Raw genomic sequence first — 72089 nt, forward strand, 5'->3', positions numbered from 1 at the left:
TGTTTTGTATGCCCTTGCATATGTTTGAGTGAGTTAAGATCCTAAGATTGGAGGCTTAGTTACTAGAAATTAGTGATATCTTATACTCCTTGTGATTTTTCTCTGCATTCCTTATCTCTCTTCTTTTACTTTACCATGAGTATTTTCATAAGCTCATACTCCTTCTAAAGTGGGGGATAAATGTAGCATCCTAAAATTTCACCCCTTGCGATTTCGACATCATTTTGGGCCCTTACCTTATCGGTCTCATCCCCATGCTTGATTGGGACCTGTTTATGCCTCCCCTATGCAACCAAACTTTATTTTTATCTCTTGCATCTTGCATAGCTCTAGATACTAGACCAAATTAGGGTAGGACCAAGGCTCCATGCCCTGGTCCTCCCTAATGAGTCCCTATTTTGGCCCCTAGGCCCTATCTCAAATTTGAGCAAGAAATAAATCCCCCGTGTTGGCCTATGTCAAAAAATTAAATGTTTGATGACAGGAAGGTATATAAGGAGGTCTTCCCCTCTCATTTGTATATACATTGATGAAGGAAGAATCAGACCTCAATCATTCAAGCATCAAGTATTCTATCATTTATCATCACGCATTCTTCAAAACTATACATTCTTCATCCATCCATTGGATCATTATTACATCACTCATTTGCAAGCATTTGTGTGTGTTAGGGTTTTTTCATGCTTATGCCATTTCATAAAACATATGTGATTACATCTAAGAAGAAAAGCATCATCATCATCTATTGCAGATCTGAAGGTATACCTTTCCATCATTTATTTCAAGCATTTGCAGTATTTTATTCAAGGTTGATTCCAAACTAGGGTTTGACTTAGGAAAACCCCTCTTCCCAACCCCTTTCTTCTTTTTTGTGTGTGCAGGAAGCAGGTGTGCACTTGTACTTTTGGAATTAAGCTTTATTTGTAGAGACGAAAAAATCCTTTTCAACATGTGGAAAGTTTAGAGGAACAAGTTGGGGGCGACGTGGTCCAAACACACGATCCCTGCGAATTTTGGTAGATTTCTGAGAGTATCTCAGAATCATCTCATACTTCTCAAATCCAGGTGCACGACTAACTCTTGAATTTGTAGCTCACTATTTTTGCCTATTTTGTCTTCAATTTCAGCACTTTACCTATTCAACTTTCCAAAGAGGGTCAACCACATCCCAAACATAATTAATCTACTTATTACTTTGTTCTTGCATCATTTAGGATTGGATCTAGTAGATTCATCTCCCTCTTTTGAATGTAAAGTTTCCCAAAGTGAAAATTAGCTTATTTAATTCTCCTTTCCAAGTGGTGAGTTTGCGAAGTCCCAAATTTTCCAATTTATAGATACAAGATCATTAGAGACAACCTTTTCATTGAGAATTCTATCAATGACAATTTTAGTAGACAAATTTTCTAGATCTTCAATAACTAGTAAAAGTCAGAATTTTATTGAAATGGATTTCTTATATTCTACTATTTTTTCTTTGGATGCATCTATATCTTGTGACCTTTCCATAAGAACATCTAGCCTTTTCTTGGTCTTGAGTTTTGTTATGCATATTTGAGTAAGTGTGGCTTTGTCTTTCTCGGAAAGAGTGTTTCCAACAATCTCTAGAGCATGTGTCTCGGATTTTCTTGTCATCTTCTATAGCTTTGCTTTTTATTTCATTTAGAATTTTCTAGAGATCTTGGGGAATATCTTTCTTAAAATCTTCTAGAACAACATTTAACAAAACAATACTAAATGAAAACATTTACAATTGTTTCCTTGTCTTCATTATCAGCTTCAATATACTTGTCACCTCCTTGTTTTAAATAACCTTCAAAAGCTATCATATTTTACACAAACTCTAATTAAAGGGGTTCCATAAATATTTGCTTACCTTTTCCTTTCCGAGTCTAAATCTGAAATCCTTTTGTATTAGTTTCTTCTTCTGATGCATCTTGTGTAGACTCAACTTCAATAACTTTCTTGTCTCCCCTTCTGGTCTTCTTGGAAGAGGATGGAGATGGATTTTCCCTCTTCCTCTTGATAGGATTTTCAACTTTTTTACTTGAAGACCCTTTTGCTTTCATCGAAGCACGGGAAGAGGTATCAATCTTGCCAAAACTCTTGAATTACTCATTTTCCTTAGAAGTAAGGCTGGATTGCTTCAAAGATTTGTTAATATCATTCTAAATAGTTTTCTTCCTTGCCTTCTTAGTTTACTTTATTTGAATTTTCATGGATTTTTCTTTTGTTGTCCCAAACCTTTCTTTAGATTCATCAATAAGACTTTCGAAGAAGAATTTTGTAAGTCCTTCCAATCTTTCTTCAAAAATTTCATATCCCAAAGCTAGAATCCATTGAGTTCTTAGAGTTACAACGCCCATAGCATATTTTTCTATTGAAATCATGAATGTGATATCGCCTTTGTACTTTTGCATGAAGGATCTAGCGATTCTCTACTTGTTGTACATTTTGAGTTGGAATAATACAAATTACCCAATGAGCACCTCTTCTTTCTTAGTGAAAGTTGATGAGATACTAGAGTGCCTTCTATCCACACTACTTTTCTAGCTTTCTAGGGTCGAATTTATCCAACTTCACATGAATATATGTCCTAATATCTTCTAACGAAAGAACTCCAAAATGAACACTTGAAAATGCACCCCAGATCATTTTCAAGAGAATTGGTTGGATATATCTTGAATGGAGGTTTTTCCTGGGTGCTGATATCGACAACAATAGGGGTAGCCATGCATAAAAATGTTGAAAATAAGATTGTAGAAATATAACTCTTGTTGCTTCATTGGGAATCCCTAACCCTTGCTCTGCTTTCTTGGCTCTATATATCTTTATTGCTTTCAAGTGAGAAAAGAAGACTTATCAAGTTTTCTTTTATACCTAATCAACCCACTTGCATGCATTAAATATTATTAGAATAAGATCATCTTTTTTTGATTTTATATTCTATCTGAGTTCATAGAGGCTTTTTGAACCTCCTCACTTTACCAAAATTGCATTTTGTTCTAGAGTCCTCACCATAATACTCATATCTACTTGATGTTACTAAAGACCTATGCTTTTTGTCAAGGGATTTATTTTTTCTAATTTAACTCCCTTAGGCCAAAGCCTCTAATACTTAGTTATCAGACCCAATATCTACACCAGAGCTAGGTGTATCCCCAACTTCGTTTTTCCTCCAAATTTTCTTCATTTCTACCTACACGTCTTCTTTGTTGATTTTATTGATTTTTGTACTTAGACTCACATCTACTCTACAATGCCTTGCAATGTGACTAGATTTGTTGCCGTTGTAGCATCTGTCATTCCTTTGTCTTCATCTTGACCTGCACTAGTTAGCCTTATGTATAGACATATTGCAAAAAAAACACTGACCTACAAACTATTTATATCTATTTTGATCTACATATACAACATGATTTTTGCATTAACTAGATTTATGACCATAATTGTTACTATTATAACATCTACCAGAGAAAGACCTAACATCTTGAGTTATTTTATTCCTACATTCAGATGCTTTATGACCTAATTTATTGCATTTAAAAAAACTTTTATTTAGATAAATATTTTGTTTACTTACCCGTTCCTTAATCAATGACTTGCCTTTTTCATCTTTATTTGACTTGTCGGACTCAACTTCTTTTACCGGAGATGATCCTTCTTGATTTTCATATTTGTTTTGCGAGCTTTCTCTTTTCTTGAATCCTAGAAAAATTTTGATTTCCAGAGATCTTTTCATAGATAACATCTAATCTAGCTTACCTAAACTTACCTTAAGTTTGTCTTCTTGTTTCCTCAACTTTTCTAGATCCATTTTCAAGGTTGTCACTTCTTATTTTAGCTTCTTACATTCCTCTGATTTACATTTCACCATTTTTCTTAAGTATTCCTTGTTTTTCTCATCATCTTCACTTTTCTTTTTTAAATCTACAATACCATTGTTTGCTTTCATGAGCTATTCACTAACCTCCTTATGCCTTAACTTGAATTTATAGATTTGTTCTCTTAGTTTTTTAATGCATTAATTTGCTAGCAAGACATTTTCTTTCAAATCTTTATTTTCATTTTTTAATGTCTGAAGATCCTCAAGAGCATTTCTAAATTCTTCACTAATATCCACAGGTTCAACTTTCTAGATCTTCATTGAGTGGTTAAAATCTTGTAAATGACCGAGCTCTAATACCAAAATGTTGAACACCCAGAATAATTGAGGGGAGAGGTGGACTAAAATTCCCTTGAACCTATTAAAAATTTTAAACAGCCAACCACATAACATTACTTATCTAAAGAAATAATAGGATAGTAGAAAAAAGAGTACACCACATAACACAAATATTTCTACATGGAAAACCTAAGATGGGAAAAACCACAGAGAGGGTTAACTCTCAGTAATATGTAACTAGTTACAGTAATACAAAAGGTGGCTCAGTGATGGATGGAATCACTATCCAAAATATGATGGCTTACAACCTTTAATACAAAAAAGAACTATTAAGATTGCATCTAACATATGCATTTGATACAGTTCCAATTAAGTGCATATTGTATATTACAATTGCTATACAAAATCAATTTCACATTCACTGTCTGATCGCACATATTATACACCATATCATATGACCAAAATATTATCTATCTAAATATTCCTAGCTAACTGCATTATATATCAAATAGGTTTTCATGAAGTTGGCTATAATGATTATATTATATTGAAGAAGTCAGCCATAACACAAAAAGACTTCTTCCATAACTTGAAATACAAAATATATAACCTACAAATTTTATTTCTTATAGGACTAGACCAGAAACGTCATGTTGCATTAACTAAGAAAAAGAAAGTACGTTATTATCAGACTCATAACAAAGCTATAATAATGCATCAATATTAGAATGTTGGGATGTAGACATCATGAGAGATATACACCATGATCCAAAAGCCTTATGTCATTTTCAGACCAGTAATCTGTCGAACATTATGAAGCTTGTGTTAGATTGAGTTGTATGTGCATCATATGTCATAATGTGTCGAATCAATATTATTGGATCTAAAGACATTAATGACATCAATGACAATATTCTAACACATATATGATATATGAGTGCAAATATGGTTGATTAAATGTATACAAATAAAATTTGAAAATAAAAAAAGTTATAAATAAGCATGAGCTATGACGAGTTCACCAAAATGTTTGGTGTGGAAATAGGATTACACAAGCTTAGCTATGTAAACTAGGAAATTACCTATTCCATACATGCCACATTAAAATGAAAATAAACCCAATTGATCCAACCCTAATTATTTTATGAAGAGGGTTGAATGTAGATTAGATTTTGTTCCCTTATGTTTGAGTGGAAATTGTATTTGAATTAGGTTTGAATTGCAATACTAGATCTATGACAAATGGTGATATTTTGACATAAAATAATAGTAACAGTTTGCTCTAGATATCATGTAGAGGTATGAACTCAGATCTAAGAATGAAAAATAGATCAGACCTTATGATAGAAATTTTAGAAAAAATTGTTTAGACCAAGAGGTGTGGAGAGACCTAGTCTTATAGATGTTTGATGTAGACAAATTGAATATTTTTTAGATTTGGATGACAAAAAATTTACAATCAGAAGATTGCCAGAAAATATAAGACTAGGACGCACAAACTGACCTAGTCCTTCACTTTTCACGCCTTGAAAAGTTAAGTCTGATGACCACTATCTGCTCTATTGGATTCTTCACTCACAACTCCCTAGACAATTTCTTACACACAAAATGATGGAAATAGGTTTGTTGATGAGGGTTTACCTAGGTTAAACCTTGGTTTATAAATCAAATTAAAATTATTATAATTGAAATGGAATTGAATTGAAGTAGAAAGCTTTTCTTTGGAGGGAAAGGCTAGATCATCTAAAAATGCTTAAAATTGGACTTGATACCTTGATGAAGCTTGTTTGAATCCTAAAACAAGATTTTAGGATGTCATGTACAATGCATTCATATAAAGTTGATCAAGTATGCTTGAAATTTAGTTTATGTGATCTCTCCTTCAATTCTTGATGAATGTTTGATTGCTTACTCACTTAGAGACTTGAATTGATTTTGTAATTGAGAGATCACTTGAATTGTAGATGGACCTATTTAATTGAAGGGGATATGCTTCCTTTTATACCTAACCGCACACATTCGATGTTTGAATTTTTGGAGTAGGTAAACATTGTTGGTCCCCATTTAACATTCGGTGTTTGAATTTTTGAATTAGGTAAACAATATTCTGATTTTACCAAATTTAACCTTAATCAAAGTTTCTACTCAAACTTAACACTTATTAGTATAGACAACATTAATAAGAAACATGCACACATAAAATCAATCACACATGAACAACCAGGTTTATCACATGGAAACCCAAATGGGAGAAAACCACAGTGTGAGTAGAAACTCACAAACTCTGCACTCTTCTAGAGTACGCTCAGTGAGGAGCCATCCCTGTTAGGAAATTACAAAGACACTATCAGGTGCCATGTGGTTAAGGGATTTTCTTCAAGGCCTATTAGAACCTTTACCCTATTAGAAGTAGCCTTGTTAAAGGACTTAGGATCATCAATTAAGATGTCACTCAGTTAAGGGATTTTACAAAGGGACCTGTTATAGTCCACTCGGTTAAGGGATTTTACTGTTGTAGTTATTAGAAAATAACAAAGAGAATGGTATTCTATAATAGCTACACTTAGCTTAATCAGATCCAATTGAAGCTCTTTATTTTGACCACCGGTTACACTTGCAGTGCACTCTACTGGTGCTCTGCATTCATTCTCTACTCTTCACACTATCTGAGCTCTGCACACTCTCTTCACCACTCTACTATTCACTTCATATTTTGGAATTCTTCTCACCTTGCTAGATCGCCTCTCTTCAAAATTGCACTTAGCAATTTTACGATCAAACTTTTTGGTTTTCACCAAAAACCTTTATACCATGTTTTTGCAACACATAACTGTTGTTTCCTAAATGAGTTCAAACCCAAAACAAAGCAAATTTGAATTTTAAATCTTCCTGCACTTTTTCTATGCACTCTCCATCATTCTCACTAGCAACTCATCCTTATCTTCCACCACAACTCATAATTTTAGCAACTTCTGGGTCGTTTTCTACCTTTTTAATGCGAACCAGAAATTCTACACAAATCTCACCTTAACTGGCTATTAACTATGGTAGACTTCACTAGCAGTTTTTCTAATGATATCTCACCCTGATTGACTCACCTTTAGTCATTGCATTTAACTTATCATTTACTGCTCTGAGATTGTCGGTGGATAGCATTCTTTAACCTGTATGATCCGTTCATTGGTGTAACTCTTCATCTTTTGCCACTGGTCACTGATCATCAAGCAAAGTGATCACCTATTTGTCCAGAGTGTTCCCATCATACACAAGACTACTAAACTGCAATCTTAGTCACCTCCTATGACCACATCATTCTTTCAACTGCCAGTTTAAGAAACTGATCTCAACACCTATTAGATGCTTGATTGACCGGTCAAATACTCTATTTATCCTTCAATCGATTAGTGTTTGACCAACACATTGCTTAAGTGTGTCAATAATGCATATTAGGGATGCACTGAATCCTCCATACTGTTTGCAGCCATGAGTAAACTATTGAGTTTTACAACACCTCCTTGCCTATGAGCTTGGCCTTTATTCATTAGTAAGTGTTAGTCATCAATGACAATACTAAATGATGAACCGAGTATGCCAAAACCATTAGTTATGCCTGCAATCTCCCCCTTTGGCATTGATGAAAACACTTCAAACTTCTCTTTTAGCAACCACTCACTTCTACTTTTGTTGTACCGATCAACTACTCTATTTGATCTTGAGTAAGGATCTTACTCCCCCTTTCATCGACTTCCATTCATGTCACATCTGACTTCACTCCCCCTTTGACAAAAATGCCAAAGGTGTAGTCTAGACATCCTATTTCACATACTGTAATGACTTCTCTCGCTAACAAGAGTAGTCCATAATCATCAATCCAAATACATAGAATTTGCAGGAAAATCATACCGGATTGATGTTGTTCTGATCTTCACTCACCTTAGAGCATGCAGGGGAATACCCCTATCTTGCCTCTGAGATACTCAAAAGTATCCTTAGGTAGTGGCTTGGTGAATATGTCTGCAACCTGTTCCTTGGATGGCACATATTCCAGTCTAACTTCTTTGTCTTGCACCTATTCCTTAAGATAATGATAATTTATTACAATATTCTTGGTTTTAGAGTGCATTAACGGGTTTTTTGATATGTTGATGGCACTTGTATTGTCACAGTGTATCACCACAAGTTCAATCACCTTTTCTTGGATACCTCCCAAGATCTCCTTAATCCATAGTACCTATGTACAGTTGATTGTAGCAACCACATAATCCACTTCAATTGTGGATTGAGAGATGTAGTTTTGTTTCTTGCTTTTCCATGACACAATCCTATCTCCAAGAAAGAATGCACCTCCACTAGTGCTCTTTATGTCATCAATGTTCCCTGCCCAATCTACATTGGTGAAGACACTTAAGTTGAAATTTCCCTTATGTGGATACCAGAGACCATACTCATCAGTCCCCTTAAGGTATCTGAATATCCTCTTTACCGCCACAATATGAGTCTCTTTTGGAATTGCAAGAAATCTAGCAACCAAGCCAACTACTTGTGCTATATCTGATCTACTATGCATTGCTTACTGTAACTTACCAATCATGGATCGGTATAGTGTCTCATTCACTTCATTAGCCTCATCATCTTTGGAGAGCTTGCAACCTGTAACCATCGAAGTTCCAATAGGTTTGGAATTTTTCATTCCAAAAATCTTCAATATTTCCCTTATATATTTGGTCTAGCTAATGAATATACCTTTCTTTAGCTGAGATACTTGTAGACCAATGAACAATTTTATTTCACTGATCATGGACATTTCAAATTATTTCTTTATTTCTTCTACAAAACCTTTTCTCATTTCATCATCTCCTCCAAAGATGATGGCATCTACAAAAATCTCTGCAATCAGATGTTTTCCTTCTTCTCCAATCTTCAAGTATAAGTTATTGTTATCACTGGTTCTCTTGAACCCTATACTTATCAAGTATGAGTGCAATCTTTCATACCAAGCTCTTGGTTCTTGTTTTAGCCCATATAGAGCCTTCTTTAGTGTACATACCATATCTCTTCCATCTTCTAAAGAAAACACTTTCGATTTCTTAATGTATACTTCTTCCTCTAGAACACCATTCAAGAATGTCGATTTGACATCCATTTGGTAGACCTTGAACTTCTTGTAAGCAGCATAAGCAAGCAAGATTCTGACCCCTTCCAGTCTAGCCACCGGTGCAAAGGTCTCTCCATAATCCAAACCTTCTTCTTGTGCATACCCTTTGCAAACTAACCTTGCATTGTTTCTTACTACTTGATCAGTTTCATTCATTTTGTTTCTAAATACCCACTTGGTGCCTATCACATTTTTCTTCTTTGGTCTGGGCACAAGGGTCCAAGTTTCATTTTCTCTCAATATGCTCCAGTTCTTCCTCTACAAATTTGATCCACTTCATCTTTTAGAGCCTTGTTTGTTTTTTTGGGCTCAGATTTAGAGAGTAGACATGTACTCTCCCTTTCTTTTATTCTAGTCAATACTCGTACATTCTTGTCACCAATAATATTGCTAGCTGAATGACTGTTTTTGGTACATTGGTGGTGCTGGTTCATATATTGGAGATTCTTCTATTGGTTGTGCATGTTCTACTTCACATGCTTCCTCATTTACAGCTATACTAGGATTCTTTGCAGCAGGTTTGACTGGTACAATTTAATCGAATCCTTGATAGTCCCCTGGTTCACCCTAACTATCCTATTCATTTTTCTCAAAGAACTCATCTACTTTGACATTTGCACTCTCCACAATCTTACCAATCCATTTGTTCAAACATCGGTCTACTTTACTCTTTGTGGAGTAAACTAAGAAGATTCCTTCATCACTCTTAGGATCAAACTTTCTATAGTAATCATCCCTCTTGATGTAGCACTTGCTTCCAAATACCTTGAAGTAACTCACATTGGGTGAGTATCCACACCATAATTCATAGGGAGTCTTATTTGTCCCCTTCTTCACCTATATCTAGTTCAAGGCATACACAATAATACTCACTGCTTCTCTCTAGAAGACATGTGGAATATCCTTCTGAATCATTAGAGTCCCCGCACAAGGAATTAGAGTTATGTTTCTTCTTTTAGCAACCCCATTCTGCTGAGGTGTTTTGGGTGGAGACATCTTCTTCATAATCCCCCGTTCTTCACATTAATTTATGAACTCTTGAGAGGAGAACTCTCCTCCTCTATCTGATCTCAAACATTTCAGACTCTTACCAGTTCCTCTCCACTTGAGCCTTTAAAACCTTAAACATGTGAAAAGCTTCATATTTTTCTTTCAAGAATACAACCCACATTATTTTTAAGAAATCATCTACAAACAACATGAAGTACTGATCCCCATAGAAATTGTTAGTCCTCATAGGACTACACAAATATGTATGCACTAAGTCCAACACATTCTCAGATGAATAAGATTTGCTACTTAAACTAAACCCGGTCAACTTTCCTAGCTGAGATTCATTACATATAGCATTCTCAAGTTTCATAATGTTAGGCATACCTATGACAGACTTCATTTTACTAACCTTTGCTATTATATCAAAATTAAGATGACACAATCTTTTGTGCCATGACCAACTATCTTCTACCTTTTCCATTAGGCAACTTCCTATAGTGGTGTCTAAGTAGAATAGATTACCTCTAGCTTGTTTACCAGTAGCAATCAAACCTCTTGATTTATCACTTATTTTTCATATTCCTTCATTAAAATCTAACCAGTAACCCTTATTGTTAAGTTGTCCAACTCTTAACAGACTATACTTTAGCCCTTCTACCTAGTAAAGATCTTCACAATTGGTTTTATCATTTAGGGCTATAGACTCCTTACCTTTTACCGCACAGGGAGCATCATTTCCGAATCTCACCAATCCTCCATCATAGTCCTCCATGCTGAGGAATTTGTTCGTATCACCAGTCATGTGGTGAGTGCAACCACTATCAATTACCTAGTCTCCACACCGGTTTGAACTGGAAATCAATGTCATATCACTTTCCTCTATGCTATCTTCCTTTACCGCTACAAAATGAAATCCCTTCTCCATCAGATCCTTCTGGTTATTCATTGATAACTCCTTCTTCTGCAATATATCACTCCTTCTTGATCTTTTCTTTGTATGTTCTAAAGTTACCCTTCCTATAATTATCAAGATATCTCGATGCAATATGACCTATTTTATTGCAAGAGAAACACTTCAGGGGTAGTTTAGCTTTGTACTTTCCTTTTCCTCTTGGCAACCTTCTTTCTATTAGTTCTTCAAGCTCATCTTGTTCCTATTCTTTAGATAACAAGTTGTCATGTTAATGATAATGACCAGTTCTTGTAGTAGAACTACTTCCAGTTTCTTTTCTTCTCATTGTTGGTGCACATGTCATGGAAGATTTGAAGGCAACATCAATCTTTGGCATACTATTATCATAGTTTCTTAGTTCAAAGGCAGTCAACTTACCGTTTAGGGAGTCAAGTGTAACATTAACTGTTCCCAAAGATTTGAGTTCTTGAATTGCAGAAACCCTTATGGCATATTGTGGTAGCAAGGTTCTCAAGATTTTGTTGACCACATCATCTTCCTCAAGTTTTCCTCCAACATTTCTAATGGAATTTACCACATCCTTTATTATTTTGTTGTAATGTTCTATATTCTCTCCTTCTTGCATCCTCATCTCATAAAATTTTCCTCTCCAATTGTCCACCTTATCCTTTTGTACATGAGGATCTCCTCCATAAATAGTCTTGAGCTTATTCCACATCTCATAGCTTATTTTCAGATCTTGAATCTCAGCATACTCGTCATCAAATAAAGTACTAGCAATCACCTCCATAATTGTGATGTTATCTTGCTTCTCTTTGATCTGATCTGTAGTGAGAACCCCTATAGGTTCATTGTACTCTATGCTTACAAGATTCCAATATTGATCTCCTAGGGTTCTTAGGTAGAGCTTCATTCTACCACACCATAATGTGTAATTCTCCTTAGAGAATTTGGGGCCTTCCTTTCATATCATCTTGAATCTTTCCTTAAGTTGTTAATCTCTTCTAAATCTAAGGACTAGGGCTCTGATACCAATTATTGGTCCCCACCAGTGCAGAGAGGGGAGGAGTGAATCAACACTATACTGATTTTACCAGATTTAACTTAAATAAAAAATTCTACTCAAACTTAACACTTATCAGTATAGGCAACATTAATAAGAAACATGCACACATAATATCAATCACAAATGAACAACTAGGTTTATCACGTGGAAACCCAAATGGGAGAAAACCAAGGTGTGAGTAGAAACTCACAAAATCTGCACTCTTCTGGAGTGTGAGGAGTCATCCCTGTTAGGAGATTACAAAGACACTGTCAGGTGCCACTTGGTTAAGGGATTTTCTTCAAGGCCTGTTAGAACCTTTACCCTGTTAGAGGTAGCCTTGTTAAAGGACTTAGGATCATCAATTAAGATGTCACCTCGTTAAGGGATTTTACAAAGGGACCTGTTATAGTCCACACGGTTAAGGGATTTTACTATTGTAGTTATTAGAAAAAAACAAAGATAATGATATGCTATAATAGCTACACTTAGCTTAATCAGATCCAATTGAAGCTCTTTATTTCTACCATTGGTTACACTTGCTCTACACTCTACTAGTGCTTTGCATTACACTTTCTTTGCACTCTACTGGTGCTCTACATTATTTATGTACTTTTCATACTATCCCAGCTCTGCACACTCTCTTCACCAATTTTCTATTCACTTAGTAGTTTTGAACTTTCTCACCTTGCTGGATCGCCTCTCTCCAAAATTGCAGTTAGCAATTTACGATCAAACTTTTTGGTTTTCACCAAAAACCTTTATAGCATGTTTTTCCAACACAAACTGTTGTTTCCTAAATGAGTTCAAACACAAAACTCAGTAAATTTAAATTTCAAATCTTCCCGCACTTTCTTTGTGTGTTGTCCATCATTCTCGTTAGCAACTCATCCTTATCTACCACCGCAACTCATAATTTTAGCAACTTCTAGGTTGTGTTTTGCCTTTTTAATGTGAACTGGAAAATCCACACAAATCTCACCTTAACTATTTGTTAACTACTATAGACTTCACTAGCAGTTTTTTTGATGACATCTCACCCTGACTGACTCACCTTTGGTCATTGCATTCAACTTACCGATCACTGCTTCGAGATTGTCGGTGGATAGCATCCATCAACCTATATCACTGGTTCATCAATGTAACTCTTCATCTTTTGCACCAGTCACTGATCTTCAAGCAGACTAATCACCTATTTGTCCAGAGTGTTCTAGTCATACACAAGACTACTAAACTACAATTTGAGTCACCTCCTTTGACTACATCATCCTTTCAACTGATTAGTCTTCAACCAACACACTTCATAAGTGTATCAATAATGCATATTAGGGAAGCATTGAATCCTCCATACTCTTTGCAGCCATGAGTAAACCATTGAGGTTTACCACACCTCCTTGCCTATGAGCTTGTCTTTTATTCGCCAATGTGTTAGTCATCAATGACAATATTAACGTATTAACTGGTTGTGCCAACACCATCAGTTATGCCAACAACCATCGATCAAAATTTCCTACCTATATGAGGTGACCATTAAGGGGTCCAATTTTGGGTCCCAATTGGGAGGACCAGGGAAGCCAAGACGTCCTTGTCTTGAGCTAGGGCAAAGGTGCCCAAGGCATCCTGGTCTTGTCAATTAGGACTAAAAATTGAACATAGATTAAGTAAGGAGTTGAAAATGTAGATTTCAAGAGGGTGTGAGAAGAATCAAGGTGCGTACAAATAACTAAAGCTAAAAACACCAAGGTGAGAACTAGTTCAAGAATAAATTATATAGGGATACAATTTTGAATGCTACACATGGAAATTTTTTTTTTCAAGTAATTAATTATAACATACACAATACAAGATTAGTGTTGATTGATAAAAATTACTTTAATGAATATAGCATTATGGGAAACTCAGTGATGGGGAACCTGCACGTGTTCACTAAGTGACCTCTAGGATTTTAGAAGCCGACTCTTCATATGTAGGGGGGTGAAAAGGAATAGAAGGAAAAATGAAAGAAAAACTACTCTATAGCAATGCATAGAGACAATTTTGGAACTAAAGTACAAAGAAAACTTCATAAAAATGTAGTTTTGAGGCCCATTCAACAATCTACATGCCCATGGTTGAAAAGGAGAAAAAGATTGCTTTGGAGGCTGGCCATAGTGCTGCTGCTAGGAAGATTAGTATGGGTCCATGTACTAGAACTAGGAGTTGGAGTCAGGACCAATTAACCTCCAGATTCATCATGGAGGACTTGGAGAAGATTAATAGGAGTATTATTTAGAAAAACACCAATTTGATGCACTCTCTTAGTTGAGTGCATGGTCCTATTTTTTGGTTCATCTTTTTTGTTTCTTGTTGTTGATCTATGTGGGGCTTATCCCCTATTTTGCTTATTTTTTTGGTCTGGTTGGCTGGTGGCCTTGGTCTGTAATACTTTGGGTTTCAGGTCCTTGTAAAACTTGTTTATCTTTATCAAAAATAACTCATTCGACATAAAGCAATATATACTGGATTCATCCACTAGATAACAAGTTCATAAAAAACATAATTTAATCTGTAGAGTCTTATAGCATATATTTCAAAAGTCATACAAAATTATAAAATTGCATAGAAATAAGTCATTGCATAGAAACACAATGATCATAAAGGCTGAAGGCACAATTTTATTAGGATATTAAAAGCACAAGTACAAATTAAAGGCATAGTTATACTAGCAATTATCTATATTCTTCTTCCTAATTTCTAAACCCTTAAAAAAGAAAAAATCATCTCTTAAATAAGGATGAGCCAACAGTTCGACAGAGAAAATAAAGAGTGTTTAAAATCGCAAACATTGCTGGCAATGTCATTAGTAACCATGAAACTACCTCCCAAAAGCTAAAATAGAAAATATTTGGCTTTTTGCGCAACTGCTATCAATCTTCTAATGATATATAGGATTAAAGGAATCTGCAACCACTAACAAAACTGCAAGCCACTGGCGTCCCAAAAGCCATCTCCTCGGGTCAGTAAGCAACAACGCCTGATAGTTGCATTAGCTCCAACATGACAATAGGAGGGAGCATCTTGGGGATGTGATAAAAATACATAGAAAGCCTCATGAGGAACTGCCATGTGTCATGAGTGAAAAAATTGTAAACATGCGGGCTCAAAGATGTGGGTCCACCAAGATAGAAAAAAACTAAAGTTCCACATGTCAACACCGCTCGACTTCCTGGAAAAGGGAAAGGAGAAACTTCAACATTATGAGTCATGCTGCCACATGGACAGAGGGAGAAAAAACTTCGGGAAGAAAATAACTAATGCTTAGGGACATAAAAGGAAGCTAACACCTTGAAAGAGGCAGGGGAGACATAGAGTCTACATTTCTTGGTGACTTCTGGGAAAATCTCACCTGTGGGATGTCGATACCCAAAAATCTTGGTTCATTGACCAGGCTTATACTTTTGGCTTGAAGAGCCTATCAAAAAGATGCTACAAGGAAGACCAATCTTCCTCAAAAGGGATAGGTTGAGCCTTGAGAGCTTGAAAAAATCAATCCAGCTCACTGACATCTTTGAAAGGAACTATTTTTGGTTCATTATAAGCCGATTCGAGCACAGTGAGGAGTTTAGCTAGAGGAAGAAACAAAGCCATGAACTCATCTTCTTTAGGGGGATCACTCAATGCTTGGAGGGATGCCTGATCCTACTGCTTATGCATTATCAAACCTGAAGGGGAAGGTAGACCGAGCTTGACAAAGTCTTTGAGGTGCTCTATGACAAGGCTGATGGAGTGTTTTAAAGTTATCAGACTTGAAGCAGCCTGCTTGGCCATTCTACCACAATTCATGAAGTGATTAATTTTTTGAATTTTTCTTTCAAAATCTGTGACTCCCACTATAGTTAACTCTTGGGGAGAAATGACATAAAGCCAATCAATTAACCTTTGAGCCTTGGGGATTTTAGAAGCCAAAAATTGTATGGCTTGCTTAATGAAAGGGTCAACCTTAGCATGCAAATTTTGAGAGATTGCTAAGGAACACATAGCTAGTTCCAGGAGAAGAGCATACTACTTTATCCTTTCCCAATATGCATTATGAAGCTCTTGCATTAGATATGTGAAGTCTGCAGGAGGAGGAGTAGGTTGAGGGGTCAATGGCTTTGAAAGGAGCTCTACTTCAGTTTCTTTAGATTCTAACCAATCATACATTTCCTTTAGGTCTTGTGCCTGCTTTGCTACCTGGTGCTACAATGATATTATCCCAGTCTTCTTATGTTGAACCTCATCCTACAATCACTTGCCCTCTGCCTGTTAATTTGAAATGGCCGCTAAGATTCACAAAAATCTTGGTCGGATTGAGTTTGCAAGGTCTAAAAAATATTTCAAAGCCTTATATTTTGTTGCTCCCTCCTCTACTAGAAGGCTTTGAGTGTCGAGCAATTCCTGATGTTCCTTCTCTTTTGTGGTAATGGCTTCCTACAACTGAGCTTGAATTTGGGCCATATCAGAAGATGCAGATTGGATACATGATAATTCACACATCTTAATCAAGTAGCTCCTGGAATGTTGTTTTCTTAGCACTATCCTCCACTCCTAACTGGCCCTCAAATATCTTTAATGCATTTTGAAGTTTGTCTCTCTCAACCTTACCTTGAAGTATAGTAGATTATAAGCAAGTTATCTTTGATTCTCTAGCCTTTTCTTTGATCAGCTGCTCATTTGTAGCTTTTACTCTTTCTAGCTCAATCGTGAGTTTCTCTAGGCAAGAGGAACGTTTAAGATATTCTGAAGAGACCACCTTGTGGGATTCCTCCATGAATTCTACTCGGTCCTATGGTTGGGATCTTCTTAAATCATAGCCAATGGCATGCGTGGAATATTCTTTAGGTTGCATTTGATTTTCTAGCTTGACAATGTTCGACGTAATGGCCGTGAACACTAAATTTTGATGATCCCCCCTGAAGATAGTCTGAATGCAAGGCTCAGTAGGCTTTTGAGAATCTTTACCCTTTCTTTTCTAGTGACCTCTAAGCACGAGCGAGCTTTCCTTGATCTTCATAGTGATGGAATTCTGAAGGAGCATAGATCATTTATTCTGTGAAAGGAGGTCCTAGGGGTGGGGTGAAAGGAATAGGAGCCAAGCTAGCTTGCAATTGGGCTTGACTTGTCAAGAAGAGAACAGTTGGGGAAAAGGGGGAAATCCAAGGGAAAACACCTGCAGGCAAGGAGAACAATGACACAATACTAGATGAAGTGGCAGATGAAAAACTTGCAAACCCAAGGACACGTGAAGAAGAGGACACATAGAGAAGTTGGTTTGGGGCCTGAAAAGAGTGGGCCATGCTAGCTGAGTTGTCAAAATTACTAACCCTAGATGAGGGAGATGTAAATATGCTTGTGGAGGCTATAATTAATTGGGTTTACATAGATAGTGTAGAAGACACGGTTGTTTCAGGATTACCTAGCATGGAAACAAGGTTGATAGAGAGAGATGTCGACACATAAACCAAAGATTGCGAAGAAAGAAGAGGGGCAGGAAAAATTACCTACGTTGAAGTGATTGTTGGTGCAAGAGAGGCTTGTGTTGATACAAGAGTATGGGTCTGCAAGGCCTCTGACTTATTCAGAATGCTCTTCTACTTCTTTTGAGAGGCCGAGACTTCTTCTGGAGAACCCTACTACTATGATGGACTTGACCGCTTCCTTGAGGTGTGAGATCTAGGCCTACTAATAGGCTTATTTATAGAGAGTAAAGTAGTATCAAGCGTGGAGCTTAGGGAGATGATCTTGATTTTCTTTCCACTCCCTCTGGGTTGCTCAACCACTTCTACAAAAGATTCTTCATCAGTGGCACCAGGAGGAGGATTATAATCATCATTTTCATCACTATTATAGTCCCGCCACTCTAGCTTGAATTCATCATTGTTCTAAAGATCTCCCAATCCTAGTTTAACTTCTTTGACCTCTTGTCTATATCTCCAAAAGGCCTGTCTCTTATCTTTGGGCTAGTTATCTTCCCCCATGTTTTCTGGATAAGTGGAGTGGTAACTTCTTGGCAGGATCATACTTCTCTTTCACAGTGTAGAAGGCCAACCAGGGTGGTCTTTCTTCCTTTGGGATGGCGTACAGGTTTACATATACCGCTAGGTCATCTTGCAGTAGGTTTCTCCAAGAATCCCAAACAGGGTCGCGTGAGACATGCACTATTGGATTCTTCCTTTTGGCTAAACATCTATCTAGGTCTAAATTCATTTATTATCAATAACCACTAGACCTAGTTGAACCAACTTTGAGGTGAGTACGCCTTCGGCTTCACATATTTTGAAAACAACAATAGGTCCAATTATTGAGTTGTCCTTAAAAATTCCAACCCCATGCTTTCCTAACCCTATATAATGTTCAATAATGACTAGCTACCTAAACATTTCTAAAGCCAAAGTGTGATTTGGGATGGATTGCGGGATGTGAAAGGGTTCTTCAGTGAACCCATGAGTCCTGACAAAAGAAAAATCTAACCCCATATACCAATCATGTGGGATGAAATTGGATTGTCATCCAGGCGATTTGTAAATCTAAAAAGCGTGTGATCGAATCTGTATCTTTCTTACTCAAATCTTGGATTGCCGGAGCCAAGAAGGAATCCGAAAAAGCATAAGCGTTGTATGTGGTAGACAACATTTGAGTCCACACTGTTACCAAACTTCTTTTATTTCTATTTTCATACATGACAAGCTCCATGGTTTCTTTAAAGATTTCAAGGTTCCAATGCAGAAACATATGGACAAGAAAAGAGGTATACCTGAACCTACGGTGACTTTTGAAATTAGCTAGTTGTTCTACTATCTCATGCACCAAAACATCCACAAAGTCAAAATGGAAAACTTTTCTCTTCTTGTATAATTTGAACATGAAACCTATTTGAAATGGGTAAATGTTTTGATCATTACCTAGACCAAAAATGTATGCCAACATGGATGCAACATCTTTTACATCTTGTTGATGGAAAGTGCCATAAGCTATCGGGAACCAAGGAGGCTCAATGTTCTCCTGACTTCTATTCATCAAATCATTGCAGAGACTAATAGCTCAATGTCTCTGTCCCACCAATAACCCTCTGAACTCTTTTTCTTAAAAACCACCATATTGCCATCAATATGAGGAATAACAACATATCTCTAAGGGATTCAACACTTATCACCACCTTCAGTTTTTCCCCTTCAATTACTAGAGGTTCTAGAGTAAACTTCCAATGCATGCATCAAATAAATAAGGGCAATGAGGAAGCATGGGAACCATGTACTGTGGAATACTAAAGTGCCAAAGTTGAAAACAAGGCCTATCTGAACCACCCTTCTTCCATCTCTGATAAGGGGCTTCTCGGAGGGTTTTTGGAGGCACGTGAAGGTTTGGGTCAAAAATATCTTCAAATCTATCCATGACCATGGCTATATCCTTGACATAAATCTTTCCTTTTGGTTTTGTGAAAGGATGGTCAGGTTTAGGAGGCATCGCATGAGTAGAAAAAGATGTCTCTCAAAAAATGCCTACATATTGACTATTGAAAATAGTTCTAGAAACTCCTGCAGATGATGCCATTTTTCTATTTTCTCAGGGTCTCTGCTTAGAGACTGAAAAAACGTTCTCATTTTATTTCGTTGTTGCATGTGCTCTATCTTTAATAACTTCTTTCATGAATATGGAGTCCTTGAAAATCACACTGCATGGTAGGTTAGCTGAGAGTTAACTTCATGGAAAGGCCAACTCACACATACGTGCGATATTAATTAGCATACCGTGTGCCTTACTGCCAATTCACTGAAGAGCCATACAATCATGCCTTTTAACACTGCAATTATACTATTTTATTGGATCAAGGACTTACTGCTTTATGACATACTTACAAAAACTTGTTGCACATGCCAATGTGAGAGATTACCTAAGATTTTATTCAAAAGGAAATATTTCGGCTAGACACGTGGCGGTAGCTCGTTATTCACACATTCTCTGAAAAGATTGCATAGGAGGGATGATTAAGGCTGATCTGTGTGGAAGTAACCTTCATTAAACACCAACTTGTGCTAATCCTTACAGGGAATTAATCCTTAGTAGTTTAGGACAAGCTTGAGTAGCTTCTTAGAATAGAAGTAATGGATACCCCATTAGGCTAGTAAGCATAGGCAATCAAGTTGTTTTTTTAGGAACTATCTCAGACCATCATCTAGAGAGGATGACAAACCATACTAATCCTATCATCATAGATTCTATCAAGTGGGTTCTGTGAGAGGACTTTGTAGGATGCGAGGACCATTACCATGTGAACACAGATATTACCTCCAGATTTGTAGCTTCCCTACTTGACATCATTGTGCCTAAGCACCATGTCCTGCAACTTACTGAAGATATTTTTAATGATAAATATTTAGGTGGTATGGAGGAGTTAGTTCATTATGCAGACCCTATTTGGGGTATCCCTACTCCCTTAGATTTGAGGCGATTCATTGATGAAGATGAGGTGGTTCCATGGCGGGTAGCTGAATTATTGTTGAGAGTACATATGTTGGTTGAAGCAACTTGAGTGGCTTGTTACTCTGATTCAAGACTACATCTTCCTGAGGATTCTTACTCCTAAAAATCCTCCCATCCTTTTGGTGGTTTTGCACTTCTTGGATTTGGATTCAGACCTAGATCTTGACCTTGGGGATGAAGACAATGGTGGAGATGATGATGATGATGATGTCAACTATGACGAGCACGAGCCTGACTCCTAAGAGGATGACTAGACCAACCCTTTGTTTTCAACAACTCTTCATTTCCCTCTCTTTTGTATTTTGTCCCAAAGATATGAAGGCCTAAGAGCATCTTTTGCATTGCAAATATGTAAAGAAATCTCTAAATAATAAAAAGATGGCTTTACTTTTTGACTTAATCATGGTTTCTTGGACTAATGATTCTTCTTATTTCTTTCTTTTTCTTTTCTTTGGTTCACACATAACTTAAAAAAAGAAGAAAATAACTAAGACAAAATACTTCCGAAGAACAAAGAACACACTATTTACAATATTTACATACAACACAAGGATAAGCTTCAATAAAATGCCTTGAGGTGGATCCCATCAACTGGGATCCCTAACAGCTCACCCTGCGAGTCATCTAACACAAAAGTGTTAAAACCCTTGCATTAAATAATGTGGAATGGGCCTTGCCATAGACTGTCAAATTTGGCATAATTTCCTAGCTAAGTGTCATGCTCATTGTATTTTAGGACGAGGTCCCTTGGTTTAAAACCATTAAAAATAGGGTTTGAACTTTTTCTATCAAACCATCTTTTGGCAGTTTGCTGGTGGTTTTGGAGTGACTTCAAGGTTTCTTCCCTTTCTTCTTGAAGCTCCATGAGCTCTTCCAACCTTACCTCCATGGGCTCATTCCCTTCCAGTTCAAAATACTTCAAGAATTGTAGCACTAGAATCTCTTATGAGATTGGGAAATGTGCCTCCTTCCCGTATACAAGTTTGTAAGGGGAATTTTTTAGAACCTTCTTAGGGGTGACTCTATCTTCCCAAAGCACACTTTTTAGATAACAATGACATTCACTTTTATGCTTTGCCCCAATCCTCTTGATAAGTTGAATTAGACTTTTGTTTGTAGATTCTACCAAATCATTTCCTTGTGAGTAATAATTCGACGAGGTCTTTAAATAGATGTTGTGATCAAGAGAGAACTGGGTAACTTTGAACTCGGTAAATTCTCTAGCCTTGTTAGCTATGATAGTTTTAGGTGAACCAAAATGCGTAGCTAGCCATTCGAGAAAACTGACAATTTCCATTTTAGTAGAATTTTTAAGGGGCACCGCCTCTATCTAATGGGTGAAGTAATCTATGGCCATAAGTATCCATTTATGACCACTAGAGGACATTGGATTAATCATTCCTATGAAATCCAACCCCCATTTAGAAAAAGGGTCATCTACCACTATAGGTCTGAGTGGCATTGTTGCATTTTTGCGCTTCCCATCATAGAATTGGCATTCTTTGCATCCTCGTATCAAAGTGTGTGCATCTTTGAACAACAAGGGCCAATAATAGCTCGTGCAAATGATCTTCATGACAGTGGTTTGGGCTAAGAAGTGGCCTCTTGTAGGGCCACTATGGAACTCGCACAAAATTTTATCAACTTGCTGTCTATCAACACAACGGAGTAAGATTCCATTGGAATTTCACTTGAACAGAAAACCATCCAGCAATCGATAGTTGCTATTTTGGAGCCTATAAAATATTTTCTTCTTTGCAAGGAGATTTGGGGGAAAAACTCTGGTTTGCATGAAACATTGGCGATCAGCCATCCAACCCTCTTCCTCTACTCCTGTATGCATTAACACTTTTTCATCTTGAGCTTTTTCGAGTTCTTCTAGCTCTTGAGCTAAATACTCGCAAAGACCTTTGCCTCGGATGACTTTGGTAGGCCTAACATCTATGTCATACTCGAGGATCTTAAAAATCCAATTTTCTCTTTTCTTTGTGATTTCCCCTTCCATTATATATTTGCGGACCGCAGGGTGAGCTACATAGACTATCATTTTGTTGGAAGCGATGAAATGTTTGAATTTATTCAAACCTTTTACAATGGCGAAGGATTTCTTTTCCACAAAATTGTACTTGATCTCATATTCTTTAAGTGTTTTAGAGTGTAAAGTGATTGAATGTGTTCAGTTTTGGAATCTGGGTCTTTCTGAGTTAGTACAACATAAATTCTGAAATTGTTGGCAAAGACGTAGATTATAAAATCCAGAGACATGTTTGGGTTAGCTAAAACAGGGATGGACGAAATAACCTCTTTGATTTTTTTGAATGCTTTTTTGGCTTCAAGGGTGCTCTTAATATGCATATATTTTTTTAGCATGAGCGTGATAGGCCTTACCATACTAGCGAGATCTAAAATGAACCTACTAACAAAGTTGATTTTTCCTAAAAAGCACTGGACGCCCTTTATGTTCATTGGTAGGGGAAGCTCCTTGATGGATTTCATGTAATCTGGGTTGATTGATACTCCTTCTTTGGATACCACATGTCCCAACAACTTTCCTTGTGGTACCCCAAAGATGTACTTCTTTGGATTGAAGGAGATACCAAATTCTAAGCATTTCTGGAAAACCAGTAGGTGAACTTTCTCCATTTGGTGGTGAACATGGTTTTATGTCATTCTTCTGGCTTGAGGAGGACTTGATTATAACATGAAAATCCATTGAGAATGGAAAACATTTTGGACCCAATCACCATATGTAGGATCTTCTCCATTAGAGGCAAATAATAGTGATCTTTCAAGGAGGCTCTATTCAACTCCTAGAAATCCACACAAAGGTGGATATCTTCTTTCTTCTTCCAGACCGACACCAAGTTGGAAACCCAAGTGTTGTGCTTGATGGGATATATAATCTTGGAATCAATCAGCTTCCTTAGCTCTTGTGACATGAGGGACTCAATCTTTGGGTTGACTAGACGTTGTTTCTACTAGATGGTCTTTGCTCCTTCATCTACTTCGATTGTATGTTGGATAATCTTTGGATTGTAACACTTCAACTCATCATATGACCATGAAATCACCCCTATGTATTCATCACATAAGTGGATGAGCCTTTCCTTGTCACCTTGGGGAACATCTTTTCCCACTTTGAGTTTCTAACCATCTCTAACTTGGAGGTTGGTGTAATTCCCTTTTTTCGTGGTAAATTTCCTCTTGTCATTTCTGGAATCTTCACAATCAAAGAGGTTCTCGACAGTAATGAAACCCTTGGGGATTTTTTTTGTTTTTAGGTGAATTACCTGATCACCATATGCTTTTGACACTTTAGGCTGCAATTGGTCCACAAACTCCCTGGATGGCTGAATGAACATGTAGCTATATGTTCATTGCTCTCAAAAACCTACCAATGAATTAATTATTGGAAACAACAATTCTCACAACTACCTAAAATGAATGTTCATTTTCCAGTAATTGGGTTGCAGGATCAAAGTGGGATCCTAGGATTGCCATGCAATCTGCCACTTCATTTTCTCTATGGGGAAATCTCTGAATATTGAAGGATTTAAAGCTCTCAATCAAGTCCCAGAACCTTTGATGGTATGACTACATGCAAACATGCTTAGTAGCTGAAATTCCTATAACTCAATGGACCACCAACTCTGAATCTCCTAGCACTGCTAGCTTCTCAACTTTGATGCGCTCTATAAGGCTTTGACAATGGACCAAGCCCTTGTACTCCACCTCATTGTTATAACAAGAAACTAGAGGTGGAAAGAGCTCAAGGTTTGTTCATCGAAAAGTGAAGTAAGGAAAATACCCACTCCAAATCCCATTTTGCATTGAGCTTCGTCAAAATGGAGAGTCCATAGTTTAGAGGCTCGGTCTTCCTTTTCTCATTTTATATCTCGCAGGTCCTTTGACACCTTAGGAATTGGTTGGTCTTCATAAAAAATTACATAAGTCCCAAGTCCAGCGACATGATAATCCATAAGGTTTTGCATCTATAAATTCATTCAGGAAGACTTCTTGATCCACAACCCTGTCCCTAGTCACCTCCTAATATTCTATTAGCTCCACACACTTCATTTCTTCTCCTGAGATGGACGTGTGGGAAAATTAAAAGTTTATCATAGCTTCATCAATGTTATGTTCTAAATGAAGGGTCTTTGAAAATATTTTTAAATTGGCTCCATGCTTGGTCTTGAGTATAAGGTGAGACTAGTCTAGGGATAGATACCCCTTGACCTTGGCAGTGAAGTCATGAGATAAACAAAGGTTGAAAATAAGGGGAATATCGATGACTGCTACCTGCTGAGTCATCATGATGCTAGGATAGGAAAACAAGGTGAGTGGAAAGATTTTTATAATACCTATGGTCTCGACTCTATTCCTATATAATTGCATTACCCCTATGCTTACAGGCTCATATTTAAAATTTAGAACCTCTTCAATTTTACTAGGCATTACAACGGTGCTAGCACAGGAGTCTATCATAGAATTATGGAGCAACTTATTCCCAACAATGAGAGTCAGAAAGAAAGGGTTGGGTTTTGGCTTACCTTCCCTCATATCACCAGTGCTTTCGAGCCCCTCATTGATAAGCACAATAGGGGTTCACAAGTGGCCTCCTCAAATGGGACCACTACTCTTCATGAGTGCTTTGGTTGTCGCTTTTTCTACAGATATCCTTTTATCTCCATCGAGTGCTTTCCACACACGATTATTCTTCTCTGGGATTGTGAGGATGTCCCATAGGGATACATTCATGGGAGCTCTTTTCAACTACTCCACTATATCAATAATAGGCTATTTTGTCAGGCTCTCCACATTTTCTTTTGGCTGTTGGACCATGGGTTCCCTTGTAAACTGATGCTTGGAGAGAAGGTTATAATCAAATTTTACTTGTGGCATCTTGGTAGATGATGTGGAAGCATTGTTTGTGAGAACTGCATCTTCATCCTCCATCCATGAAAAGAGAGCGTGGCCTGGAGTAATCTCAATCTCTTGTTCTATTGAAATACGTTGCATTTGAGTAGTTAGTGAGGTGTTATCCATACCAAGGGAAGCATACACTCCAGTATCAAGATTCATTCCTTTGCTCCTATGCTTTGCGACCCTCTGCTGTAAATTTCCTCTCAAACAATTTCACGCCATGTGAGCATCGTTACAATGGAAACACCAAGAGTTGGTGTCCTCTGCTAGGATGTTTTATCCCGTGATCAGCTCTTTGGTATGGTTAGGGGGGACAAATTGCAAAGGAGTTGGTACTGCCACCCACTGGTTGTTGGGCTAAATGTGATTAGGTCTTGCACCACCTTGGTACTAATTTTGTTGGCCATTTCAAGGAATTTATTATGTTTTGCATTGATTTTTTGTCATTGATGCCAACACTAGTTATTTGCATGCTTTACCGACACCCTTTTGGTCCTGGTAGGATGAGTGGTTTTCTAGTTGGTTTGGATCCGACATGATCCAATAGGCTCTGATATAGTTTGGTTATGGAATTGGCTTGTACATGATACTCATGCTCATATTTAGTTAGTTGGTTTTGGTCTAGTGATCGGATGCTATCCTGTTTTCTTAGAAGCCTAGTTTCTGGTTCGGGTGAGGGTTTCACGCGAAGAGCTTTTGATGAAGATCTTTGATGAAATGCTTAAGTGGTGTTAATGTAGCTTCTAGTGGAGTTTTAGGATGCTGATGGTGATCATGTTCATGACTTGGAGGATGGAGATCATTGTTGTAACATGTGGACCTATACTGGGTCTTGGTTGATCTAGGTTATGGACCGACATTAATGTAACGTGTGGATTGGACCTCTCAATATGTTTTCGAGATGTCTTATGTGTTGGATATTATTTGTTCGGTCTAAGGCCGACATGGTTTGTAATTATGTAATTGGTTTATTGTCTGGTGGCCGACCTGATTGTTTATGGTCGAGGGTTTGTATATATAGATGTAAGATCTCATTGTAGATCATCATGGTTATGGGAAAGGAATGTAATGTGCGAATAATGTAATATCATTTAGGCAGAGGATTTGGTCGATCATTGGAGATCGAATTGGGTTTACGTTGTTGGCATTATGTGAACCGGTATAAGGACATAATGATATTGTATGTTGTCATTGATGTCAATATGTGATATGAAGTGAACCAGCATATGTGATATGTGAGAAGAGAGAACCGACATATGTGTGAACCGGTATATAAGCCAAAGTGAAGCGGTATATTTTCTCAAGGTGAATTGGCATGTAGTTATGGGAACTAACACATGGAAGCATTGTATGACTACTGGTTGGTAGGTAGTTTCCACTTTAGGATTTCCGGTTGGAGTACCTCAAGTTTGTGTGCTCAATCGGTGATCTCTATGTGATAAGTTAGTAGTATAACGAAGAATAGATCATGTTGCCACATAAGCCCTATGCACGTGAAGGATCTTGCATGAAGAAGACTATCCCTATCTACCTTGGGAATGTGTGAAGTTTGTCAAATGGTGATAACATGTGATGGGTTATCAGTCGCCATGAAATTGGTGGATAATGGATGATGGAGAATGTCTTGAGATCGATTCAAGATTGTTGCATTTAATGCAGTATAATTCAATGGTCAGGATTGAACCGCTTGAATTGCTTAACCTAACAAGTTTAGGGTTTAAGGTTTTTGCTACCCACCTATCTGTGTCCTATAAGGTCGATGTTGTGTTTCTTTCTAAGGTTGTTGGAAAAAGTTGTATGTGTGTATCCAAGGGAAGTGATACGTGATTCTCGCCAGACCAAGGGAGAGAAGAGATACCTGCAAAGTGAATGTGCAGAAGGTGAAGAGGAGCCAAAATGGATCTGTATTAGCATTGACTGTTGTTACCAGATCATTGTAATTCCTATTGATCTTTAACTACTTCAACAGTTGTGAAATCCCTTAATAGGGTAGCCTTAACTAGCTTGATACAAATCCCTTAACAAGGTAGCTTTAACCGGCTTGATATAAATCCCTTAATAGGGTAACTCAAAGTTATTGAGTTCTAGGAAGCTATAGAGCTCTGGAGATCTTTTAGCTATTGAGTTCTTGAAATCCTCTAACAAGGTAACCCTAACTGGGTTTAACCCTTAACTGGGTATTATAGCCATCCCTTAACCGGGTGATCCCTAATAAGATCGGTTCCTAACAGAACCTATTGTAATGTCTTTAACCGGACAAGGCTCCTAACAGAGCGGACTTCTAAAGAGTTCAAAAAGTAGCTTGTGGGTATTCATCCCACTGTGGTTTTTCACAGTTGGGTTTCCACATGAAAAATATGTGTCATGTGAGATGATTTTATCTTGTGATGCTTTGTTATTACCTGTTGAGCATATGATGGTTCTGTGTTCTATGCCTGTCTATAAAACATATTGAACTAACTATTGTGAAGATCTGATGATAGTTTACCTATTCATGCACGAGGGTGTAATGGTGCTATAGTATTGAGCTAAGAGGGAAGCTTAGTGAGTAATCAGTTTATGATTGTTTTAGTTGTTCTGGGTCTTACCGGCTGCACTTTGTTTCAACCTGTATCACTGTTTGCCAGTCATTTGGAGTATTAGTTGTCAAACCGGTTTTGGACTGTATTTTTGTCTGTACTGATTCACCCCCCCCTCTCAGTACTAGTTTGGTACTATTCGTTCATCTTTGAGTTATCATATGTAAGAGGATTTAGTCCTTTGGTATTGAGCTTAACCAGAACTGTACTCAGGCATAGGAGATGCTATCTTTTGCAGTTCATCACTTCTCCGGATTGTAGTCTAGATTTGTATGTAGTCGATGAGGCTTCTTTTGTGATGAGCAGTGCGCTCTAGGCTGTTGGCCTTCCTGCAAGTGCAGACCACTCAGTTTCAATTCACATACTTACTGTAGAAGTATTATCTGACTATGGGTAGGCTTCCCATTGTGGATTTTCCCTTTACCAGGTTTCCACATATAAATATTCGTGTCATGTGGATGGTATTTATTCTATGATTATTGTTTATGCTTAATTGGTTTAACTACTATTCTGGTATTAATGTTTTGGGTTCCGGTATTAAAGTTTTAATTACTAATGGTTTCGGTAATCTATGACAACTACCCCCCTCTCAGTTGTGTTCTAGTTATTTGAACTGTCTAACAATTGGTATCAGAACTTTGGTCCTCTCTGTAGAAAGATTAACTGCTTGAGGTAGATCCTATGCGACTAACAGTTCAAGTTCATCCTGTTCATCTAGAGCTATCTTTCAGAGAGATAATTCTAGGCTTGATGGAACAAATTACACAGTATGGAAGATCTAGATGGAGACTCATCTGATATGTCTCGGTATGGATTTTTGGGAGATAACATAGAATGGTGTCACACCTTATAATCTGACATCTAGCAATCCTCCTCTGGCAAACTTAGATAAGGATCTTGAGAATGATTGTAGAGCAAGAGAAACCCTCTTGTGCACACTTTTTGATCAGCAAATAATGGGATTAATCGACAAATCATCTGGAAAGGCTATATGGGATAAGTTGGAGACTCTAAATGAAGGTGACCCTACAATGAAGATTGCTAAACTTGATGGTTACTAGGTCAGATATGAAAATCTAAAGAAGGAAAAATATGAAAGGATTACTGCATTCATGGAAAGGGTAAATGAGATGGGAATTCAATGTTTTGATGGAGATCTGAGCAAAGATGAAATTGTTTCTAAATTTCTGAGAGCCTTACCACCAGATTAAAAAATGAAGGCTACTACTATTAATGAGTTGAGAACAATGGCTAATACATCTGTCAACAGAGATACCTTGGTTGGGAAATTTTTTTCTTTTGGGATAGAAGAATTTGGACCTTCTGGAGCTGTGAAGATTGAACCTGCTTTTCATGCATCTACAACTACAACTAGTAAGCAAGATTGGAAATATTTGTATGCAAAGGAATTGGAAGATATGAAGAGAGAAGATGATGAGTTTGAGAAACTTGAAGCACTATTTTCTAGAAGAGTACCTAAGGGACTGGTAGGAAGTAAGTATGAAGGAAAATAACCTTTTAAATGTTTTGCATGTAATAAGATTGTTCATTTTGCATCTAGATGTCTTGAAAGTAATTCAAGATTTGAAGATAGAGTTAGAAGATCATTTAAGCCTAACCCTAGATATCAGAACAAGTATAAGTACAAGAAAAATAGAGACAAACCATGCTACATAGCGAATGAGGAAGGCATTACTAATTCTGATGATGAACTGGCAGAAGACTCTGCTAGTGGTTCCGGAAATGGGAATGAATGGGTGTTCCTAGCTATCAAGGAAGATGTTTCGACACTAGAAGAGAATGTACCTAAAGAGAAAGCACTTGCTGCTAAAATTGAAGACAGGGATGAATGGATAATTGACAGTGATTGTTCACATCATATGGATGGAGATAAAGGGAAGTTTCTATCTTTGCAAGAATTTGATGGTGGTCTAGTTAGATTTGGAGATGACAAAGAATGTATGATCCAAGGAAAAGGAACTATCTTATTGGATGGTAAGAACAATAATGACAGTGTTTATTATGTTGAAGGTTTAAGGCATAATTTTTGAGTGTAGGACAATTGGTGGATAAGGGATTTCAATTACAGTTCAAGGATGGAAATTGCAAAATAACTAACAGATCTCGTTTGGAGATTGTAACCAGTACATAGACAAAAGGTAATATATTTTATTTGAACTCCCGTGAGAAGACATGTTTGATTACACAGATTGATGAGAGTTGGATATGGCATAAAAGGTTGTCATGTGAATTTTGATTGCATTATGAAGATCAGTTCAACTAAGGTAGTTAGGGATATACTTAAGATTATGAAGCTCTATAATCCAGTATGTAAAGAATATCAAATGGGTAAATAGGCCAGAACCTCTTTTAGGAGCATACGAGATAAATCTAATGATTTTCTTGATGTTATTCATACTGATTTGTGTGGCCCTGCTAGAGCTAAAAATATTCAAGGTGATAGATATTTCATGCTAATCATTAATGGTTATTCTAGAATGATGTGGGTTACTTTTCTAAAAGAAAAATATGAAGTATTTGAAAAAGTTCAAAATCTTCAAGGCTAAAGTGGAAACTGAGACAGGATTGAAGATTAAATGTTTCAGGTCAGATCATGGTGGAGAATTCACATCCGATGAGTTTAATAACTTTTCTGAGAAGCATGGTATAAGATGACAATATTCTTCTTCCCGAACACCTCAGTAGAATGGAGCTGTGGAAGGGAAGAACAAAACTATATTGGATGCTACTAGAACAATGATGATCCAGAAGCTATTCTACCTCATATCTACTGGAGAGAAGTAGTGAGCACAATGGTTTATACATTCAACAGAGTACATATCAAAGGAGAAACTGGTAAGACACCTTATGAATTATGGTTTGGAAACACACCTACAGTTAAGTATTTCAAAATCTTTGGTAGTAAATGTTATATTAGGAAAGATGATATCATTGGCAAATTTGGTCCTAGATGTGATTAAGGCATATTTCTTGGTTATTCTAATGAAAGAAAGGCATATAGATGGTATAACAAGAGATTGTAGAGAATTGTGGAGAGTATTAATGTCAAAGTAGATGAGCTAAACATAAGTCAAATAAGAGTTTATGAGAAGGAAACAAAAATGGAAATGATTATATCTAAACCAGTAGCACCTTTACTAGAACAAAGTGTTGAACCAGTTACTCCAATAGTATAAAAAAATTCTACAGTAACTGAAGAACAGGGAAGAGGAACTGAGAGTCAGAGGAATCCTAGGTATGTGGGATTGAATCATTCAGAAGATCAGATTATTGGGGATAACAACAATGGAGTAATGACAAGAAGAAGACTGGCAACTAATAAGGTATGTTTAGTTTCACAAGTTGAACTGGTATTAGTAATTGAGGCATGTAAAGATGAATATTGGTTGAAAGTTATGGAAGAAGAATTAGATCAGATTGAGAAAAATAACATATGGACTTTGGTTCTTCAGCCTAAAAATAAAAATGCTATTGGAACTAAATGGGTTTTTTGAATTAAATTGAATGAGGATGGTCAAGTTATAAGGAATAAGGCTAGATTAGTTTGTAAAGCATACTCTCAGAAGGAAGGAATTGATTATGGAGAGACTTTTGCACCTGTGGCTAGGATTGAAGCTGTAAGATTATTTCTTGCCTATGTTGCTTATGAAAACTACAGGGTTTATCAAATGGATGTTAAATGTGCATTTTAGAATGGGGATCTTGATGAGGAAGTTTATATTGAGAAACTTGATGGTTTTTCACTATCAGATGATACAAACATGGTTTGCAGGTTAAGGAAAGCTTTATATGGATTGAAACAAGCACCTAGAGCTTAGTATGTAAGGTTGGATAAATATCTTTTGAAGCTTGGTTTTACTAAGGGTAGTGCTGACAGTAATTTATATTATAAGATCACTGATGATGGTATACTAATTATTGAAATATTTGTTGATGACATTATTTTTCGAGGTGAAGATAAGTTATGCATACAATTTTCTAAGAATGTGGAGAAAGAATTTGAGATGTCTATGATTGGAGAGATGAATTTTTTCTTAGTTTTACAGATTAATCAGACTGACAAAGGTATTTTTATCTGTCAAAGTAAGTATGTTGAAGAATTGTTGAAGAAATTTGGTATGCGAGACTCTAAACCAGTAAGTACTCCTATGGTTACAAGTGAGAAATTGACAAGAAAAGATGTTTCTGCACTGGTAAATCCTACAAGATACAAGTCTATGATTGGAGGTTTGATTTATTGGACTCAGACTAGGCTTTCCATAATGAATGTTGTTTGTATTGTTTCAATATTTTAGAGTGATCCTAGAGAAAATAATAAGTGCAGTGAAAAGGAATTTTAGATACTCGCAAGGTACATCAGAATATGGTTTGTAGTACCCTAAGAAAAATGACTTTACTTTATGTGCATATACAGATGCTGATTGGGCTCAAGATGTTGATGACTGGAAAAGTACTTTCGGTAGAGATTTATTTCTTGGAAAGAAGTTGGTTTCATGGATCAACAAGAAATAGTCATGTGCTTCTTTATCTACTGTTGAAGCTGAGTATGTTGATGTTGCTACTAGCTGTACACACGTTATATGGATGAAGCAAATGTTGAAGGATATAAAGGTGGATTGTGATACATTGGTAGTTATTCACTGTGATAACTTTGTTGCTATTGATATATCAAAGAATCCGGTATTTTATTCTAAGACAAAGAACATATTTGTTAAGTACAACTTTTGGAAGGAAAAGGTGGAAGCAAATGAAGTTATATTGGTTTATGTGAACACTAAAGAGCAAAGTGTAGGTATCTTCACTAAACCTTTGCCTAAGGAATCGTTTGAGTACTTGAGAGATAGATTGGGAGTTTCTACCCCTCTGGTAGAGACTTGATTGATATGGTTTGGCATTAGTTTGGTATGCATTATCAAAGATACTATTCTTTCCGGCACTGATGTGGGGATGCTATTGCTTAGAGGGAGTAGTTAGCTTTGAGTTTCAGTGGTTTGTGTTTCTTGCTTTGATATTTATCTTCAGATTTCTAGCATTGATGTCAAAGGGGGAGAGATATTGATGTGAAAAAGAAAAAGTAAAGGGGAGAGATTCAGATCTTTACAAAGATGTCATTCACTGGGGGAGTTTGGTCTTTGTTTCAGAACTTCATTGCTACATTTGTAAGTGGGAGATTGTTGGTTGTATTCCATTGGGGGAGACTTGTTTGGCATTTCTTGGTACTTAAATGTTTTTCACATCTAGTGTTTCCATCAATGCAAAAGGGGGAGATTATTGGCCATTTGGAGGAATTGATTATGTGTTGCATTGATGTTTTGTCATTGATGCCAACACTAGTAGCTGTTTGGATGCTTTACTGGCACCCTTATGGTCTTGGTAGGATGAGTGGTTTTCTGGTTGGTTTGGATTCGACATATCTGGTAGGCTCCGATATAGTTTAGTTATGGAATTGGCTTGTTCATGATAATCATGCTCATATTCAGTTAGGTGGTTTTGGTTTGGTGATTGGATGCTATCATGTTTCCTTACAAGCCTGGCTTCTGGTTCCGGCGGGGTTTCACCGATAGAGACTTTGATGAAGATCTTTGATGAAATGCATAAGTGGTGTTGATGCATCTTCTGGTGGAGTTTCAGGATGTTGATGGTGATCATGTTTGAGAGTTGGTGGATGGAGATCATTGTTGTAATGTGTGGACGTATACTGGGTCCCGGTTGATATAGGTTATGGACTGACTTTAATGTAACGTGTGGATTGGACCTCTCTATATGTTTCTGAGATGTCTTATGTGTTGGATATTATTTTTTTGGTCTAAGACTAACATGGTTTGTAATTATGTAATTGGTTTATTATTTGGTGGCAGGCCTTATTGTTTATGGTCGAGAGTTTGTATATATAGATGGAATATCTCATTGTAGATCATCATGGCTATGGGAAAATAATTTAATGTGTGAATAATTTAATATCATTTAGGTAGAGGATTTGGTCGATCATTGAAGATCTAATTGGATTTATGTAAGAGGATTTAGTCCTTTGGTATTGAGCTTAACTAGAACTATACTCAAGCATAGGAGATGCTATCTTTTGCCTTTCAACACTTTTCCATATTGTAGTCTAATTTCTATATAGTCAGCGAGGCTCCTTTTGTGATGATAAGTATGCTCTAGGTTATTGGCCTTTCTGCAAGTGCAGGCCCCTTAATTGTAATTCACATACTTACTACAGAAGTATTATCTGACTGTGGGTAGGCTTTCCACCATGGTTTTTCCCTTTACCAAGTTTCCATGTATAAATCTTGGTGTCATGTGGATGGTATTTATTTTGTGATTATTGTTTATCCTTAATTGGTTTAACTACTATTCCGGTATTAATGTTTTCGGTTCTGCTATTAAAGTTTTAATTGCTAATGGTTCTGGTAATCTATGAAATCTAATTCACCCTTGGCCTCTTAGTTGTCTTCTGATTATTTGAACTAGATTTTGTTGGTAAGGGGGCCTCCCACCTTGATAATTCTGAAAAGGGGGTCTTGTGGGAGTCTATTTCTTCTTGAGGTTGATTATCTCATTTGAAAAGTTTAGAAGAAAATTCTTCATGTCATTTACCTCTACAGCTAGAGAAAAAGGAGCAGAAGTGCTCGCTTGTTGAGTGTTCGAGTAAGTATACATAGATTGAGGGACGAAGGTGCTCAAAGATGGCAACTCGGGTTTCTGGCTTGTCAACTCTGGGAAAACTAGCATGGGCGGTCTCAGGGGAAGTTTTCGTGCATCAATTAAGTTATTTTCCACCCAAACAACTAGCTCATAGGCATCCGGGAGGGTGCTCCCTCCTTAAGACTAGATCATGACAGATATGTTAGAATTGAAAGGTTTTAAGTTGAATACAAAATCCATGTCTATAGGAGGTTGAGTAGACAAAGGAATCCTCTACCACATCTTTTGGAATCTAGTGTTGAAATCAATGACATCTTCTTGTGAAGCTCTACTTATTGTTGTCAACTGCTACATAAGGGAAGATCGATCTCCCTTCTTGGTTAACTGCTCAAAGAAATGATCTCCCAGCTGGTCTGAGCTTCCTATCAAATTTGGCGTGAGAGATCTATACCAATCTTGTGCTTTCCCCTTGAAAGAAGTTGTGAGCAATCATAAAGCTACATTTTCTTCTGTGATGTTGTGTATAGTGCATACGTCGACCATGTCTTACAAATGCTCCTCGAGGGTCTTGGAACCATCCCTTGTGAATTATAGTAATGCTTTTAAGGCAGAAGTAGGGATATCACCCCAGTGAGCAGGAGGGGTTGGTACAATAAGAGTACTTCCACTATCCCAAGTGACAAAGTTTCTTGGAGGTTAGATTTCCATTGGCACGTGAGCTGCCTGAATAGGGATTTGTGCTCCAATGCTAGATACTACTTGAACAATGACTAGTGGTGGTAATTGTAAGATCAGATTAGCTCTAGATTGACTCCTAGTGACTGGCCTATGGTTCATTCAGAAAAATAACAAGAAACAACCACATGGTCATTCTCATTACAATAATATGCAATTCAAAGCCATGATCTGCACTGTAGGATTTGTGCACTTGTAATCCCCATTTTCCTTCTTTTTATTGTGAAGTTAGCCGCCTAGAATGTTTTGGTAAGTGTGACTCCCCCTTTTGAGGCCAACCACTTTTATTTCTCATTTCCCTATATTGGAATATGCCAACAAGATGCCCAAAATGGGTTTTGGCATTCATTTTATTTATTTTTTCTCCTAAAGTAGCATAGCTTTCAGAGGCCATATCTTTTAATTTGACTATTAGAATTCAAGTTATCATGCATTATTGTAAATCTTGCAAAGACATGTACACTATGCTTTTGCCAAATCTATAAGATCCACACTTTTTGACATGATTCAAGGCTTCTAAGACCATTAAAAATGTATCTGAATATTTTTTGGGGAAATTTCCTAAAAAAATAGTAGCTCTACCAAAAATAATCATTATTAAGATACAACAATATTTTTGGGTGATGCAAGATTTCTCGTACACCCTATATGCTCTTGCATTGGATAACTGGGGTAATTTGAGAAGTGACCTTGTCACATCTCAAGTGTTTAGAGTAAAACCAAGGCAATGAACCTCTGCTTTAGACAACCATGATGAATCTTCAACAGGTCTTCCTTTCTCGTTGACCAAATACTCCTCATTGTAGGATTTTGCCAAGATCAAGGGCACAATGAAAAGCATAAAAGAGACAATAGAATGACAAGAACAAACTGTATTCTCATCAATATACAAATGATCAACTGGATTAACCAATACAATGAATAGAGGCCTACTTATATAGGCAAGGCCATATGGATGTATGAGCACACAAATATGACATGTGGCTCAATGAGAAACAAGGGCAGGTAAGAAATACTAAGGGTAGGTAGGAGAAATAATATAATATTCCACAAGAGGTGGATGACCCACCGAATGTGGAGTGTAACAACAAAATAAGACCACAAAAGGTGGAATTTCTCCTACAAGCTCTATCCCTAAGTGCACACTTCCCTAAGTGTCTCAAATCCAAACTACGAAGAGATGCATTATCTTAAGTTAACTTAAGTAAGTGTAATAATATCCAAAATGAATATTTATTTACACCAACACCCCCCCTTGAGTGCAACTTAGGGGAATGAAGACTCAAGTCAACAATGCAAGATGGGTCTCGGCTACTAGGCCATGATAGGTACCCATGTACAATATGCAAATGCAAGCAAAACTATGCAATGCAATCTCTCACAAATGGAGAAAGGGAGAAAACCCAGTGGGAAAAAACTCCCCCCCAAAAGAGAGATGAATGTACAAAAGGCTCTCAAAGAAGAAGGACAAAACCTAAAAGAGGAAAAAGTCCCCCCCATAAGAGAGGAAGGAGAAGTCATCTAACCCCCCCTAATGACACATCCTGCACCCCCAAGAGAGCTTGCAACTGCTGGAACTTACTCTCGGTGAAAGGTTTGGTGAATATGTCAGCAACCTGTTCTGTTATAGGACAATATTGCAAATCAATGACCTACTCCTAGATGAGCTCTCGGATATAGTGCATATCAATCTCGATGTGTTTGGTCCGTTGGTGTTAGACCGGGTTCTTCGAGATTGCAATAGCACTCTAATTGTCACAATGTAGAATTGTGGGTCGTGGAGTGGTGAAACCAAACTCTATGAGAATCTACTAGAGCCAAATGGTCTCAGTCATTGCATTAACAGCACCTCAATACTCAGCCTCAGTCAAAGAGAGAGCAATAGCATGTTGCTTCTTGCTTTGCCAACAAATGGGGCCTGAACCAAGGTGAAAACTATAACCAGAAGTAGACTTACGATCAAAAAGATCGCCAGCCCAATTGGAGTCTGTGTAACCAACCAAGTGAAGTCCTTTGCCTGCTACATAGTAAATCCCATAGTGATGTGTACCTTGGATGTAATGAAGGATGCGTTTGGTGGCTTTCTAATGAAGCTCATGTGGATCCTGCATGAAGCGGGAAACCATGCCAACTGCAAATGAAATATCAGGGCGTGTATGAGTCAAGTAGATGAGACTACCCACAAGCTGATGATACAAAGTGGCATCAACTAGTGGAGAAGAACACTGAGCCTCAAGCTTGACTCCTGAAAGAAAGGTAGTCGGGGCAGGCTTACAATTAGCCATATGAAAACATGCAAGTAGATCAAGAGCATACTTGGGCTGCGATAGTGTAATCCCGGAAGGTGACTGTGAAATCTCTATCCCAAGAAAGTAGTGCAAAAGACCCAAGTCAGTCATAGAAAATCTATCATGCAAAGCAGATTTGACCCTGCTAATGATGGATGAAGTACTCCTTGTAATGATCAAGTCATCAACATAGAGCACAAGTATCAAGTGAGAGTCATCCTGTCGCAAAATGTAGACATTCGGATTAGAATGACACTTGGTGAACCCTGCAGAGAGAAGAAAGGAATCCATCTTGGTGTACCAAGGCCTAGGGGCTTGCTTAAGGCCATAGAGAGATTTCCTTATTCTGCAAACCAAGGAAGTATCCTGGATGAAACCCTGTGGCTACTCCATATAAATCTCCTCATCAAGATCACCATGAAGAAAAACACTCTTCACATCCATCTGATGTACAACCCAACCATGAGCTGCACCAATAGCAAGTGTCAAACGAATGGAGTTTATCTTGGCTATGGGTGCAAAGGTCTCAGTATAGTCAACACCTGCAACCTGCGAGAAACCTTTTGCAACAAGTTGAGCCTTATACTTATCCACACTACCATTGGTTGCAAACTTGGTCCGATAGATCCACTTACATCGAACCATCTTTCTCCCCTTAGGAAGATGGACTAAATCCCATGTGTTGTTCCTCATCAAGGAACTATACTCTTCCTCCATAGCTTGGTCCCACTCAGGAACCCCTGATGCTTCCCTAAATGTCTGTGGATCGGAAGCGGTAGCAATGAATGCATGTGGAAGATCCTGATGTTGTGATCAAGTTCTTCGTGTATCTGAAGGATCCCCAACAAGAGAACCCGTGGACTCAAGTGTTTTTCGAGCCCAACGAGGCCTAGATGGAGGTGGAGAACAAGGCTCCTCAACTGCAAGTGGACCTTGTGGAGGTGTAACCCTGCGAGTCAGAGTTGAGGGAGTCTCATCATCTGAATCACTAACATCACTATCCACAATGGAGGAAGGTGGAGGAGGTAGAGAGGCTAAGCTAGGAGAGCTTTCCTCAAAGTGAACACTCCTCTCAATGAATACCTCATGTGTCTCTGGATACATCAATCTGTATGCCTTAACACCCTCACGATATCCAACAAATATGCAAGGTCAACTCTGAGGTTCCAATGCCTTGCATTTCTGTGGAGGTATGCGAGCCCATGCTGGACACCCAAAGACTCTGAAATGTCTCACAATTAGTTTCGTACCAGCCCAAGCTTCAAAAGGAGTAATACCTTGTAAAGCTTTGTGAGGAACCCAATTCTGGATGTGTGTGGCACAACTGATAGCCTCTACCCAAAAGGCGGGATCAAGAGAACGTGCATGTATCATACAACTAGCCATTTCTTTGAGAGTTCTATTCTTGCATTCTGCAACCCCGTTCTGCTGTGGAGTGTATGCTACAAAATGCTGAAGATCAATCCCCTCAAATGTACAAAAATCCTCAAGTCTCTTGTTCACATATTCCCTTCCATTATCTGTGCGAAGAATCTTGACCACTTTCCCTAATTTATTCTCCACACGAGTCTTGAAGTCTTGAAATCTGTCAAATACTTCACTCTTATGAATGAGAAAGTAGACCCAAGTGAAGCGGGAGTAGTCATCAATGAAGGTAAGAACATAGCAGGCCTTACTAAATGAAGGTACTGGAAATGGACCTGCTACATCACTGTGAACAAGTTGAAGAACTTCCAAAGCTCTCCAAGTTTTCCCTTTATCAAACTTCTCTTCAAGATGCTTGCCCATGGAACAACCTAAACATACACCCTCTGAAAAACTGATTCGAGGTAGACCTGTGACCATGTCTTTAGTGCTTAGCTATTGAAGACAGTGGTAGTTAATGTGACCAAACTGCTCATGCCATAGCTTACTTTCTGAATTTGAATGAGTAAGCAAGGCCCTAGAAGGTGAACTTGGCACAAAGTGGGAAAATGAATAAAATCTTGAGTTGTCATTGACTTGTCCCACTGCTACCAAGGCATCATCATCAAGTTCCTTTACCACAGCTGAATTTGGTGTAAACTCAACCCTTTTCCCATTCCCATAGTGAGTGATTTGGTAGATGGAGAGAAGGTTGGTAGACAAGTTAGGAACATAGAGAACATTCTCAAATGTTCCATCATCCATGTCAACTGAACCTTTCCCTTCAACCTCTACTTGTGTGTCATCACCTATGTAAATGTGAGGTACCTTAGATGGCTCCAATGAAGAAAATTGCTCCTTTGTAGAACCCATGTGATATGAGGCGCCCAAGTCAAGTATCCATTGCTGTGAAGAACCTGTTATAGCCACAAATGCTTGCCCTTTTCCCTTAGACTGTGAGGAAGAGGAAGGATTTGAATCCTTCTTTGTGTAGGCGGATGGCAAGTTGATGTTGTTTTTCTTGAGAAGATTGGTTAACTCATCAACTTGCTTTGCGTGGCATCGATGCTCATCATGACCATACTTTTTGCAATATGCACAAGTTGGTTTATCCTTCTTAGGTGGTGTCCCCTTCTTGGAAGAGGATGAAAAATTGCCTTGTGATGGAGAGGATGATTGTCCTTTTTCCTGGTGTGGCTTAGACTTGGATTGCTTCTTCTTCTTGTTGGAATCTTTGCCTTGACTTCCTTGATTTCCTTGATTTGCTACCAAAGCCTTGGACTTTGAAGACTTGAGAAACCCCATGTTCAACAACTTAGATTGTTCCAATATCAACATTTCTATGAAAGCATCAAATGAAGGCATAACATAAGAACTCCCCACTCTCAAACGATGAGTTTGGAATCTAGATACAAATGCTGCATATTCTGGTGCAAGCTTGTCCAACAAGTTGAATATCAATTAAGCATCCTTTTTGTCAATTCCACAATCCTTTAGCTTTGCTCTTAGCTCATTTGCTTTGGTTACATAATCTTGGATTGTATCAAAATTCTTGGGATCTAAGTTGGTGAGCTCATTGTCAATCTGATAGCCTCTGATTTCATCAACTTGTCCATACAATTTTTGAAACATATCCCAAGCCTCTTTGATTGTTTTACACTTCTCAATGTGAAAAATGAGGTCATCTGATACATACTTGCTTAAGGTTCCAAGAGCCATGCAATTCTTTGTGAGCCATTCTAATTGAGCAATTGGATCAGCCTTAGGATCAGGTTGTGTTGTTATTGTTCCATCTATGTAGTGGGTGAGACCCTTTTCCATTAGTTTACTCCATACTTTAATTTTCCATGATGCATAATTATGTGGAGTTAATGGTGGAAACTTATTAGGACTCATTGCAACAAGAATGGAAAGAGCACAAAGAGAGGCACAATCACACAAGAAACCACCCCCAAATTCACTCAATCAAAGAACCCCCCCCCAAATGTGATGATTTGGCACTTTATAAGTAGTGCGTATATAATGGGCCACCTGCAAAAAATGGCAAAGTGTAATTTTGATTTACAATTTTACAACTACCTCAATAAGGCCAAAAGAGTCTCAAACTGATAATGCAAGAGATCTAACTAAGATCCAAGCAATTTACAAGTACCTAATAGGCCAAATAAGACCAATATCTGAAAGTACAATTTTCACTCAAAATCTCTAAAATCTGATCATAGATTTTGAAAGTAGACAAAAAAAAAGCACTTTAAAAAAAAACGGCACCTGAAAAGGAGGTCGTATGAGCTCAAACGAGGCCTTTGAAGTTGCAGAATTGAGGATTGGACAAGTACAACTGAGAGAATCCAAAAATTCTGAAAACCTGTGCACCAAAATCAGAAAATAACCACACCACTACAAAGATCACAAAACTTTAGCCCATTTCAAAAAAAATTGCACCAAAAAAGGAGCAAAAATGAGCAAGATATGGCCTTCCAAAGTTGGACTGCAAAACTGAAAAGCCCAATGGAGAGGGGTCAAATTTTTTTTCAAAAAGTGCTGATGTGGTGCTGATGTCAGCAAGTCACTATGTTAAATTTGACGGCCGTATGATCGTCACAAAAACTTCTCCTCCCTACTGACTGGGCATCCATACTGTACGGACTGCTGACTGTGCAGGTGACTGTGTAGACCATACGGATGGCGTGGCACTGTACGGACGACTCCGTGGCTCTGTGATGTGGCGCTTGACTGGGCTGCCATATGAAGATGACGTGTCAGATAGAGGTGGCCACGGGCTAGTGGCCTCCTACCATGTGGCGGACGTGGATCGCCGGTTTTAATGGCTACCGGCGGAAGGAGGCGCTGCCGGAAGTCTTTGGCCGACGGCGACGCTGGAGGGCCAGCTGTGGGAGTTTGCGCATTGCCGGAGCTGGAGGCGCGGCAGTCGGTCGGTGTCGGTGCTAGAGGGCCATCGGTATGTGTCTGCGGGTCGCCGAAGTGAGAGGCACGGTGGTGTGCGGAGCGGCCGGTGGTGGATGCAGAGCGGCCGATGGGGAAGCGGCCGGTGGGAGAGAGCGTGGCGGTGACGGCGGCGGCGGTGTGGGGAACATGATAATCTGCGGCGACGGCGCGACAGAGTATGGCTCTGCGACCTGTGGGCAGAAAAGGTACGGCCAAATACATGGGGGTCTGCGGAACCCCAAAAATTGCAAAAAAAAACTTTTTTTTTGCTTTGTTTTATTTTTATTTTTTTTTTCAATTTTTTTGAAAAAAAAAATATTTTTTTTTTAAATTTTTTTTTCGAAATCTGTACGATAATAGCCAAAATGGGGAAAAAAAATTTTCTCACCAAAATAGGTCAACTTTATAGTCGAAATTTATGGAAACGGCCTCTCGCATTCAACGGTGATGTCCAAATCGCTGTATGACGCCCCCAAAAAATGAAGATCCCCAAATCCGAAAATAGAAGCCTTCCACAATGTCTCCAAAAACCGATCAATGAAGCCCCAATAGCTCTGATACCATGTAGGATTTTGCCAAGATCAAGGGCACAATGAAAAGCATAAAAGAGACAATAGAATGACAAGAACAAACTGTATTCTCATCAATATACAAATGATCAACTGGATTAACCAATACAATGAATAGAGGCCTGCTTATATAGGCAAGGCCATATGGATGTATGAGCACACAAATATGACATGTGACTCAATGAGAAACAAGGGTAGGTAAGAAATACTAAGGGTAGGTAGGAGAAATAATATAATATTCCACAAGAGGTGGATGACCCACCGAATGTGGAGTGTAACAGCAAAATAAGACCACAAAAGGTGGAATTTCTCCTACAAGCTCTATCCCTAAGTGCACACTTCCCTAAGTGTCTCAAATCCAAACTACGAAGAGATGCATTATCCTAAGTTAACTTAAGTAAGTGTAATAATATCCAAAATGAATATTTATTTACACCAACACTCATATTGCTTGTTTCTTGTGCTTCTACTCGCATGGCTATCCAGGATATCTTCTATCTCCTCCTTTTTTGAAGTAGTTGATGGAACATTCCACTGTGTTTCTGCTATTTCATCTTTAGTACTGCTTTCATGATACTCTGTCAAATATAAAATATTAAATACAAGTGATATGTTAATTCCACTTAGCAACTCTACCTCATAAGCATTTCTCGAATCATGCTTCTTCATGATATTGCATGGCCCAAATCTCTTCATCTTCAACTTATTATATGTTCCCATTTGAAACCTCTCTTTTATCAAATTAATCATGACTTCTTCTCCATTTTGAAATTTCATATATCTCCTCCTCTGATTGGCCTTATCCTTTTATTGAATATTCATCTTATTTATATGCTTTCTTACTTCATGCAAATTCTTCAAGTGCTCTGTAAAGTTCAAATTCGACCCACTACTTTTTTCTCCTTTGTCCATCTTCCTTAATTATAAAGAATTTCTAGGACTATTTCCATATACAATCTGGAATGGTGATTTACTAATACTCCTATTGACAAAATTATTGTACATAGGATAAAAGCAAAAATTTGTGTCACGTTTCAGGCCAACTTATTAGCACAAGTGATTTTAAGTAATTCTAACTAAAAATTAATTTTAGTCAATCATATGCACTATAGAAATTCATTATAGCTATCTTATATATGGGCCACAAATTTTCAAATTGGAATTGTCTACTAAATGTATATTTTATACCACTTTAGGTCTAATTACCATTTTTTTTTAAACTTGATATTTCAACAACTCCTACTCTTAATTTTTTTTTTTTTTTAAATGTTAAAATACCCTTTTATAGATCTATAAGTGAATTTTTAAAAATATATATCTTTTAATATTTTAATTATTTCTTATATTTTATATTTTTATTGAAAGTAGGTCATGAACACTAAAATATAAGGTTGATTATCTTGTAAAGGGAAAATACTAAAATTTATTTAAATTTTTTGAAGAAATAAATGCACTAGAGAAAAAGTGTATGTCAAGATATAATTTTTTTCTAATTTGGATAAATAATTAAGTAAAAAGGTCATGCCAAATGGACATAGCTATATTTCAATACATGCAACTTTTCAAATTTATTGAAATATATATATACATAAAAAATAGTTAAAAATATATGTTTGCACTAAAGTTTCAAGTTATCAATATTTATAAAAATAATGAAGAAAGAAAGGTAAAATTTACTATATAAAGTATGACACCTTGTGTAACTTCAATTTCAGCATTTTATTAGCAACTGAATTATAGTATTTACTTTATAAGAAAACATATTCAAATAAGTTTTTAAATTTTAAAAAAAATTAGAAACATAAAATACACAGAAAAAATAAATTTTGTTAGCTTACATCATTTCAAAATTCAAAACATATATTTTACTTTCTATTGATTCAATTCAAAAATTTGAATCAACATTGGCCATTTCCTTTATTAAAGTATGACACAACTTTGTGCTTTTACTCTGGAACAAACTTCACCAGTGGTAAAATAAAATCACATCTCATGGGCTTATCTCTTACTAAGAATTATAGAAGCTTACCCAAACTTGTGTTCACATCTTTAGTCTACCAAAAGGTATGTGAATGGTATTTTGAGCTAAACTTCAAATTTGTCTTCAACATTTTCTACAATGTCCTTCAAAAGTACCCAACAAACTTGGTGTCTCTATTTGAAACTATACTCTTTGGTACACCATGTTATCTCGCTACCTCTCTAAAAAATAACTATGATACATGAACAACAACATTGGTCTTCTTACAATAAATAAAATGTGCCATCCTCAAGAATTTGTCCATGACCACAAAAATGGAATCATGTCCTCTCAGAGTCCTCAATAAATTAAGAACAAAATCCATACTAATATCATTCATGGCCTCTTTGGTATAGGTAATGGCTGATACAACCTTGTATTATACTTGGTGTCTTTTGCCATCTAACATACTCTACAACTTTTCACAAACTTCAAAGCATCTTCCTACAATTATGACCAATAATGATGCTTACTGACAAGAGAAATAGTCTTATGCTAACCAAAGTGTCTAGCCAATCCTCCACTATACTTCTCTTTGATCAGGTTCCCCTCATGGAACTCTTTGAAATGCACAACTGTCTTCCTTTGAATAACATCATATCTTGGATTATAAAATCCAACAACTTGGTCTTGTCTCAAGTAATAGGTTCCATGCAAGCCCTCCAAGCCTCTCCAAAGTCAAGATCTTTTTGATACAAACTCTTGAGTTCATCGAACCAAACTTTGATCTACATCTCTATTAATAAATTTTTCCTTCTACTTAAGGCATCTACAACCTTGTTAGAATTTGCACTCCTATCCTCAATAAAAAAATTGTAACTCTGCAAAAACTCGACCCATTTCAAATGTCTTTGATTCAAATTTCCCTAGCTATTCAAATATTATAAATCTTGATGATCAGTAAATAAATAAAACACTTTAGGTAAAACATAATGTCTCCATTTTCTCAATGCTTGAACTATAGCATAAAACTCCTGATCATAAATAGAATATTTTCTTGTGGCACCATTCAACTTTTCACTAAAATAAGAAATGGATTTTCCCTCCTGGCTCAAAATAGCTCTAATGGTATTGCTAATAGTATCACAATCTACCTAAAATACCTTATTAAAATTTGGAAGTGCTAAAATAGGTTTCTCTATAAATTTTCTTTTCAACAAATCGAAACTCCTTGCTGCTACGACAATCCACTTAAACTCTTTTCTTTCCCCTCTCATTGTTTTAGTTGAGGGTCCACAAATACTACTGAAATTTTTGATAAATTTTGTGTTAAAACTATCCAACCCATGAAAATATCTCACCTCAGTAGCACCTTGGAGTAGGCCATCAAGGATATCCTTCACTTTCTCTAGGTCCATTTTAAGACTATATGCTGAGAAAACAAATCATAGATACGCTAACTCCTTCTTCACAAAAGTGCACTTCTTTAGATTTCAATTACTTTTTATCTTAACTTCTCAAAGACCCCATGAATATGCATTATATTCTCTTCCAATGTCTTATTCAAAATCGGGATATCATCTACATAAATAATAACAAACTTACTCAAAAAATCTTTCAATATCTTGTTCATGAGTTGCATGAATGTGGTCAATGCATTGGTTAGCCCAAAAGGCATGAATAACCACTCATACATGCCCTCCTTTGTTTTGAAGGCTATTTTCCATTCATCTCCTTCTATAATCTAAATTTGGTGATATCCACCCTTCAGATCTATCTTTGTGAAGTACTTAGCTCCACTCAAATAATCTATAATGTCATACACCCTCAACAAGGTAAATACATACTTGATAGTAATCTTATTGATAGCTCAACAGTTTATACACATCCTCCATTCTTTATTTTTCTTTGGTGATAGAACTGCAGGTACTCCACATGGAATCAAACTCTCTCGAATCAACCCTTTCTATAATAACTCTTGCACTTGTCTATTCAACTATTCACTCTATGTTGGAGACATTCTATGGGGTACTTTTTTGGCAAACTGGCTACATGAATTGGGTTCATCTAATGACTAATATTCCTCACCGATAGTAATTCATCAGGTGCATTATGAGATATAATATCTTAAAACTCATCCAACAAATCTACAACTTCCATAGGTACATAGTCTACTTCCCCTTTATCAACTTTAAGAATTAAAGAAAAACACATATTCTTATTCTTCATGCCTTCTATAAATTTTCTTCCATCAACTAACCATATTCTTGCATTACTACATACCTTTCCCTTGATCTCCTTCAATGGTTTCAACTTGTGTTTGACACCATCATTTATCAAAGAATAGGTATTTCCATACCCATCATGTACTACATCATGATCAAATTACCATGGTCTCCCTAATAACATATTAAAAACATCCATAGGCATAATATTATATAATATCTCATCATGAGAGTTTCTAATCTTAAATTTTACCAAACATTGTTCATTGACCAAAGCCTCATGGTCCTTCTGCAACCAAGCAATCTGATAGGGGTTTGGGTGTCTTCTTCTTACTAACTTCATTTTACTATCCATATCCTTATAAATAAGGTTATATGTACTACCATTATCTATAATGACATTGCAAAGTTTATCGTTACACTTACATCTTGTGCAAAATATTTAGGTTGGTTCCTTCTCATCACTCTTCTAGTAACAAGAACCTATCCTCTCTCTACATCTTCATAATGTGATGACTTAACATCTTCATCTACATGGGAAACTTGTGAATTACTCTTAGTTCTTCTATATGTCTTCCCTTGATGTTGGGGAGACTTGTAAGCTCTATGATCTTCTTGTACAAATTGGAAACATGTTCCACGGAAGTCTCTTCTTCTTGGTCTTGATCATCTTCCTCTTCCCCTTTGATCTCCATTATTTTGATCATGAGGATGGTAGGAATTATTTTCCCTCTAATTTTGATTGCTACTTGAGTCATCATTCTTCTTTTGGTCTTCATTTCATCATGCATAGGACCAACCACCAATCTTTGTTGGCCATTTGGTGGAATTGATTATGTGTTGCATTGATGTTTTGTCATCGATGCCAACACTAGTTGTTTGGATGCTTTACCGACACTCTTCTAGTCCTGGTAGGTTGAGTTATTTTTTGGTTAACTTGGATCCAACATGATCTAGTAGGTTCCGATATAGTCTAGTGATGGAATTGGTTTGGTCATGATACTTATACTCATATTTGGTCTGTTGGTTTTGGTCTGGTGATCAGATGCTATTTTGCTTGCTTAGAAGATTGGTTTCTTCTTCTGGCAAGGGTTTCACCAGAAGAGCTTTTGATGGAAATATTTGATGAACTGCATAAGTGGTGTTGGTGCAACTTCTGATGGAGTTCCTATAATTTGAGACAACTAATTCATCCCTCCCCCCTCTTAGTTGTCATCCGGTTATTTGAACTGTCTAACAATTGGTATTAAAGCTTTGGTCCTCTCTACATAAAGCTTAACCTCTTGAGGACTATGGTGACTAACAGTTCAAGTGCATCCAGTTCTTCTAGAGCTATCTTTGGAAGGGATATTCCAAGGCTTAATGGAACAAATTACACAGTATGGAAGATTTGGATGGAGACTCATCTGAGATGTCTTGGCAAGGAGATTTGGGAGATCACATAGAATGGTGTCACACCCTATAATATGGGATTTGACAATCCTCCTCCAGCAAACCTGGACAAGGAGCTTGAGAATGATTGTGGAGAAAGAGAAGCCCTTTTGTGCACACTTTCTGATCACCAAATATTAAGATTAACCGACAAATCATCTGGAAAGGCTATATGGGGCGAATTGGATTGTTAATGAAGGTGACCCTATAGTGAAGATTGCTAAACTTGATGGTTACCGAGTGAGATATGAAAACTTGAAGATGGAAGAAGATGAAAGGATTATTGCATTCATGGAAAGGATAAATGAGATTGTTATGGGAATTCAATGTTGTGGTGGAACTCTGAGCAAAGATGAAATTGTTTCTAAAGTCTTGAGAGCCCTACCAATGACTTACAAAATGAAGGCTACTTCTATTAATGAGTTGAGAACAATGGCTAATACATCTGTCAATAGAGATACCTCTGTTGGGAAACTATCTACTTTTCAACTTGAAGAATTTGGACCTTCTGGAGTTGTGAAGACTAAACCTTCCTTTCATGCATATTCATCTACAATCGGTAAGAAAGACTAGAAATATTTATATACAAAGGAATTGGATGATATGAAAAGAGAAGATGATGAGTTTGAGCAACTTGAAGAACTATTTTCTAGAAGAGTACCTAAAGGACTGATAGGAAGTAAGTATGAAGGAAAATAACCTTTTAAATGTTTTGCATGTAGTAAGATTGGTAATTTTGCATCTAGATTCTTGAAAGAAATTCAAGATTTGAAGAAAGAGTTATAAGATCATTTAAACCTAACCCTGGATATCAGAACAAGTATAAATACAAGAAAAACAAAGAAAATCATTCTACATAGCGGATGAGGAAGGAATTACTGATTCATATGATGAACCGACAAAAGACTCTGCTAGTGGATTTGGCAATGGGAAGGAATGGGTGTTCCTGGCTGTCAAGGAAGATGATCTAGCATTGGAAGAGAATGTACCTGAATAGAAGGCACTTGCTGCTAATATTGAAGACAAGGATGAATGGGTAATTGACAGTGATTGTTCACATTATATGACTGGAGATATAGGGAAGTTTATGTCTTTGCAATAATTTGATGGTGGTCTAGTTATATTTGGAGATGATAAAGCATGTATTATCAAAGCAAAAGAAAAGTTATTTCATTGGATGGTGAGAACAATAATGACAATGTTTATTATGTTGAAGGTTTGAGGCATAATCTTTTGAGTGTAGGACAATTGGTAGATAAGGGATTTCAATTATAGTTCAAGGATTGAAAATGTAAAATCATTAATAGATCTGTCTTGGAAATTGCAACCGGTACACAAACAAAAGGTAATATATTCCATTTGAACTCCGGTGAGAAGACATGTTTGATTACATAGATTGATGAGAGTTGGCTATGGAATAAAAGGTTGTGTCATGTGAATTTTGATTGCATTGTGAAGATCAGTTCAACTAAGGCGATTAGGGATATACCTATGATTATGAAGCCCTATAATTTGGCATGTAAAGAATGTCAAATGGGTAAACAAGAAAAAACCTCTTTTAGAAGTATACAAGATAAATCAAATGATGTTCTTGATCTTATTCATACTGATTTGTGTGGCCCTGCTAGAGTTAAAAGTTTTCATGGTGATAGATATTTCATGCTAATCATTGATGATTATTCTAGAATGATGTGGGTTACTTTTTTGAGAGAAAAAAAGCATTTGAAAAGTTTAAAATATTTAATGCTAAAGTGGAAATTCAGATAGTATTGAAGATTAAATGTTTGAGATCAAATCATGGTGGAGAATTTACATCTGGTGAGTTTAATAACTTTTGTGACAAGAATGGTATAAGAAGAATTTTTTGCTCCCTGGACACCTTAGCAAAATGGAGTTGTGGAAAGGAAGAACAAAACTGTCTTGGATGTTGCTATACCAATGATGATGGAAGCTAGTCTACCTCATATCTACTGGAGACAAGCAGTGAGCACAACAATTTATACATTCAACAGAGTATATATCAAAGGAAAAACCAGTAAGACACCTTATAAATTATGGTTTGGAAATACACCTACAGTTAAGTATTTCAGAATTTTTGGTAATAAATGTTATATCAGGAGAGATAATATTATTGGGAAATTTGATACTAGATGTGATGAAGGCATGGTTCTTGGTCATTATAATGAAATAAAATTATATAGATGTTATAACAAGAGATTGCAGAGAATTGTGGGGAGTTCTAATGTCAAAGTAGATGAGCTAAACATAAGTCAAATGAGAGTTTATGAGAAGGAATCGATAGTGGACATGATTATATTTGAACTGGTAGCACCTTTACCAAAACAGAGAGTTGAACCAGTTACTCTAGCAACATCAGAGAATTCTACAGTAACTGAAGAATAGGGAAGAGGAATAGAAAGTCAAAAGACTCCTAGGTATGTGAGAGTGAATCATTCAGAAGATCAAATCATTGGGGATAAAAGCAATGGAGTGATGACAAGAAGAAGACTGGACACTAATGAGGTATGTTTAATTTCACAAGTTGAACTGGTATTAGTAATTGAGACATGTAAAGATGAATATTGGTTGAAATATATGGAAGAAGAATTAGATCAGATTGAGAAAAATAACACATGGGCATTGGTTCTCTGGCCTAAAAATAAAAATGTTATTGGAACTAAATGGGTTTTTAATAAATTGAATGAGGATGGTCAAGTTATAAGGAACAAGGCTATATTGGTTTGTAAAGGATATTCTTAGAAGGAAGGAATTGATTATGGAGAGACTTTTTCACCTGTAGCTAGGATTGAAGCTGTAAGATTATTTCTTGCCTATGCTGCTTATAAAAACTACAAGGTTTATTAGATGGATGTTAAATGTGCATTTTTGAATGGGGTTCTTGATGAGGAAGTTTATATTGAGCACCCTGATGGTTTTTCACTATTAGATGATATATGGTTTGTAGGTTAAAGAAAGCCTTATATGGATTGAAACAAGCACCTAGAGCTTGGTATGCAAGGCTAGATAAATATCTTTTGAAGATTGGTTTTAATAAGGGTAGTGCTGACAGTAATTTATATTATAAGATCACTAATGATGATATATTGATTATTGAAGTATTTGTTGATGACATTATTTTTGGAGGTGAAGATAAGTTATGCATAGAATTTTCTAAGAATATGGAGAAAGAATTTGAGATGTCTATGATAGGTGAGATGAAATTTTTCTTAGGTTTGCAGATTACTCAGACTAACAAAGGTATTTTTATCTATCAAACTAAACATTCTAAGGAATTGTTGAAGAAATTTGGTATGGGAGATTCTCAACTGGTAAGTACTCCTATGTTTACAAGTGAGAAATTGACAAGAAGAGATATTTCTACACCAGTAAATCTTACAAGATACAAAACTATGATTGGAGGTCTGCTTTATTTGACTCAGACTAGGCCTGATATTATGAATGTTGTTTGTATTCGCTAATACATTTAGCCTAAAATTCTGATGGAGGTTTCTGATGGAGAAGGTATATTGTGATCAAACTTGAATTTTTTTTGAAAAAATGCCTGATTTCCTCGGAATTCCGATGATAATTTAACATTTGGTTTCGACGTAGAAGGAATTGGCAATGACATTAGGGTTTTTTTAGAAAAAGTGCCCGCGTTCGTCAAAATTCCGACAACCGCGTGCATTACTTAAAAAAAAAAGAAAATACGAAGTCATTTCATAAATCCCGCCTCTCATTTGTCCCGCCTCTGGAGCGAACCTGTGGGTTTAATCATGGTGGGGAAGATCATTGGTCACATTCCCAAGGAACTGCCCCAAGTAGAGCTAGAACTAAGATTGCTGGAAGCTCTGGAGATTTACCACCCTGTCAAATTACAAGGTTGCCCTCATTTTAATCCCTTCCATTATTTTATTCAAGAGAATCATATTGTTCCCTTTTTCTGAGTTTTGTATGAAAATAATGATCATAAACTAAAAATAATTGGTATGGCATGGATGGTGTGTCATTGTGATGCACAGTTTATCTGATAATTTTGTATGCACTTATTTGGTTTTTCTTGGTGAGGCCAACTTTAATGCAGTAAAAACAATGCTTTGATCACATTCTTGAATATTTATAAATCGAGTCACACTTGAATGTCGCCTATAATTGTTATGCTACAACTTAATCACATGTCTAGTGGAGTAATAGATGACCTTATTTTGCTAGATGGATTTGGCAATTGGGTCATACTGTCATGAGTGTCTCCCATTACAATTGCATTGTAACCTTGTAGACCACAACTATGGGATGCATATGGGACAACTCACTGCTTAAACTTTAAATCAGAATACTTCCACGGCCAAGGGTTTAAACTTAAAACCTGTACATATACTATTGCTGTCCATAACTGAGAAATAACTACGAAAACCTAGATGAGCTGTTGTTTCTCAATTTATATGGATATATATGTGTTGGTGTTTCCTGCTAGTTCTTAGATGTTCTCTAAAGAACAGTCATATCTTCATTAGTTTACTAATTTGAAAGAAATTAGGAAAGGTCTAGTACCAGCTTGTAGAGTCACTATAAAAGTTTTAAAAGAAGATTGTGATTTACCTTCCTCTAAATGTGTTACTAGTATAGGGAGATCCTCTATCCTCTACTTCCTTGATCTTCTTGAGACCTATTCATTCTTATAGTATGTAGTTTAGTTAATTCATATATCATACTAAAAACCCCATCTTCATTATTTTCATCATTGATCTTTGAGAACAGATTCAAAAAAGTCATATTGCTTATAGAGATATATGTCTTCTTCTACTACACCCCTCCATGATATTGCATTAGTCATGTAGACTAATTTAACAATTGTGTCCTTACAAGAGCAATTTGAAGTGATGTGGCAAAGCTTGTTGCAAATATAGTAGATTATAGTTTTGGATCGAGGCTTGGGATACTTGCACTTGCAAAGGTAAGTGTGTTCGGAGCATGAAAATGATGATGATTAAAGGATCACTTACAAAAAAATGAGTTTGTATTTTTTGTGAGAGTAATGCTTGTGAGTAAAGGGCTAGCAACCAAAGGGGCTAGTTTAAGGAAAGTAAGGATCACGAGACGCGTTTTATTGCTTAGTAAAATTTTGAATATATTTGTTCTAATTGATGAAATGAATTATTTCAATTTGAGCCATATCAATGAGATGAATCAAAGAATAAGTAGCAATAATTGTTGGTGTAATAGGGATATTACCTAGCTACTTCCACTATTAGGTCATTTTTATGCCTTATCATTTAAGTTTACTTAAGGTATACATAGGATACTTATCACTTTATGTCTCATATCATAAGATTAAGATACTTTCATAATCTTATGATATCCTACATGTCTCATCTTGACCTATATAATCAAGGGGTTCTATTTATAATCTCATTCATTCATATTGTAAACTTGCATTCATTGATAGGAATATAGTTTATTCATGTCATATTGATCTTCTCATTTTGTTGTGCTTTCCATTATACCTCTAGATCTTGGGTGGCTATCTCTATAGTCAAATCTTAAAATATTTACCTTTCTAGATTCTATAAAAGAAATGGTTTTATCAATAATATCATATGGAATAGCTTCTAAATATTTGCATTTGATAACAATATTGTTAGAGAATTTTTCTTTATAGGAAAATAATCTAAACTAGACTTTTTTTTTCAAGCTAAGACAAAACAAAGTAAGGTAGTACAATAATCACTTTCTCTAAATTGAGATTTTTTGGCAAAAGTTTCCAAAAAAATCTCTAAATTAGTCACATAAACATACTTTCTCACTATCTTCCCCTCCATATAACCCCTTGGATCAAACAAGGGTATAATTTTGAATGCTCTCAAGTTATACATAGTAATATCTTTGTCACATTGTTTTAAGTTTCATATCTCATGGCAGTGGTTACTCTTGTCATATGATTGCTATTGTGTAGATGGGTCCTTGAGCCCTGGTTTAATCCCATTTTTTTATCTATATCAAAGATATTCTTGGCATCCTCACTCAATGGCGATCAAGCTCTCCCTACCCAGATTAACCTATCTCTAAATTTGGAAAATGGGTGCAGAAGTTTGAGTATGAGTACTCTTCGGTTATTTGTCATTCTTGTAAGGAGAAAAATAATGATGAAACTTTCCCTATTTCTCAGGAGATTCAAAATATTGATTCTAATCAAGGGAGTTCCCCTTTGGATTGTTCAAGGATATATAATGCTTTGGGTTCTAATGATGGATGTGCCAATGATATTATGTCCCTTCATTATCTCACGAAAATAGGATTTGGAGAGAAGGGTCCTTCCTTTGTGCTCAATCAAAGAGCTTTGGATCAATTTTTTAAACCACCCTAATTTTAGGATGGTTCATTTTTGCTTTAGTTATTCTGCCTCTTGTTGTTTTGTTGTTTTGGAGCTATTTTGTTTTGTTGTTTTGTTGGGATTAATGCTTCATATTTCTCTTTGCACAAGGGATCAGGGCCATTTCAAAATCCCTTCTTATCTAATTAAAAACACTCAATGATGATGGATCATTATAGTCCCCCCTCTATGCTTGTATTTAAAAATAGAATGAACTCTAACTACTTGTTTAATTCTAATAGAATATGACATTAGGGTACCTAGGTAGCATAAGAGGTTGTTCACTAAATTCTTCCACCTTAATGATAGTTAATGTTAAGGATTGAATGAAACAAACTCTTGTTCATGGATCACCTTCTTAGCCTCCTATGGAAATCATTCTTTGTGTGGTCTACCATGACCATAATCAGGGTCTTAATAAATGTATTAGATACTCTCTATTATCAATAAGAGAGTTATCATAATAAAGTCATGGCGAGTGGTTACAAATAAGATTAGTGGGTCCATAGTTCCCACTTGGTTTGTACTTAGAAACATTATCATTTCTTAGTTGTACGGAAACTACAAATTCATGCATCTAGCCAACAATACACACTAGCTATTATATGATTCCACTAATGAGGAAAGCCTAGTCAATCTTATAGTTTGTGGAATTAGTCATGTCCCTCATATAGAATATCTATATATGGAGTATTCTTGCCTATAGATTACCTATTATTTTGCTTAATAATGTGATTATTTCACATACATCATAAAAGTTCCCTTCTAATATGTTTGTGTATCAATCTTGAAACCATATTTTTATTAACCAACCAATGATAAGAATTATCTTAAACACGCCTCTATATTTGAATCCCACTAGCTTTGATAATAAACCATAATAACCTTAACAATGCATTGACAACAACAATGCCTAATAAATCATCAATTATCTTAGGTGAATCTAGCGAAAGCCAACCCATCAAATCCACTAATCTCCCTTGCATCCCAATCATAAAATTTTATGGTTGTTGGAACAAGCTTGGGAGATTTAGTTCTTCCTTTGCAAATCAACATACCCTATTTTGGTTTCCCAAATATTTACTAAATAATTTTGAAGATAAATTGGGAAGAGAATCCATCATATAGATATTTCTTTTCAATAGCCTTAGAGGACATTGTTTTGTCTATCATTTATTATAATAGCTAATACCCAATTTTTTTATAAGATAACAAGCAAAACCTCCTCTTCACAAACTATGTTTTCCTTAATAATCCAAGAATGAAAAAAGGAACCCACATAAAAAATACTTACTCCCTACCATGAAGGAAAAAGAACATCCAATTTAAAGATAGATGTACCAAAAGGAAAGAAATATCACCTCAAAATCTGTCTTAAACTTATACATTGAATCTATACACACGAGAATCCCCTTAATAACTCTCTCACAACTTTCAATGCTAGAAGGATGAGTGTTTTCACAAGACTTTCATACTATGATATTTATATCAAGATTCACTTGCATAGTTTTAGAGTCAAGCTGACCCATTCTCATGAGTAGTTTACATGAACCCCACATAAGAATGGATCACTTAGTACTCATTTCATCAAAGTGATGCTCATAGTGGTGAAGCATTAGGGATTCCTAGGAGTTCACCCATACTAATACTACTCTAAATCAAGCACGTTTAACCATGTATATTTTCCCAAGATCAAACCCATTCAACTTGCCACCCCATTTGCAAAACCTTCATCAAGTGGTGTGCCTTATAAACAATTCATTATAGAGAAACTTTAGCTTATCCATTGACAAGTGGGAGGTGTTGATGTGTTTTTTATGCACATGCAAACGTAGAATAAAATACCCAAAAGTATCTTATCCTCTCTTGAACAAAGTTACTCAAATACTGGAGATTTTCTTAAGGATCACTTGAGACAACTCCAAGGTTTTGGTATGTCAGGTCATGATGTGTGGATAAACATAGTTGGTTGATATGATTGCTGTTATAACAAGGGGACTTATGTTGAATTGTCAAATGCTTGAATAGCTGGAACTTGATCATTTGAGATTTCAATCTTGCGATGCTTTTTGTCCTAAACTAACTTGAATTGAAAAAGGGCAAAAGGTGAAGTGTTAATAAAATCTATTCTAAGGCCTAGATTGTAAGAAGATGGATGAATGATTAGATGGAATCCTATTGAGCGAGGTCTCAACATAGGGTTATATGAGACAGGGGTAAGTCCAATAGTGATTTCTCCTCTACAACCTTTGCTAGTCTGTGCGAAAATGAGAGCTTGACAACATTCTTTCGCTTTTAGCTAGTTAAAATTTTCAAGAATTTTATCTCTAGATTTAATATTTCTTTTCTTGCATGAATCTATTAATTTTGAGATAACAGATCTTTGCCTTCATGAATTGATCCTAGTTTATCCCTTTAACCCTGATTAATTTATTTAGAGTGTTTAGTTCCATTTTAATCCTTTCTTTTACAATTTAATATTATTAAAAAATTATATTATTGTTCCAAATTTTGTGGATATTTAGGAGACACAAATAAAATATAAATGTAATCATTCCATATTTTTGTAGGAGATATTGGAATGAGACTAATAGGAAGAGTAGTAAATATGAGTCACAATGAGCACTTTAGAATAAATCTAAATATTATAAGGAAGAGTAGCTTGGAAAAATAGAAGCGTAATTTATTTTCCAATATGCAAGATTATTACTTGGGAAAGAATCTTGAAAGAGGATTGAAAAGATTCCTTGAGCTAACATTGTCTCACTTATCCAAAATTATGAAGAAGGATTCATTAATGAAATCGTCATTAACAAGATGGAGAGAATAATAATTAGGAAGAGATAGATTTCACATGCTACTAGGTGACTAGATTGGAGAGAAACTAGAGGCAAATCATTTAGCTTGGCCATGACACAAAGTCTTCGAATAGATGCCAACCTTGGTGAATGGAATGAAAATCCCAAACAATTAATGAGTGGTGAGACAAGTAGAGGCATCTATAAATTTTGTTTTGAATAAAATAAAGAAAAAATGGGACTAAAACCAAGGGAAATGCACATGGAAAGGATATGATGAAAATCAAAATAAATAGTTTGGAGATAATATTAGTTACCTAAAGGATATTCCACTTGATTATTTGGTATATCATAACTATTTTGACAAATTTTGAAACAATCAAAGGTACCTTTTACTTCTATAGATGAGGCATTCATTCATGTTGAAGTTGTGATAGCTTATTTGCCTCTTTATAGACAACAAATTATCCATACGAATTATCATATATACTTGTAACCTCCATCCCAAACCACCTATTTCACTCTTCTTCCTTTGTGTACCTCTTTTATTCTTCCATTACTTCTTTGCTTACCTAAATTCAATCCAAAACATAGTGTATATAGCATCAAAAAAATTCCATATTTGATTAATATTATCCACAACATATCGAAAAGACAAATACCACGCTTACTGTGTCATCAACCAAAAATAATTTACTTACATATTCAAAGAGTTCAATAATGGAGAAACATCCATGCAGTGCTCTACACATGTCCTTGAAGGTTCAAGAAATACTTATCCTCTATTGGTCAAAACTTTAAATCACTTTCCATGCATGAAAATAATTGCAACCATACACAATTTCCCACCCAATAGATTCTCTCAAACTAGTTTACTATCGTAACATATGGTCAAGGAAAAGTGGGCCAAAATAGGAATCCAGGTGTCTTAAAAGCCTTCAAGACCATAGTGGTTAGGAATGAATTTCTTTCTTTAGTGGTATCTTTCTGTAGATTAATTAGTTGGGGATTCTATTAGGACCTTTTCCTAATTAAAAAAAATATATAAAGATTACATCCCTAAATATTGCATTCATAATAGAATAAATTTCTGCAATATTGAGACTATATTCATAAGAGATTTATAGTGATGAATAAAGAAATATTTAAGATTATCAAAAAATTGATGTTTTCTTTCTCCTAACTGTCATTGGATATTGGGTGATCTTTGAGGCATTATGTCAAATAGTTCATGTGCCTTATCTAAGCTTACATATTTTGCATGCATGTGTACCTGGGCAGTTGCACTACAACATCTATACTCACTAATCACATTTGGTTGGAAGTTTCTAAATCCATTTCAAACACATCTTGTGCATATCCTGCAATCATAGCATTCCATTAGATCGTGTTTCTTTGATGCATCTCACTAAACAGTTCATGCGCTTTCATGTCTATACTTCCACATTTTCCAAACATGTCAAACAGAGCATTTCCAACTGTAAGCATATGATATTAATTTCCCTTACCTTCTTCTTTGATGGAAGCCCATACTTTGTTCCAAAGCTCCCATTTTGGCACAGGTAGAGAGTACGTTGGCAAATAAAACTGATCGAAATAGAAATCTATTTGTTGCATTGACTGCATTGTGAGGATGCTTATGTATTTCATCGACAACATAAAGCAGGAAAGGACATGAGAATATCTCCTTGGGGAGGTCTTCTATGATAGGAGGTAGATGAGAGTTTCTTATGCCATTTGCTTTGTTCTATGCAGTCAAATGCGAGAACACTATTTGAATTCAAATGCTAACAGTGATTGTCTTTTTAACGGAAACAGATGGGAAGGGACATCAAGGGAAGGAATGGGCCCACAACAAACCTAAGCAGTCAAAGCTTAGTGTGTGTTGTTTAAGGCTGCCCCCTTAAGACATCATAATTGATTGGCTCTTCACTCCTAAGACCTTCAAAAGTCTTTAATGGCTTCATTGAGTCCTTTTGTCTTCCAAATTCACCTGCACCAACTTGAATTCTCCTTCAATGCTTGATTGCTTGTTCACTTGGAATTGAATTGATTTTATAACTAAGAGATCACTTGAATTGTAGGTAGACCCCTTCAAATGATAGAGTAGGCTTCCTTTTATACCTTATATATGTCTTGAAAGCATTTTATCCTAATGGCTTTAAATTAAAGTACTTTCTCTTCTATCTGGTATTGGTGGAGCAGATCCTTTTATGATATGTAAGTTGAGAATATTTTATGAAAGGTCCCTAAATGAATACACTTTAAACTGATTTTAATATACCTTGAAGTGTGCAATATGGAAGGTTTGTATTCTTAATCTCCTGCCCATTTCTTAATTTAAAAGATGATATCTTTATTAACTTGATTTCTCCTTCAATTCTTAATGAATGCTTGATAGCATGTTCACTTGGAATTGAATTGATTTTATAATTAAGAGATCACTTGAATTGTAGGTAAACCCCTTCAAATGATAGGGTAGGCTTCCTTTTATACCTAATATATGTCTTGAAAGCATTTTATTGTGATGGCTTTAAATTAAAGTACTTTCTCTTCTATCTGGTATTGGTGGAGCAGAGGTTGCATTGCATCATCCTAGGATACATATTTCCACAGATACAACACAAGTTAAATGTACCCCACCAAAAAATAGAGAAAGAACTTTAATTTAATGCCATCAGGATAAAAGTCTTTAATCAAGACAGATAAAATTTGAGTTTGATTGTCATCATTTACTTTGCCAAATTCTTCACACGTAACTCCTGAATCAATTTCCTACTCACAAGAATTTTATTATGTCTCAAATATATGGAAATAGAAGGCTTCAAATAGAAAACTTGAACATGCAACTAAATCCATTGACTAACCAAAAGAACAAAATTAAGAAATAGTTTGATCATCTGAGAGATGTTGTAGACTTGCAACTCACCAGCTAAGTTTTTGCGGGTAAGAATTTTTTTTGTTTTGGTTATGGTTGTGGTGTTTATAGGGAGATATTTACAAATTTATATCTATTTTCACTATTTAATGGTTTATGGGTTTGTAATGGTAATTTAATGCTCTTTCATATTTTTGTATATATTCTTTATAATAGCCTATTATATTGATTTGTTCTATTTGTAGCATCCTAAAATTGTGACACTTACAATTTCAACTGCATTTGGGTCTTCACGATGGCGACGCAACAGTGAACCTAAATGGAGACCCCGAAACTTGTCCACGACATCAAAAACTGCATTTTTCAGCACCCTGGCCTGATTCTCCTTACACCCTGCTGTCCCGGGAGGTGGGACCATAGCGCCCAGTGCTCTGGTCCTTCAGGATTAGGGCGCCCAACGCCCTGGTCCCCCAGGACCATGGCGCCTAGCGCCCTGGTCCCTGGCCCTATTTTTGGGCCCGGTCTCTTTTGGGTCTCGATTCTTTAAGTTTGCAAATTGGAAAATAAGCTTTCCTGGTCGACCTAAGGTCGGAAAAATCAATCTATCAACCCTAATTGACAAGTATATAAACTACATTTCCTCTCCCATTTTGGTAAGATGAAAAAAAAAGGCGGAAGCAATACTCAAACATTCAAGCGTTCAAGCATTCAAGCATTCCTTCAAGCAATTGATCATTCTAAGTCTCCATTCAAGGCTAAGTGTTGCATTCAAGACAAGGATTAAACCATTGAAGAGGAGATCACATACAACATACAACATGCAACAACAATTACACCTTCGCATGTAGGAATACAAACATTCTTACAACAAGGTACTAGTACTTGTTTTACATTACAATCATTTACATTTACAGCATTTCTCATTTCTTGGTTAATTCCAAAACCGGGGTTTGACCTAAGGGCAAACCCCTAATCCCTAACCCCCCAATTGTCTTCGCTTTTCTGTGTGTAGGTTGCAGGTACGCAGCTGTAATTGAAGATTTGGAATCCTTGTGCAGAGACGAACAGATCCTCCTTCATTTCGTGGATTTTTCGGAGGACCGTGTGTATGCCGGGTGCCATCGTCCCATCAAATTTCACTCAAATTTGCAGGACAACACCGTCTCAACATTTTACTGCTAATTCCAAGTCCGCAGCTTCATCCTATATCCCTATCTCAGTTTATAAGTGGATCTTTCTCACTTTTCATGCATTCCTAGCTTAATCATTCTATCTACATTCTTTAGAAAAGAGGGTAGCCTTGCTGTCTTAACCCTTGAAACTCATTTAGGATCCAATCTTGCATTGTGTGGGATTGGATCTTGTGGGTTTCAACCCCTCTTTTGAATGTGAAGTCTCCCCTAAGTGAAAACCGTCAATCCTAAGTGACCCCCCTTTTCCCCTTGGAGTGGTGGGGGGAACACTTAGGGTTCGCTCGCGATTTTCCACTTTACATTTTGGTGAACCTAACATGAACATCCTTTCCGATTATTAATGGTTAGATCTGAAAAATTTGCTTCCTTAATTACATTTCCATGTTTGATATTTTGCAAAGTTTAGAGGTTAATTGCATAAAAACCCTAAATTCTCTTTTTAGTAATTGAGCTTGTGAAATGTTTAATTATTAATGCTTATTTCAGATCTACCCTTCTACTACAAATTATCAAATCATATCTGTGCTTTAATTTTGAAAATTAAGTGGTTAAGTGTTAAAACCCTAATTTTTAAAACCTCCTTGATTCAACCTTTGGTTGATAATTTCACTGATCAAAACATTTCCAAATCAGCTGTAACTTTGGATTCCGCAACAAAATCATAATATCTTTCATCCCCGAAAATTTGGAAAAAAGTTGCAAGGATCATGTGCACCCTGAGCGCCATCGTCCCCGACATTTTTTCCAAAATTTTGGGAGTTAGATCTTACTGTATTTTTCTGCTAAAATCCAGAATTTTGGCTGATTTTATCAATTACAACACTTTCAAAATTAAAGTCAAAGTTGGTCTAGTGATTGCTTGGATTAAGGCTCCTAATCATTCAAAAATTGTTGAAACTAAAATTCATGTCAAAATTGTGCTTCTTACTGTCCTAAATCTGAAAAGTGTGTTGGCATTCATTCAAAATTTCAGTGCTTTATTCAAATTTTTTTGCAAGTTGTGACTTTTGAAATTAAGTGTTTAATTGCACCAACTTTGATTTCTGCTTTCAAAATTGAATTTTGCGTGAAATTGAGTCAAACTTTAAATTTCAAAACTTGCATTGCTTTTGGTATTCCCTCTAAAATCATAAAATTCAAAATTTCAATTTCCCTCTCTTTTTCAAAATTCTAATTTTGCATTTTTCGACAATCTTGGTAGGGTTCAATTTTGAGATTGCAACTTTAATTTGGCCTATCTACAGATCGTAAAATCACTCAATTTTTTTAGATTAGCTCTAAAATCATCATAACTATCATCCCTGCAAATTTCAAAAAAAGTTGTGAGGACCGTGTGCACTCCGAGCGCCACGGTCCCTGACATTTTTTCCAAAATTTCGGGAGATTGTCATGATTGCATTTAACAGCTTAAATCTAGGAGATTGGATGATTTTACTAAAATCTTCTCTCTCTCTCTAGTGCATGAGTTTTACAACAATAAGCCCTACTTACACTATTCCCGTTAGATGAAGCCTTAGAATTAAGTCTTTCCAAGTTTTAATTACTGAGGAGATGGAACCTAATTTGAATAGCCTTTTTAACGAGGACACGGGTAATTCCTCTAATCCTCCTAATGATGAAGAAGCTCTCCATGAGGTTTCTGTAGAACAACTTTCAAAATTGGATAACCAATTTGATGATTTTCGATAGTGGATGTCTCAAGAGTATCCCGATAGTCAAGCTCTTTCATTAATTGAGGGTCTAAAATGTATGATTCAAAGTGATAAGAATGGAATTGATATTTTGCGTGGTATTGTACACATTGTGGATTCGAATGTGATGCCTATGAAGAGTTGTGCTGAAACTTTAGGTTATACACAACCTCCTACTCAAGTTAATCATTCTATTCCCTTGACAACTTCTATTGCTAGTATACCTACCTTTACATCAAACATAATGACTACTTCTATACAAGACATTCCTCCTATGATCACCAGTCATGGGGGCAATCCTTCTTCTTCAATTAACCCTCTTCCTTCATTTAATCTGACTTCTTCATTCATTCCTTCAATGAGTGTTCCTATTACATCTCCACAAATGAACATGACGCAAGGGGGCAATTCATTTAACCATTCCATTCCTCCTTGTAGTGTTCCTCCTTTCCAATCATCTCCTATGACTAACTATCATAGTGTCCCGCCACCTTACTCTCAATCAATACCTTCTTTCAATAACATAATACCTCCATCACAATCTAACATGTCTAATATGAATTCTTTGACTGAAGCGACCATTAACAATCTTGCACAAACTGTCTCTTCTTTACAGCAACAAATTGCCTCTATGAATCAATCTAAGTTTAGTGTGCCTACATTTGATGTTGCGACCCCACTTTCTCTTGACATTGTTCGAGCTATCCCTCCTAAACATGTTGAAATCCCGCATTTGGAGCTTTATAATGGTAAAGGTGATCCTCTAACACATGTTAAGACTTTTCAAACAATATGTACCGATTTGGCTTATGACCAAAGGTTGCTTGCAAAACTATTTACTAGGACATTAAGAGATAAGGCCCTACAATGGTATTGCTCGTTGCCTTCTTATTCTATTACTTCTTTCGAACAACTTGCAAATGCTTTCATTCAACAATTTCAAAACAATATAAGTCCTAAAGTTACTTTGATTGATTTAATGCATTGTAAACAAGGTGTTAAAGAAAAAGTGACTGATTTCATTGGTAGATATAAGCATTTGTATGCTCAAATTTCTTTTCCAGTGCCTGAAAATGATATTCAAAGAATATTTATTTCTAATTTACAAAAAGATATTCGAGACAAACTTCTATTTTCTGAGTTTACTTCTTTCCAACAGTTGTGTGCAACTCTTCACAATTATCAATTGACTGTGAGTCAAATGGAATAATCACATCCTATGGCTCCGAGTGATAAGGGTGATAGTAGTCAACAACCATTTGGGAAGTTTAAACCGAACAAAGAGTCCATTAAATTCAATGAAAACATCATCAACAACAATGTGAATGCAGCATCAGGTGTGCCTCCTATTTCTAAATTTTTCAAGAAAGAAAGAAAGTTTACTCCTTTGAATGAATCATGGCATAGTATTATGAATAAGTTATTGGAACAAAATGTGCTTACTTTTCCTCCTATAAGGCAAATAGATCCTGCAAAGATTAATTCACCCTATTTGATAACAAATCTTTTTGTCAATTTCATCGTCAACCTGGGCATGATACTGAAAAATGTTTTGCTTTAAAGGGTAAAATTCAAGATTTGATTGATAATAATACTATCTCTGTTTCGGGAGTGAATGATAAAGGCAATACATCTGTAGCTCCTCCTAACCAAAATCTTCAGATTTTTACTGATCCATTACCTTCTCATACCTCTAATGTGATTGAGACTAATGATTCCTCTTTCTCATCTGATGGTCTTGTGTCTATGACTCCGAATGTGATTAACTTTGTAGAGCAGCAAGAAAACCCTAAAGAACCTTCCATCACATTTGATTCTAGTGAAACTATTAGGGCACCTGATGGTCCTTTATACATAGTTGCAAAAGTCAAGAATACACCTTGCCGTGGAGTGCTTATTGATCCTTCGTGCATGGTTAATGTTATTACTGAAGAATTTCTCTTTACTTTACAATTGAATCAAGTGATCTATGACAAAACAAATCTGATTGTGAAATTATTTGATGCATTTTCTTCTCCTACAATTGGTTCTATTACATTACCTATTGAGGTCCATAACAAATCCCTTGATGTGAACTTTTCTATTATTCCTTCATCCGAACAATTTCGTGTGAAGCTAGGCTATCCTTGGCTATCTTCCATGAAAGCTATTGCTTCTCCTATTCATAAATGTTTGAAATTTCCCCATAATGGTGAAGTTGTTACTGTCAATCATAGTCTCTTTAAACCAGCTGAAAGAACTTCTAGCATTCCTATTGATTATTTTTGGCCTAAACAATTTCAATCTCTTCCTCCGCAAAGTGATCATCTTTTCAAATCTTATCAAAAGTGGAAAACAGATATGATCCTATCTCTAAGTGAACCTAGAACACCCAAACTTGATATTCCTATCGTTCTTGAGAAGGAAGTTCTTCCTTTGAAAGATAAAACTAATGTCTTTCCTCAAGAAGATTCCCAACCCAGCCCTATGGATGTGACTATGTCTATGCCTAATAAACTTTCTAAAAGTAGACCTATACCTCCTTGTCATGATGGACTTGGTCTCCTTCCTAAACCAAATATTTCTCCTTTATACGGAGTAGTTCCTCCTCCTTCCTTTTATAGAGAGAAGAGACCTTCCTCTTCTCCTATTATCCAGCCTAAGAGACCACAACCTAAACACCCAAGTGATAAGGATGAGAACATTCCTCCTCCTCAATCTTCTCAACTTCCTACTAAGACTAGATGAAATCATTCTGCACGTGAACATCGACGAAAGTGTCATCTTAGAGCTCAGGCAGCTGCTTCTCAAACTTTGCAATCCCCAAAAACACCTTCAACAAGCATTATTCCATTTTCTCCAAAATCTCCAAAACATAAGATGCATGATGGTCTTGAACCTGTGCAAGTTAAAGACCCTATTTTTATAAATCTTGATGATGATATAGATGAAAATGTTATTCATGATGAAAATGTTACTTTTCTTTCTTCTGATAGTGAATATGAATTTGTTGATATTGATAACCATTTATCTAACGAATTTTCTAAAGCACTTATCCTAGCTCCTAGACAAGAACAATGTGGCTTGGAACATGAACATAGCCCTTGTTTGGATCTTGTGATAGCTCCATCTGCTGTGTTGAATGTTCCTCCTCTAGCATGTTCCCTGCCTTCCCGAAACATTGATCAGCAAGATCGGGGGGTAGATGACGTGCTAGACTAGTTTCAGTAGCATAGCAGACTCTCTCCTCCTCTCTTTTGTTACTTCTTCTATGTGTTATTCTCATTCTTCTATTTGTTGTTCTTAGTGTTGTCTACTTGAGGACGATGCAAAGCATTGAGATCTCTTTTGGTCTCTCTCATGTTGACTCAAAAGACACATGTGTTCCCTTCTTCTAGGTGACCTTCCTTGATTGGGGAATGAAGAACAATTATGCATACATACATATGATATACATGAGTTATCATATAGCATACTGACCCTGAGGAAAGTGAAGTCACCTCGTGCTTTGTGTTTTATCCTTGGGTTTATCTCACACTTGGGGGCTAAATCTTTGTGATAACGTGCTCCTTTCCCTCCTTATTTTCTACATGTATCACTACCTTAAAGCAATCACCCTTGTTGAGGTGTGTGTGATCGCTTTAACGTAGGGGGGCATACACCCCATCTATCCCTTCAGGATACTTGAAAATTTCTTGGCGAACTTAGCTTTGCCTTGAAAATTTTTGGTATTTCTCTTGCATGACTCATAGTGAGGGAACCTTACTACTGACAGTCATGGTTCTCCCTCATGATCTTCCCTTTTACTTTGTCAATTGAAGTCGTAAGATCCTTAGTCCACTGGGGGCTTGGTGTGTCTTGCCTTCTTGACGTGGTGAAAGTCTTTCAATGTTGTTTCCTTGTACTTTCCGGAAGTATGAGCGTATGCTTATACTCCCGCTAAAGTGGGGGCTAAATGTAGCGTCCTAAAATTGTGACACTTGCAATTTCGACTGCATTTGGGTCTTCACGATGGCGACGCAACACTGAACCTGAATGGAGACCCCGAAACTTGTCCACGACATCAAAAACTGCATTTTTCAGCACCCTGGCCTGATTCTCCTTGCACCCTGTTATCCTGGGAGGTGGGACCATGGCGCCCAGCACCCTGGTCCCTGGCCCTATTTTTGGGCCCGATCTCTTTTGGGTCTCAGGTCTTTAAGTTTGCAAATTGGAAAATAAGCTTTCCTGGTTGGCCTAAGGTCAGAAAAATCAGTCTATCAACCCTAATTGACAAGTATATAAACTACATTTCCTCTCCCATTTTGGTAAGATGAAAAAAAAGGCAGAAGCGATACTCAAACATTCAAGCGTTCAAGCATTCAAGCATTCCTTCAAGCAATTGATCATTCTAAGTCTCCATTCAAGGCTAAGTGTTGCATTCAAGACAAGGATTCAACCATTGAAGAGGAGATCACATACAACATACAACATACAACAACAATTACACCTTCGCATGTAGGAATACAAACATTCTTACAACAAGGTACTAGTACTTGTTTTACATTACAATCATTTACATTTACAGCATTTCTCATTTCTTGGTTAATTCCAAAACTGGGGTTTGACCTAAGAACAAACCCCTAATCCCTAACCCCCCAATCGTCTTCGCTTTTCTGTGTGTAGGTTGCAGGTACACGGTTGTAATTGAAGATCTAGAATCCTTGTGCAGAGATGAACAGATCCTCCTTCATTTCGCGGATTTTTCAGAGGACGGTGTGCACACCGGGCGCCATTGTCCCATCAACTTTCACTCAAATTTGCGGGACAGCGCCGTCTCGACATTTTACTGCTAATTCCAGGTCCGTAGCTTCATCCTATATCCCTATCTCAGTTTATAAGTGGATCTTTCTCACTTTTCATGCATTCCTAGCTTAATCATTCTATCTACATTCTTTAGAAAAGAGGGTAGCCTTGCTGTCTTAACCCTTGAAACTCATTTAGGATCCAATCTTGCATTGTGTGGGATTGGATCTTGTGGGTTTCAACCCCTCTTTTGAATGTAAAGTCTCCCCTAAGTGAAAACTGTCAATCCTAAGTGACACCCCTTTTCCCCTTGGAGTGGTGGGGGGAACACTTAGGGTTCGCTCGTGATTTTCCACTTTACACTATTATTCATAATGGTGTGGGTCAGACGGCTTTGCCGTTAGTGCATGGAAGCATTGAACGAGTTCTACTTTTAAAAATTACATGAAACATTTTTAATTTATTTGATTCAGTGTTATTTGCAAAAAATGATTATCAATGATGTTTCCTTTCTCCAAGAATTGTCTAGGATCTTTCCATTAGATAATGTGTAACATCGAATGAATAAATCATTTCATTACAAATGCTTATTTTATTTAATTATTATCTAAGCATGAATTAAAATTTATATCTGTACGAAAGCAAAACATACAAGTTGAAGAGTCTCTTGCAAGCAAATTTCCTAAAAGAAAGCAAGCAGGCATTATCTTGAATGACATGGAAAAAAGCTCATCAGTTGCCTAGAAGAGAGCAATTGGAGAATGGCAGAGGAAAGTGTTTAAGGGTGATAAATAGATAGATAGTATGCAATACAAACAAACAATGTTTGGAGTGTCTGATGTGACGTCTCTAATTTATGTCCGAAGGGACTAACTGGTTTTGGAGTTCCTACGAAACCTATTGGGCCACCCTTGGAGGAAATCAATGTGTTCATGCAAGGAGCACCTTTTTTCTATTATGAGAATGATACTTTTGCAGTCAGGGATATTTGGAAGTCAATATCCAAAAATTTCTATAGTGTGGAACAAGAGTTGGCAGACTCGAAGTATAATTATCAGCTTTCAAAAGACCAAGAGGTTATGTACACAATCTCCCAATAGAAGAGAGATTTCAAGAATTACCTCTCCCCCCCATGACTATTCAGGAAGCACTTCCTCAAATAGAGGACTATTGGCCTCCATGGGATCAAAGAAAAAAAATTAAAGCATAGACTCTAGACTATGTGGTGGTGTCCTTCGTGAAGAACTCTACACTATAATTGAAAATTCACGAGGGAAACAGAAAGATAGTGAAGAGAAATACAGTCTTGAAAAGTGGGAAGAATGGATCTTGGTTTGGGTGGGGCCAAGTTAGGTGGCTCCTCTAGAGGTTGATGAGATAGAAATCATATTAGGATTTGAAAAAGATCACACTCGTGGAACTTTGTGTGCGAGTGATCGATTGTGGTGTTTGGGTAATGCATTCCAAATAGATATAGTTGCATGCCATCAAGATAAAAGTCTTTAATCAAGACATTACCCATTTGGAATGCAACTATATCTATTTGGAATGCATTACCCAAACACCGCAATCGATCACTCGCACACGAAGTTCCACGAGTGTGATCTTTTTCAAATCCTAATATGATTTCTATCTCATCAACCGCTAGAGGAGCCACTTGACTTGGCCCCACCCAAACTAAGATCCATTCTTCCCACTTTTCAAGATTGTATTTCTCTTCACTATCTTGCAGTTTCCCTCATGAATTTTCAATTATAGTGTAGAATTCTTCACGAAGGACACCACCACATCGTCTAGAGTCTATGCTTTAATTTTTTTCTTTGATCCCATGGAGGCCAATAGTCCTCTGTTTGAGGAAGTTCTTCTTGAATAGTCATGGGGGGGAGAGGTAATTCTTGAAATCTCTCTCCTATTGAGAGATTGTGTACATAACCTCTTGGTCTTCTGAAAGCTGACAATTATACTTCGAGTCCGCCAACTCTTGTTCCACACTATAGAAATTTTTGGATATTGACTTCCAAATATCCCTCAGAGAAAAAGTATCATTCTCATAATAGAAACAAAGTGCTCCTTGCATGAGCACATTGATTTCCTCCAAGTGTGGCCCAATAGGTTTTGCAGGAACTCCAAAACCAGTTAGTCCCTCCAGACATAAATTAGAGACGTCACATCAGACACTCCAGACATTGTTTGTTTGTATTGCATACTATCTATCTATTTATCACCCTTAAACACTTTCCTCTGCCATTCTCCAATTGCTCTCTTCTAGGTAGTTGATGAGCTTGTTTCCATGTCATTCAAGATAATGCCTGCTTGCTTTCTTTTAGGAAATTTGCTCACAAGAGACTCTTCAACTTGTATGTTCCTCTTTCGTACAAATATAAATTTTAATTCACGCTTAGATAATAATTAAATTAAATAAGCATTTATAAAGAAAAAATTTAGTCATTCGATGTTACATATTATCTGACGGAAAGATCCTAGACAATTCTTGGAGAAAGGAAACATCATTGATAATCATTTCTTGCAAATAACACTGAATCAAATAAATTAAAATGTTTAATGCAATTTTTAAAAATATAACTCATTCAATGCTTTCATGCACCGACAGCAAAGCTGTTTGACCCACATCATCTCTCGCCGTCGGAATTCTGACGACAACTAATGAAATGCCCGACAAGGATGCTGTGCATCCGACGACACTCCTTTGTTAGAATTTTATACTTTGGAGTCAGAATTTTGATGATAGCCCGAGATCACGACGATATTCTTTCAGGGAATGACCATCCATGGTGGCTATCAGAAAGGTTGGAGGTGATGTCGGAATTGCGACGACCACAAGGATAGTCAAAACTTTCGACACAAAGTTTTCGACAGATTTTTTTGTCAGTAGTGCAATGAAATGTGGTCGGAATTCTGATGATTTGCCGTCAAAATCTTGACCCAAATTTCCTAGTGATTGTTTCAAGATTTCATATTCATCCTAGAGAAAATTATGAGATGGTGGTGAAAAGTATTTTTAGATACTTGTAAGGTACATCAGAATATGGCTTATGGTACCCTAAGGATGATAACTTTACTTTATGTGCATATACAGATGCTGATTGGGCTAGAGATGTTGATGATCAGAAAAGTACTTTCAGTGGAGCTTTCTTTCTTGGAAAGAAGTTGGTATCACAGATTAGCAAGAAATAGTCATGTACTTCTTTATCGACTGCTGAAGCTGAGTATGTTGCTACTGCTACTAACTGTACACAAGTTTTATGGATGAAGAAAATGTTGAAGGATGTAAAGGTGGATCATGATGCACTGATAGTTATACACTGTGATAACTCTGCTGCTATTGATATATCAAAGAATCTAGTATTTCATTCTAAAACAAAGCACATATCTATCAAGTATTACTTTTTGAAGGAGAAGGTGGAAGCAAATGAAGTTAAACTAGTTTATGTGAACACTAAAGAGAAGATTGCAAATATTTTCACTAAACCTTTGTCCAAGGAATCATTTGAGTACCTACGAGACAGTTTGGGAGATTCTGCCCCTCTAGTGGAGACTTGATTGATGTGGTTTGGCATCAGTCAGTCATGCATTATCATAGATACTATTCATTCTGGCAATGATGCGGGATGCTACTGCTCAAGGGGAGTATTCAGCTTTGTGATTCAGAGGCTTATATTTTTGCTTTGATATTTTTGTCAGATTTTTGGCATTGATGTCATAGGGGAAGTGATATTGATGTGAAATAGAAAAAGAAAGTGGGGAAGATATTGATAAAAAAAAATTCAGAGCTATATGTAGGAATCTGTTGGCTATCTTCCATAGGGGGAGACTTGTTTGGCATTTCTTGGTACTTAGATGTTTTTCACATAGAGTGTTGCCATTAATGCCAAAGGGGG

The sequence above is a fragment of the Cryptomeria japonica genome, chromosome 5, assembly GCF_030272615.1.
Source record: "Cryptomeria japonica chromosome 5, Sugi_1.0, whole genome shotgun sequence".
Classification (NCBI taxonomy): Eukaryota; Viridiplantae; Streptophyta; class Pinopsida; order Cupressales; family Cupressaceae; genus Cryptomeria; species Cryptomeria japonica.